The sequence below is a fragment of the Phoxinus phoxinus genome (genome assembly GCF_949152265.1).
Source record: "Phoxinus phoxinus genome assembly, chromosome: 18".
Taxonomy (NCBI): domain Eukaryota; kingdom Metazoa; phylum Chordata; class Actinopteri; order Cypriniformes; family Leuciscidae; genus Phoxinus; species Phoxinus phoxinus.
The window spans coordinates 25,726,300-25,798,388 of record NC_136893.1 but is presented as its reverse complement, the minus strand read 5'-3'; the positions used below and the strand labels follow the sequence as shown (position 1 = coordinate 25,798,388).

Below are 72,089 nucleotides of genomic sequence, written 5' to 3'. Positions count from 1 at the left end.
GCTATGGGGGGGCGGAGGCCTCAGCAGGGACACTCTAAAGAAGAGGAGGCCTGCCAAACTCACACCCAAGTGGTCTTAAACATTTCTCTATTTGTGAGAAAAAGAACAACTATGTTAGATAAATCCAGCTCAGAGCACGAGAAGCGAAGGGCCAAAAAAACTCTCTGCCATTTAAGAGAATGACCCCTTATCAACCTCTACCTTCAGCAGGGCCGGGCTGCCTGCATGGGGCTCTTATGCCAGAGGCCTCAGCATGATGACTCTCGCATGAGAGGAGGCCTGCTAAAATCACTAAGGCATTTATTAACTTATAGACACTCTGTCAAGTTCTAGAGAGCGAAGGCCTCAGCAGATAACTCTCTAGAGTGAGAGGAAGCCTAACCACGCCTCTAACCCCACAGGGAGGCTTACCTGCTACCTGTGCTTATCACTACTCCATTATTAACCAATTTCAGATCTGGGCTACCAGAGACTCAGTGAACAAAGTAGCGACAGCGTCCCTGTAGCAATTTCACCACAACGTAAGGGAACCCCATCCTATCCAAGAGGGGAACGGAGGCCGAATTACCCTGTACATAAAACAGGGTATATATATATATATATATATATACGTTTTTGAGAACAGCCTGGCTATGTCCAGACCGTCAGAATGGATTATCATCATCGGTCCAGCTCGTTGGGCCTGATGTTATAGGTCATGGGGGAAAGAGAAAGAGAGGAGGGTGCACACAAGGAAGGAGGCGATTACCTGCCTCTGCTTGTACCAGGACACTCACATCTGGCCTGAGCTGCTTCCCTGACACCCTGCTTCTTCCTCCGGGACTCGCGCCGCCTCGTTGACCTACTCCTGCCAGGGGCACGAGCGGCAACTGAGTCCCAATGGCCCCATCTGCGATCCTCAGAACGAAACGGACGGCATGGTATGCAAGATCTATAGGCTGCTGAGCACGCCTTTGCCTCCCTGAACTTTCCGACCACCGTCTCATCGGAGGTCCTGAAAAGTTCAGAGGGTGAAACTGGGGCACTGAGGAGAAAAGCCATCTTTCACCTCGATGCCTGCCAAGTTCACCCACAGATGCCTCTCCGTGGCCACCATGGCCACCAACGATTGTCCGATCGTGGCAGCCGTCTGTTTGATAGCCCAGAGAGCCAGGTCTGTGGTGCGGCGCAGGTTAGACCCTGACCCTGGTCCAGGCCCCTGAGCAGGTCAGCCTGGTACGCCTACAAGACCGACATTGTGTGCACCGCAGCATCAGCCTGACCTGCCGCCGCTTATGCCCAGTCATTTAGACGAGACGTGGTCTGAAGTGGTCTAGATGGCAGGGTCGGAGCTCTTAGTGTCGATGTCTCCTCAAACGTCTCCTCAACGGGATGCATCGACACATACTTGTGCTCTCGCATTCATTCCACATTCAAATAACTAGAATGCTGCAAGCGGTGAATGCGAGCAGTGTACGGGTTCTTCCATGCCCTTTCATAACCTCCACATGGAGGTCGGGAAAAAATGGAAGGCTCATCAGGGCTGGTGGGGTGTGACCAGAGAGAAAGCACTCATCAAGCCTTCCACGAGTGGCTTCCCCTCTGGCACACCTCCATGCCAACTCAAGCCTAGCGGTGGCGCGTTCCATCACCTCCACCAGCTCCACATACGCGGCGCAGGGGGGGCTGGGAAGGTTCAGCCATCTCGGCATCTTCACCCGCTTTAGTCCCTTCCTGCTCATCCGGACTCAAAGCCAATAGAGCGCTGGCTTTAGCAGTCAGCCGCCGACGAGTGTAAGAGATTCACCCCTCTCTCAAACTCGTCGGCGAGCTCCCTCTGAGACCCCGACAATCTGAGTCTCCTCTCAGCCTCGGCGCGGGCAGGACCCGAACCGTGGGGCCAAGATGACTGTCCCTCTTCCCTCTTCACCCAGACAAAGTGAGAAACCTCTCACACGGGTCGGCACACTTCCTAAAGCGCTTGTTTCCAGCCATAATTTGTAACTCACAGTATCAGTGAAACAGTCCCTGAAGACGAAAAGAGGATGACATATTCTCCTTTTATACTTCCTGGTCGCGCTAGAGGGTGCCAATACGATCGTTGTGATTATACAGTGTTTCAGTCATCAGTCACGCTGGGGTGTTCCCCCTAGCGTTCTGATGCAGTGCGAGTTCCCTTTCGAAAGGGAACTAAAGATTGAGCCTAGAGTTTCAAAGTTGGGGATGTGTCAGTGAGAAAACAACACGAGCGCAATGGAAACAGCTTCTTTATTGACAGTAAATTTGTGTTTAAAAATGACTGTTTTTTGCTTTTTATATGCTAAGTTGCATGTCCAAAATATGAAAGTATTGTACAATAGCAATAGAATATTCAGTTTACAGTCCCTTCATTAATTCAATAATAATTTGAAGCAAAAACACACCTGATGCACATTTATTCTTTTTTTAGAAGTAGTAAAAAACCTTGCTGTGTTTAGTAGAAAGGGTACATCACCGTATTAAGGCCCCGATATACTACAAACGGAATCGAAGAAAGAATGGAAAAATCCGACCAAAAAATCTGACCAAAACAACCTTTGTTTGGTGTTCGTTTCAGATGGCCAAATCCAACTTTCTGGAAAAGTTCTCTTTGGCTGGTATTTGAATAAACGTGACTTGACAGGATAGTGCCTTGTGCAAACGTATCCACATCGCTATGATCAGATGCTTTCTCATCTGCTGTTTTCTCACTGCTGTCGCTCTCAGCAGTGTGGACGGCCTCAGATGTATCGCTGATGTACATCATATACATATACATCACGTCGCTAACAGTATATCACGTATTTCGAACATCTTTTTACCCCTTAGAGAAGAACGAAAAATATATCAGCATATCAGGGCCTTTACTCCACCAAAGTGACTTGAACGCACCTGACATCATAATTACGACTTCCCAACTTGTAAATACCAACTTCCCCAGAGGACACACCAATATTTCTGTTGCAATACATTGGGTGGTTCAAAATCTGGCGCCTCATTTTTTTACCCCAAAAGTGTATTTAGACAATTGAATATCTAATGATCTCTATGAACTTGCTTTGCTCTCTACCGTATGCTACCTCAAGTATCTTTATCGAGAACCTTTTTTCCTCTTGTTCTTCCAGCTGGACACCTCTGTGATCCGTGACATCGCCACTGGAGACCTTGAGGCCCGGAACAAAAGTTTGATCAAGATCTGGTGTAAAACGGAAACAATCACGGTGAGAACTGAAAATGGTCCAGCGCTCCCACTATTTATCGTCAGTCACCAGATTAGGCTGTTAAAACATGAGGAAATATGATTTATCATACTGATGGGAATTCCAAAGTGAAACATTTGGGTCTATTTTTGTAAATACAGATATGCAAGATCTAAATTCATGATACAATTTGTTTGGAGATAACAGATACCTTAGCTGTTGCTCTGTTTCGAAACTTAGCACACTGCCTTGCTGCCTTTTTAAACATCATTCAAAAAGTTATCCTAATGCACAGAACACAGAGACTAATGATGCATCCAAAATCAAATACTTCCCTACTATAAAAGAAGGCAAAAAAAATTCCAAATACCAAAAGAAGTATGTCCAAATACAACATATTGGAAAAACAGTAGGCGAAAAGTCCCTGGATGACCAACTGTTTCCGCTATTTAATAGAGTGGGGCAGGTATGACGTTGGAAATATATGTTGTGTTGTTATTTCCATCAAGAGGTGCATCAGTTTTTGGTCTTTGCATTATGTTATCATTTCATAGAGTGGTGCAGGTATGACACACTTTGTAGGCCAAAACATGGAAACGAGTTAGCATTTTAACACTTCCGGTTCCATCGGATTTTGGTTGAATGGCTGAAATAAGGTCTGTGGTAAACACAAGCTCAAGACACTTTCACGTTTTATTCTACAACGTAAAATACATCAGTATTACCCCACTCATGGTTTTAAGCTGTTACGTGTCTTGGAAAAAGGCGGTAGGCTATCGATGAGATTAAACGTCATCACGCTGAACAGGTACACTTTTACAGCCTCATTATGCTCATAATTGTGCTCTTATAAACTATTATAACTCAAATGGTCAGGGAAAATGTTTTTAGATAAGAACTGAAAGAGTTGTGAGAAGCTTAGTAAGTGGTGACGTTCAATTCGTGGGACCGCGGTGTAGTTTGTTTATAGCATACCTTTAGCTGTTACTTCAGGCGACTGCATTTGAAGCTGCATAGCTTTAAAATTCATAAAAGTTATCTTCATCTGTGATGATTATCTTGATGGACAAAACGAGCTTGTTTTTTGCGATAATCCAAAAGCCTATGGAAAAATCCTGTTTTTGTCGAGGGAACCAGTGTGATGCGAACTGCCGATTGACCTACAAAGTGACGTCATAACTGCACCACTCTATATGCATAAATATACACACCACACACATATTGTGTAAAATAGACTAGAATATAAAATAGAATTTGTATTTTTGGAACTATTTTCATTGACACGTTTTAGTATTAAGTATAGGAATGCCAACTACTTGGCATATATATTGGCATATATTTCCACACCATAATACATTCTGTATGTATTTGTTAGATAGCCAGCCAGGACAAAAACTTTAAATTCTCTGTCTCGTATGTGAGGTTTCAGTCTGAGGATGTACTCTTCGTCCATTTCAGAACCTTGTGAATATAACAGTCAATGGATCTGCAAACTGCAACCCTGATGCTCTTTGCTGGACTGAGGGCAACAAGGTCTTGACTCAAGAGAACCAAACAGAAACGCTCTACTTAAAAAAATGTGAGTGTCTCTGCTCTGTTTGATTGTAGCAACCAGCACAGGACCTTCCTGGATCAACAGCTAAAGCCTAAAATCAGTCCATTTCCCGTTCTCTTCCTTGCACAGTTCACTTATTCTAGCTTGAAGCCATTGACTTACTCTAACAGTCATGAATACAATGGCTTCTCTTAACTGCTGAGAGAGATCTTAGCTTCACCTTTCCCCCTATCCCATCCATCTACTCTACCTTTTCAATGGGGCTATTCTTCACGACAGCCGAGGCCAGCGTACCTGAACAAAGGACTTTTCCTCTGGGTATAAATTTGGGTGATTTAAATCAATGCTAGCAGTTAGATACCATGTTGAAATTCCAGCCTTGACTTGGTTGAGTGGACTCGAGTATTTAATCATTGAGTCCTTCAACTGTGAAAGAGTATGCTTGGCTCTTTAAGGAGCACCTCAGTCCAGCACTTCCCGGACTGACAATTTTAAAAACATTTTCAGTAAACTATATCTGGGGTTTTCAAACTGATTTCAATGACCCCCAAATTTGTCAATGCCCTTGCAAGGAACCAACCTTCTTAAAACACCAAGGCAGCTATACTTTGTTCTGTTTTTTAAATACATTTTTACACTATTTTTCTCTGAACCTTTGTAACAGACACCCTTACTGGCTGATTTAAAAAATGATTGAACTATCAAATAAAGAAACCAACTACTAGTAGTAACATAACAATCTCATTAGCATAATTTTTACTTAAAGGGGTCATCGGATACCCATTTTCCAAAAGTTGTTATGATTCTTTTGGGTGTTCATGTAAAGTTTGTAATATACATAAAATGCTGCATTTTAAGGACCAGTAGCGCATCGTTACAAAACTTGATCTGTGTCATCAGGACTGTGACCGACTGGTCAATTGGAAAATAAAATAAATTAAAAACTCGAATACCTTTTGATTAATTGTTCCTATTTTAATTAAACTGATCTTGATAGATCCCTTGTCACTGTCATACTGAGAACAATGACACCAATTATGCCATATTCACACAAACTTGCTGTCTGCCATTTAGATTTTTTTTTTTAAACATACTTTTTTTTTTTTTTTATATATATACTTTTTTCTTTCTTTTACTATTAGACCATTAGTCTGATTTTTACCAAAATCGGCACAGATCATCTTCAGACCATTCTGACAAAAAGTTATTACCGGTAAAAGCTTTTCAATTGACCAAAACGTTCTTGAATAACACTTCAACAAATTTGATGGCCTGGTGCCAAGCGGATTCTGAGGCTGTAACTCCGCAACGCTTTGGCATATTAACACCGAACTTTGTATGTGTCATTGTGTCCTCACACTGACCACACAACATTAATTTGGTAACCGTGCCTATTGGTCAAAGGTGATAAGTAATTTAATTGTATTACAAGTGATTGTATTTGTAAAAAAAACAAAAAACAAAAAAACATTTTGACTAAAATAATCTAAAAATATATTTTAGTTACTCAATGTTGCATGACAAACCAGTTAACCCAACCTAGGGTTGTTTTCTGGTTTTCTAGCCGAAAAATGCCCGCAAATCCTCTAAAACTGATGCAAACCAACATGATTTCCCAACCTGTTTCACGAATGTTGCTTTATATTTCTGTAACCTCTGACAGAGTCGTCCTCATCTCTCTTCAGGTACTCACATGTTTGTGTTCGCTGATCTACCTGACCTGGCCGTGGGGTTGATTTTGTTGGCTCTGTCATTGCTGGCTCTCTGTACCTGCCTCATTCTGATCGTCAAGCTGCTGAACTCCATGTTGAAGGGTCAGGTGGCGGTCGTCATCAAAAAGGTGCTCAACACAGGTGAGTCAACATCAGAGATTAGTCCTCTGCTGATAAGCTCTGCCGCTAATTGCTAATATTACCCTGTGATACGCGCTCTTGTGACTTTTCCACTGGAGGTTTTCACAGTTGAAGACAAAGACGCATGTGGCAAATATTTGACCCTGCAATAAAAACACACATTTGGTAATTCTTCCCAGAATTCCCTCTCAGCACATTCCTGCAGGTGTAGTGCTTGCTGTAAGTGTGTGAGCATGTGTCCTGTCATATGATAGTCAGCACAGGTGATTCAGTCCTGCTGCCTGATGAGCTGAACAGGAACATTATATAAGCCTGAGTGTGTCTGAGTGCCACAGGTGTGTGTATGTTGCTATCAGAGGACACTCGGGTACATCCACCCATACTTACAGTTTAACCAATGCAACCGTCACAGCCCAACCACTAACAATTCGCCTTTGGCTAAGCCACACCCTAGAATGTAGATTGACCAATCACAGCGCAGCCAAGAACGAGCTCCCACAGCGGTCCGACACTTTTTCACAGCGCTCCATTGACTTTAACACAGGCGTCTCATATTTTTGGTCTCGGCAGGCTATTACCGTCGTAGTTTTATCAGAAATATGGTTAAACGTTGTGCCTGGGGCATTTGTAACACAGATATGCGTTTCCCAGAGAGGTTGGAGGGGGGTGTCCGTTTTTTCCCCTTCCCAAAACCGAAGTAAAATCCTGACAAGTGTCGTTTCTGGATTAAATTGTGTGGACGTCCTCAGTCAGCGAAACACACTTTTGTCTCTAAGATACATTTAGCTTTTAACCTTACTGTGAAGTTATACTAGTTAGACAGTTTTATGCTGTTTAGGTCATGATTTCGGTTCTCTACCCTAATTGTTGATACGCTAGCACACGCTGCTAATAAATACAACTTTATACTCGCGTAGTCCAATTGCTTTGTAATAACGATTATAGAAGTGAATAGACCTACCCAGCTTTGCATGAACAGTGTTGCTCTTGATATTGTTAGTCCCAGCCTCCGTCTCCATTAGGATATGCGGTGGTCCATTTTTTGACTGTGACGTTATGCTTTTGCCTCTATTTGGATGGCTTGTTGTTGCTTGCGTTTCACCGGTATGTCTTGAACATAGCCTTCGAACGCACACTGAGCCCCTTTTGCCTACTTCTATCGGACACTTTATTTGCTGCTTTATAAAAGTTTGATCAAATTTCAGCAGGAAGAGCATAAGCCATGTTGACACCAAACCAGAGCCCAGATGAAGTTGACGGACGTAGCAACAGTAACTAAGGGGGGCGGGGCTTAGCCAAAGGTGAATTGATGAACCCGACTAATTAATCTAGCCTTTTTAGCTTAACTATTTTAGCGAATGAGTTAGGAGTCATTGACTGAGTTTAGAAAAGCATATTTCTGCTACATGGGATAAAGAGTAAGAATAGTATGCTATTCTGAATTCTCCTTATATGATCCTCCCTCATCAATCCTACCCATTTGGTCCCTAAGAGGTAGCCATTTATAATGCCAATGAACAGAATCACTTTTATGAAGGTTTGCTGCGTAAAGGCCCTTTCACACCAAGGACTTTAGCTATGATTTTTTTGTATTTTTTCAAATTTTAAGATAATAGTGACCACACCACCATAAGTCATTACACAGAGGAGCGACATCACTGGAATCATTTTTCTTTTAAGCTCATGATTTATAAAACCATTGACAGCCAATCAGAATCCAGTTCATTTTTATGGTTAAGTGCCAAGTAGTTCTGTCAGTCCAAACACTTTGTGGTCCAAAGGTGGTAGTATTTGTAACAAATTCACTAACTTTTAGTTTCAAGTTTAGAAGTTGATACTTTTTCATACTAAACATTGTTCATGACCTTTCTAACACGGCTTTAACTGTTGCCAGATTTCCCCTTCCCCTTCGCCTGGCTCACGGGATATCTTGCCATCCTTGTTGGAGCGGGAATGACCTTCATTGTTCAGAGCAGCTCGGTCTTCACCTCAGCCATCACTCCACTAGTCGGTCAGTAGAGAAACCCTTTAACTGCCATACAAGTACATCTGCAGGTCTTCATGCTGGTGTTAGTCATGTTGATCGGGCTGGTGGTCAAAATGGTGCAGGTTGAGTCACAATTGCATTTGACCCAAGAAAATAAGCCTACTTAGAGATTTTACCTAGCATTTTAGAGACTGCATGTATGCTTGGTAAAGGCAATTTAATGACTGATTGATTGATAGAAATGAACTTTAATTCAGCAAGGGCACATCAAATTGATCAAAAGTGACAGTAAAGACATAATGTCATAGAAGATTTATAATAAATGTTTCTTGAGCATCAAATCCTCATATTAGAGTGATTTCTGAAGGATCATGTGACACTGAAGACTGGAGTTATGATGCTGAAAATTCAGCTTTGATCACAGGAATGAATTGCATTTTAAAATATATTCACATAGAAAACACGTATTTTATATTGTAATAATTTCACAATATTTATGTTTTTACTGCAGCCTTGATAATCATTAAGTTGATTACGTTTAAGACGACTCTGTGACTTATTTGATTGATTCTAATTATAAAAACAGTAAATATGCTAAGTGGGTAGATTTACTTAAGCCTTGGCGCCTTTTTCTTTCTATTCAGGTATTGGTGTCATTAGCATCGAGAGGGCTTATCCACTCACGCTGGGCTCCAACATTGGCACGACAACCACTGCTATTCTTGCTGCTTTAGCCAGTCCTGGAGAGACGCTGGCTAACTCACTACAGGTTTGTTACTGCCCTGCTGGGAGAATAAGAGGGGTGTAACGGTACACAAAAATGACAGCTCAGTATTGAATTCCTCTGTATTGAATTCACGGTTTGGTATCTTTTCGGTAGAGCAGTGGGGAAAAAACAAAGCTTAATAAACAGTTTACTTAGCAAACTATGTCTATCTTTAAATAAAATACTGTCAATAATGCTTCAATCGACAACAACAAACCGTTTATGGTTCTTTGTCATTTGGAGAAGAGATTTGAAGTTCTTACACTTTTGGATGCAAATTTTGTTAGCAAAATAATTTAGAGTAGAGTACGAAATTTTCGTATGCGTTTTTTCGTATTCGTCATTTAGTGGCACTGAATTGTCAAAACACCTCTCAAAATGCTTGCTACGGATGCGAAAAACAAAGAAAATCAAATCCAAACTGTATTTTATGATGGACGAAAGTTTCAGAGGCAGTGTGTAAACGTGATTGACACAACGTGAGGACGAATTAATTTTTTTTATGTGCGAAAATTGCGGACGAGAATTTCGTTAAATTAAATGACTATCATTTGTATTTTCTTCCAGATTTCTCTCTGTCACTTCTTTTTCAACATCTGTGGTATCCTACTGTGGTATCCCATCCCCTTCACGCGCATCCCTATCCGAATGGCCAAAGCTCTGGGTGACCGCACGGCCAAGTACCGCTGGTTCGCGGCGGTGTATCTCGTCCTGTGCTTCCTCCTTTTCCCGCTGTCAGTCCTAGGCCTCTCCATCGCGGGGTGGCCGGTCTTGGTGGGGGTCGCAGTGCCTGTTGTGGTCTTTGCGATCGCGGTGGTCATAGTGAACATCATGCAGAATCGCTGGCCACGTTCCCTGCCCTCATTCCTCCGCAGCTGGGACTTCTTGCCCAAACCGTTGCACTCCTTCAAACCCTGGGACAGAGTGGTTACCGCCGGCACGACTTTCTGCAGGACTCGCTGCTGCTGCTGCTGCAAGTGTTGCATAGAAAAAGAGAAGGATGAAGAGACGGATGACATTAAAACCAAGGATAGAAGTTTGGAGATGTATGACAATCCAACGCTCACTATAGAAGATGAGGCCAAAATAACTGCAACGCATTTATAACGCTTAACGGACCCTTTTATGTAAAGCGTTGTTTATAATAATCTGTTCTGATAATCACAGGGTGAAGCAACACGAGTAATGCAGGATTTCAGAACTACAGTAGTCAACATTTGAAGTGGATCAAAACCGTTCATCACTGTAGTAATACAGCACTGGATACAATATAGGTAAAAGCTGCTATTTTTAGTTATAATGATGCGTTCACCTCGTGTTGAAATGTAGATGACTCTACTTAATTCTACTTGAAGCTTTTCATGTCTACGGACTCTATTTATTCTGAAATGGTTTGTTTTGATGGCAGTGCTCAGAATACCAAATTAGATTCATGTGCGACTTTGTTGTTGATGACAGCAAAATATTTAATCACTATACTCATTTTGATAAATGTTTAAAGAACACGTGAAATTAATGTCCCGCCACAATTTCCTGTTTTGACAGGAAGTACTATATCAGCACAGGAAAGAATATTGCACTTGCCAAGCAATTAGCGAGGTCTTTCAGAACAATGCATCAGGTACGCCGACTATAAAATGACACCATGGTGCAGAAGTTGCTACCTAACTGCTGCTGCTACTGTTGTGGTGGGTCTTTGTACCTGACGTACCAGAGCTTTCATGAAATTCCAAGTTTTTTTAAATCTTTAGTATTTCAAAAAATATATACTAATATGGAGGTAAGCATGCCCACGAAAAAAATGCAGACTCTTGACCGTAATTTTGCACATTATGTAGAACTATGTAAAGATGCGTTTGTTTGTTTTTAGATCTTTGTAAACATAACAATTGAGGGGGGGTTTTAATGTCTGATTTGTACTGTTGCATTTTGTAATTTCATTAAAAAAAATTTGACTTACAATATTTATTTACTCCTATGCAAGATATTGTCTTTAAATTAGTTTTAAAAACAACATGAGAACACTAGATCTGATTTGTATAACCAGATGTTTTCTTTTAGACCTACTTAGACTAAACGTGTTAATTTTTAACTCCTTATCGCTTTATATTGTTAGTCAGAGTGTGTGGGCATCTGGGCGAGTTCTGTTATCATGTAGGGTAAGTACTGAGACACAGCCAGAAACTCTATGTACTGTGCACTAAGTTCTACGACTACTTCATGGATGAAACTGAGAAAATACAGATGAAAGTACAATTCTGCTTGGGGATAAGGCCAAAACAAAGTATGTTTTACTGAGCCTTTGAAGTCACCTGTAGGAGACAAATGGCATTTGATGCAAGATCATCTAGGTACACAAGATCAACGAACAACTTACATATTGCATTCAAATAAGGTAAACGGAAGCTCACGCATGGGAACCAATAAGCTTAATTCTTTTGAAAAATCGATAATTTTTCATGGATTTGTGTGTGGATGAGTGTGTGGATGAGGTTACCTCTACAAGAATGATTACTACCTATCCGAACCAGAAACCTTGGATGAATGTTGATCTGGTGATGCAGCAGCAGAAGGAAATTGACTGCGGGTGTTAAAAAGAGCCAAGACTGTGGGAGTATGCTGCAAAGATACTTTTTTTTTTTTTACCAACGACCCCTGGACTGTGTGGGCGAGCATCAAGGCCATCACGGTCTATAACAGCAGAGACACTGAATGCCCTAGGGATCCATGTCTTCCTGATGCTCTAAATAACTTTTATGCTCGTTTTGAAGCCCTTAATACTTCCTCTAGCACCAGGCTTGTATTCTCATCGGATGTGCTGCCTCCTAATGTAACCATAGGGGATGTCAGGAGGTCCCTCCTGTAAGTCAAGCCCCGTAAGGCAGCTGGCCGAAACAACATTCCAGGCCAGGTTCTGAAAGACCTCATTCCAGCTATCTGAGGTACTAACTGACATCTTCAGCATCTCACTCTTTCAAGCCACGGTACCATCATGCTTTAAATCTGCCACCATTATCCCTGTTCAAAGACTTGATCAGTTTCGTGCCTGAATGACTACAGTAGCACTAACTCCGATAGTTATGAAGTGCTTTGAGCAGTTGATCATGGAACAAATTTTAAAAAAGGTTATCGCCTTCTGCATTGATCCTCACCAGTATGCATATAGGGGGAACAGATGTACTGCGGATGCCGTCTTGTATATTGTACATATGGCCCTCACCCACCTGGAAAAGAGGGACTCTTACGTGAAACTGTTTTTTCTTGATTTTAGCTCTGCTTTTAATACAATCATACCACAAACACTGGTGCACAAGTCAGAGGCACTCGGGCTGAGTCCAGCATTATGCCACTGGGTATTGGACTTCTTAACAAATAGGAGACAGACTTTTAGAATCCACAGCATCACTTCCTCTCCCATTATCCTCAACACCGGCTCTCCCCAGGGATGTGTATTGAGTCCCCTGCTTTACTCTCTGCTGACCCATGACTGCTCTGCAACATTTTCTAGCAACCACATTGTGAATATTGCGGATGATATAGCAGTGGTGGGGCTAATCTCCAACAACGATGAGACTGAGTATAGAGCAGAGGTTGAGCAACTGGAGGCTTGGTGCAGAGCTAACAGCCTCTGCATTAATGCTAAGAAAACAAAGGAAATGATTGTGGATTTTAGGAGGGTCGTTAGGAGCATTCCAGTTACTATTTACAATGGAGGAATACCTGTTGAGGTTGTGCTTAGTTTCAAATATCTGGGGATATACATCGACCAAAACCCAACCTGGCATACTAATACAATGAGTATAATAAAGAAGGCCAATTAATGGCTGCATTTCTTACATCTTTCTATATTTATATTTACATTTACATTTATTAATTTAGCAGACGCTTTTATCCAAAGCGACTTACAAATGAGAACAATAGAAGCAATTAAACTAGCAGTAGGACAACAGTATGTAAGTGCTATGACCCTTCGCAGTTCAATCTAACGTAGTTTTTTTTTTTTTTTTGATAGAATGGAGGAGAAAGTGTTAGTGTTACTGGATCAAGTGCTGCCGAAAAAGATACGTCTTCAGCAATTTCTTAAAAATGGCTGCGGACTCAGCAGCTCTGGCTGAGTTAGGCAGATCATTCCACCAGCAGGGAACAGTCGTGGTAAAGGTCCGAGAGAGAGATTTCGTGCCTCTTTGAGATGGCACCACAAGACGCCACTCGCAACTGCAAGTTTCTGGATGGCACATAAGTCTGAAGTAATGAGTTAAGGTACAAGGGAGCAGTGCCAGTGGTTATTCTGTAGGCAAACGTCAGTGACTTGAATTTGATGCGAGCGGCAATCGGCAACCAGTGCAATTTTGTGAGGAGAGGAGTGACGTGTGCTCTCTTCGGCTCGTTGAAGACCACTCTAGCTGCAGCATCTGAATCAGGTGCAGAGGTTTGACAGTGCAAGCCGGGAGACCAGCCAGGAGAGCATTACAATAGTCCAGTCTGGATAGAACAAGCGCCTGAACAAGGAGTTGTGTAGCATGCTCTGATAGGAAAGGCCTGATCCTTCTGATGTTGTACAAGGCAAATCTGCATGACCGGGCAGTGCTAGCAATGTGCTATAGGGCAGTGCTATAGGTATGCAGTGGAGAGTATCATCATGTAATGCGTTACTGTGGGGTTTGGAAACTGTTCTGCCACAGACAGAAAGGCTCTGCAGCGTGTGGTGAAATCAACACAGAGGATTACTGGTAGTAGTTTTCCAACAATTGAGGATATTTATAGTAGTAGATGCAGGGACAGGGCTGCCAGTATTATTAAGGACTCTTGTCAGGCAGAGACACGGATTCAGTTGCAGGTAACAGAATCGTTTATTTTGCTCTCAAATGAGCCCAGGGAAAAAATAACAGGAACACAAAAAGAGGAAGTTCAAATAAATGTCCACTGGGCCAGGAGAGCACTTCTCAAAAATAACCAATTATAGCGTCACCCGTCCTCCGTAAAATAACGTCAAGGCTGGAGTGCGAAGACAAAGGACCACTGAGATAGGAACGCACGGCAGGAATTGGGACCCCCGTCGTAGGGTGGCGGACTATTGGGATGGGGTTCAGGCTCAGCATGAGGTAGAGGATGGCCGTACGCAGCAGCTGATCTGCTGGCCAAGGCTTCCCGCTGGAGTCCGTTCTGTCAGGGAGAGACACTGATTTCGTTGCAGGTAACAGAATAGCTTATTTTGCTCTCAAATGAGCCCAGGAAAAAATAACAGGAACAAGAAAAAGAACAAGAAAAAGAAAAAAAGAAAAGAGGAAGTCCAAATAAATGTCCATTGGGCCAGGAGACCCCTTCTCAAAAAGAATCAATTATAGCGTCCCCCGACGCAGTGTCCGAGTCACACTGAAGTCCCTGATGAAGGTGATGAGCACACAGAGAGGGTCTGTGGTGATACATCCAAGTCCCAACAGAAGATAACGCCTGGGCAGGCAGTCGAGGAAACCAGGCCTGGCAGGACGAGAGGAAGACAGTGGAAGAAGCAGGACAAAATAAAAACGCAAAAATAAAAACAAAACCACACTTGGACTCTGGCAAGGCAAGGCAAGGCAAGGCGTCACAGGAAAAGCTTTACACAGCAACGGTCTGACAAAATACGACTTCTTCTTCTTCTTCTTCTTCTTCCTTCTCCTCCTCTTCCTCTTCTTCTTCCTCCTCCTCTTCCTCCTTCTTCTTCTTCTTCTTCCTCTTCCTCTTCTTCTTCCTCTTCATCCTCCTCTTCCTCTTCCTCTTCTTCTTCCTCCTCCTCTTCTTCCTCCTCTTCTTCTTCCTCCTCCTCTTCTTCCTCCTCTTCTTCTTCCTCCTCCTCCTCTTCCTCTTCCTCCTCCTCCTCCGCCACAGTAGCTCAGCACTCTAGCTTATAACAAGAGCCTACTCAGTACACATTTCTTACACATTTCGAGTGACAGAGAACTTGGGCATTCATCCAGAATTCCTAGAATATTCAGTTTCATTCCTACTGACCACAAGAGGCAGTGTAAACACTATTGGATGGCACATGCCAGCAGAGTAATACATGAAGGAAACTACAGGCCAGTATCCCTTTTCCATTCATTGCTAAAACACTTGAACGAGTCGTGTTCAATCAAGCGTTTACCCTTCTTACACAGTAAGTGATCACTTGGTTTAGATTTTTTTTTTAACTGATTAAATTTGCACTAAACATTTTGTATTTACTTTGTAACAATAGCTGTTCTATCTAAATTGTTTTTGTGGTTTTTTTAATGGGGGAAAAAGAAAATCATGTTTTTTTTTAAAATAATTTAAAAGCAAATATCATTAAAAAAATTACAATATCGAGATATATATTTTTTTATATATCGCCCAGCCCTAACGTGTACTGTGTACAGTGTTATGTGTACTGTGCTAAATGGGACTAGTCACAGCACTTGCATATTGTTTCCCTATTGTTGTTTGATTGCTTCTATTGTTCTCCTCATTTGTAAGTCTCTTTGGATAAAAGCGATTGTTAAATGATTAAATGCAAATGTAAAATGTAATGCCAACAAGGCATTGCATACAGTATGTCCGCCAAGAAGACTCCTCTAAAGGCAGCACATGAAGATGAGATGGCCCAAGCAGAATAAGAAGTTAGACCCAAGGGTAATAGTTTATCTGTTACCCTGTAAGCCAGTGTAATTGTCTAAACTATCCAGTTAGACAAACTCTACTTCGACACAGAAGCACCTTTCTTCACACCACCGTAGCAGACAAATAACTGGTCTGAATTGAGCAGTAGTCTCCACATAACATTTCGAGGCATGAACAGGACACAAAAGTTGAGCACTCGAATCAGACCCTGAAGAATTCTGAAAAGAGGACAGCTCAATGCTCTGGTTTATGAACTGAGGAAGAAGAAGTATAGAAGGACTGGGTCATAGGACCACCCCAGAGCAACCAATGCAAGCACAACTTGCTAACCAACAGTGCATGCAACTCATTGACACGTTTTGCAGAAACAATAGCCAACAATAAAATCTGTCTATAAGGACATATTTTCATATCAATGCTCTGTAAGGGCTAAAACGGAAATGAACAAAGGAATGGAAGCAAAAAAGGCAAATCCCACACAGGAAAATGAGGATTCAGTGCAGGCTTCAGATGTTGCGCAACCTTCAGAAAGCTTCTAAGGTTTGCCCCTTTCAGAAGTTTAAGTAACAAAGGAAACGATGGTCTGGCTGAGTAGCACACTGTGCTTGCACATGGAGATCATGTGCAACGTCTCACAAAACAGAGGGATAGATGGAAACGCATAGAGTAGGCAATTCATCCATTCGTAAGATAGAGCATCATGGCCTAAGGGTCTGGACTCTGGACACTTTTGTCTTTGCGACAGTGAGTGGTCATCCCTGAAGTAAAAATATTCACCTCTGCTCTTCCAAACCACAGCCAGATCTCCTCCTGCACTACATCTGGATGAAGCCTCCATTCTCCTGGATGTAGTTGATCCCATGCTTCCAAGACATGAGCCGCCCTCAGCAAAGCGAGTCGTTGCTCACACCATGTCAGGATAGAGTAAGTTGTAGAGACCTAAGGACCACCTAGGTGGTTCAGACGGAAGGCTGTTGAGGTATTGTCAGACTGAATGAGAACATGGCAGGCCTGGCAAGAAACACTTCAGAGCCATGAACAATGCACATAGTTCCAGCATGTTCTGTGACCTGAAATTGTGTATAGCGACCAAAATTTCAATAAATACCTGTTTGGTTCAGTAATTTTCTGTCTCCAGTCTGGTAGTTTCCTGACTATCACCTCTCTTATTTTTTTCAAGATTCTTCTCTTGCAGCAGGATCATTTTTATGAGTTTCTGGTCACTTTTTATAGTAAGTGTCTTTAACTACTATGTACTAACATTTAAATCAATCATTTGATACAATGCACTTTTTGTGAACATATCTATTTTAAAATTGTACTTGTATTTAAAAATTAAACATTATTTCTGTAATGACAGCTATAATTACACTGTTGACCATTCTCTAATCCCACCCTTAAACCTACCCATACCACCAAACTAGGCTTGTGCACAATTCAGAATTGAATTGAGAATGACTCATGAATTCCAATTCAATTATTGAATTTGAATTGATGTCAAAAACAGGATCTAGAATTACAATTGGAATTTGAATTAAAGGAAGCAGAATTGCAATTCAATAAAAAAATCAAAGAAATTAATATACATATTGTTACATGCCTGGCTCAAAGCATGCAACAGAGTAAAGGAAAGACCACACGCGGAATCGTGATATATAAATATATATCTTGGATTTATTAAATAAATAGAAGGTAACAGAATAAATGTTATACAGTCAGTAATGAAGTTGGCTTAAACATAAAAATGTAAGCAATCAGTGTAATGTGGTGTAATGAATAAAAACAAAATCCTAAACGGTGCGGGAGAAATGGAGCGGCGGTGGTTCTCTCCCCCGGTCTCATCTGAAGCGTCTTTAAAGGCCCAGACCAGGAACTGATTAGCGCGATTCCAAACACCTGCGCCCAATTCACCTGTGGGAGACAGACACAGCGCACAAGCAGGAGGAGGAGCCAGGCAAGGCCGTGACACCCCCCCCCCCCCCCTTACGACAGAGGCCTCTAAAAGAGAGACTCTGGAAAAATGACACACCCCTTCCCCCAGCACCCAAACATTGAAAAAAAAAAAAAAAAAAAAAAAGAAACATACTCAACTTTGTCTAGGGGTCATGGCTTGGACACTCCACCCAAGCACGCAAAGCAGATACAAAATGGTCACTGGAGTCCAGCAGCCCCCCCCTTTCCTCCACTCCCTAGTAGTTCCAACTATTCTCCCTCGAACCCAAGGCTCCAGCAAATCCCGGTACCTGGAAAGCCAAATTTTAAGGAGACTAGGCAGAGAAAGAGATGAGAGATACCAGAGAGAGAGAAAGACAGGACAGACACTGACTCACTCCGGCTCACACGGGGCACGGGACAAGGCATCAGCCATGATATTATCCACTCCCCGAATGTGCCGGATCAATAGGCTATACGGCTGCAAAAATAACACCCAGCGCATGAGGCGCTGACTTGGACTCTTTAGAGAGTACAAGAACGTTAGTGGGTTGTGATCAGAATAAATGGTAACCGGAACAGCACCCCCACTTAAATAAACATCAAAGTGTTGTAATCCCCATATTAAAGCTAGGGTTTCTTTCTCGATGGTTGAGTAATTTAACTGGTGGCGGTTAAACTTTTTTGAGAAGAAACACACTGGCCGGTCTACGCCTTGCTCATCCCTCTGCAGGAGGATGGCCCCAGCACCCACGTGGCTAGCATCGACCTGCATCTGGAATGACTGGTCCATGCGGGGAGCCATTAAAACAGGAGCAGATGTTAACAACAACTTCACATTATCAAATGCGGCCTGACAAATCGCAGTCCAATCAAATTTAACACGGCCCTTCAAAAGGTCGGTCAATGGGGCAACGACAGTGGAAAAGTTAGCACAAAAACCACGATAATACCCCACCATTCCTAAAAAGCGTCTGAGCTCTGGTTTGGTAGCTGGAACAGGGAAATTATCGATAGCCACCACCTTAGCGTGCACAGGCCTCACCTGGCCTTGTCCCACCACCTTCCCCAAATAAACAACTGTCGCCTGGGCAAACTCGCACTTAGCGAGATTTACAGTGAGGCGAGCTTCAACTAGCCGTGTAAAAAGAGCCTGGATACGCTCAAGATGTTCAGACCACCCGTCACTATACACGACCACATCGTCCAAATAAACCGCACAGCCCTGTAAACCAGAGACTACGCGGTTCATTAGTCGCTGAAATGTGGCAGGCGCATTTCGTAACCCAAAACTCATCACCGAGTACGAATATAGGCCAGATGGCGTTATAAAGGCTGAAACCTCCTGAGCCCGAGGTGTCAAAGGAACCTGATAGTAGCCTTTAAGTAAGTCAAACTTACTTACGAACCTGGCCGATCCTACCCGGTCAACACAGTCTTCAACCCTTGGGAGCGGAAAAGAATCTGGCTTTGTGATGTTATTTAGCTTCCGATAATCGGTACAAAATCTATACGTCCCATCAGGTTTACTAACCAGAATGCAAGGTGAAGCCCAACTGGAATAAGAGGGTTCTGCCAAACCATTATTCAAGAGATACTTCACCTCTGCCTCTAGGTGCTGCTGTTTCTCGAGTGACACCCGATAAAACCTCTGCCTTATCGGCTCAGTGTCACCCACATCAATGTCGTGCTCGATCAAATGGGTGCATGACGGTGTGTCTGAAAACAAAGCAGGAAAGTTAGAAATCAACGACTCAACAGCTACTGCCCTCTCCTTGGACAAATGCCCAAGTAGTGTGTCCAAATCAGACAGCTTCTCTGAGTTCTTCAACCGGGGCTGGAGCACACAGTCGTCTGGGCTAACCACCTCCTCATCACCACACGCTGCTACCATGTGGGGAGAGAAGCTAGATATCCCAGCAACTGCAGCCAAAGCAACTGACTTAACCTGATCACCAGTCTCTGCTGCCCCAGAAACCGGAGACCTCCTGTAATAAGGTTTCAAAAGATTAATGTGACAGAGTTGAGTATTACGCCTACGGTCAGGAGTTGAAACTAAATAGTTCAGGTCTGACACCTGACGAACAACCGTGTAGGGACCTGCGTATTTAGCAAGAAAGGGGGAACCGGCTATCGGCAACAGCGCCAGAACCTGATCTCCAGGACTGAACACTCTCGGCTCAGCCCGGCGGTCATACCAACTCTTCATTTTCTTCTGAGCCTTAGTCAGATTTTCCACAGCCATCTCACAAGCTAAGAACAATTTTCGACGGAAGCCATTTACATACTCCAACAAGTTAGTGGGACTCTCAGGACACTTCAGCTTATCCTGCAGGACCGCTAAAGGCCCACGAACTCTATGGCCGAACACCAGATCATTAGGTGAGAAACCTGTACTTTCCTGTGTTACCTCACGTGCTGCCAGCAATAACCATGGAAGCCCTTCCTCCCAGTCTTTGCTGAGCTGAACACAGTAGCCCCTAAGCAGTGACTTGAGCGTCTGGTGAAAACGCTCCAGAGAACCTTGGCTCTGGGGGTGATAAGCGCTACTAAGCTGATGCTTAACACGCAGCTGCTCAAGCACTTCTGAAAACATACGTGATGTAAAATTAGAGCCTCTGTCACTCTGAATAATCTGCGGAATGCCAAAGATGGAGATAAACTGAGAGAGAGCCTTCACCACTGACTTGGTAGAAATTGTACGTAACGCATAAGCAGCGGGGTAACGGGTGGCCTGACACATCACAGTCAGAAGATAAACACACCCTGACTTCGATGGAGGCAATGGTCCAACACAGTCGATTAGCAAATGCTCAAATGGGTTACCTAAAGCTGGAATAGGGTAAAGTGGAGCTGGCTTGATCACCTGATTAGGCTTTCCAGTTAACTGACAGGTATGACAGGTCTTAATGAAGCAGGCCACATCCTTCTTTAGGCAAGGCCAATAGAAGTACTTCATAAGTCTGTCATACGTCTTCCGCACCCCCAAATGGCCCGCTATATCACCATGAGCTGTCTGTAGTATCAAGTCTCTAAACTTCATGGGCACTACTATCTGGAAAACAGGATCCTCAAACAGATCATTAATCTGAGGCATCCACTTACGAACCAACAGCCCATCCTGAACAAAATAACCCCTCGCTGCACTATGTCGCTCCTCAACAGGCAAAACCCCAGCAAACAGTTCACTCAATGTTGAGTCCTCCTCCTGAGCTACAACAAAATCACTAAATGACAGAGAAGATGGCAACTCTGGCAACACAATAGGCTGTAAATCAGGCTTACGCTTTTTCTCTAGAACCTCCGTTCCAGAGGCACGGTTCATGGCACGTGTTACTGCACAAGCAGTAAACACCTCAGGTAAGCTCTGCAGGCTACTATCAGCACCTGATGGAATAGACGGAACACTCTTAACCACCACAGATGGCGGCACATCACGCCAAACACGCTCACCAGCCAAGTTATTACCCAAGATGAGATGTACACCATCTACAGGCAACGTATGACGCACGGCAATGACAACCTCACCCTGAACCAGGTCTGATTGTAGCTCAATCCTATGCAGAGGGACAGTTACAACCTGCAACCCAATTCCCCTCACTAAAACATTACCAGTACTGGACTCGCTAGAAAGAGGCAAAACAGACTCTAGAAGAAAAGATTCACTGGCCCCCGTATCTCTAAGAATTTTAACTGGCACTTTTTCAGAACGGCCCACCAATGATACAAAACCATCTGTAATAAAAGGAGAGTAATCATTGACATCGGCTTCAATTACATCAGAACGGCTATACTTGCTAGACCCAACAAGGCTGTCTTCAGACAAGTTAGAGGAGGCCACACCCACTTCAGGGTTTGACTTAATCTCGGTGTGGATGAACTCAGACTGTGTGCGCACACCAGAAACGGCAAGGGCAACAGGTCTTGCCGCGCCAGATTTGTTCCTCTGGCCTCTTGCTTTCAAGGCCGGACATTCGTTCTTCCAATGCCCCTTCTCTAAACAGTAATGACAAGCATCCGGATCCGCCCTACCACGAGACTGTTCTTTGGCAACAGACTGACTAGTGGGGGTATTAGAAAATCCCGAACGTTCACTGAAACGTCCAAAGCGCTGCTCGCGGTAGCCCTTTACTGGATTATGTTCTTTAAAATTTTGCCTGTGCGTTAAAACATATTCATCAGATAAAACTGCAGTGTCTGCTGCTGTTTTTACCTTCCGCTCATTTATATATATTGCGATTCGATCAGGGAGGATGTTTCTAAATTGCTCTAAAACAATCAAATTACACAACTCTTCAAAGGTAGAGACGCCTACTGCAGCACACCAACGATTGAAATGACAGTTCAACTCTCTTACTACCTCTGTGTAAGTCTGCTTTTCTCCCTTCTTCCAATTACGAAAACGCAGTCTATATGCTTCTGGAACTAACTCGTATACCTTAAGCACAGCATCTTTCACGCTTTTATAAATCTTTCTTTCAGGCACCGACAAAGCAATAAACGCCTCCTGCGCTTTTCCAACTAGAACGCTCTGGAGTAACAACGTTCGTTCAGGATCACTCCAACCACGATCATCTGCCACACTTTCAAACAGTGAAAAGAACACATCCGGATCTTTCTCATTAAACCTTGGTAGCAATCTGGCCATATTAGAAATATCAGGGGTGCGCGCTGGTCCAGTCGGAACATCGCCACCAGTATCACCAGTAATTTTTCCTTCTGCTATCAACCTAAGGCGTTCTAAAACAATTTCTCGATCACTTTTGATTTTATCATACTCTAGTTGACGTTCAGCTTCTCTCTCCCTACGTTCGGCCTCACGTTCAACTTCTCTTTCTCTACGTTCAGCTTCTCTTTCTCTACGTTCAGCTTCTCTTTCTCTCTGTTGCATTTCTAACAATTCTTTTTGTTGCTCAAAAGTAAGGCCAATATTACCGTCAAATTCACCCAATGTTGCCAGTGGCGTTGAAGCACCTTCAGGCTCCAACTCATCCATTGATGGGAGAATTTTTCTTTCAGCCAATTTAGTTCGAACAGTCTGCCTTATCTGCGCCAATTTCGCATTTTTTTTCAAGCCCAAATCAAAATTATAATGTTCACTAACATCACACAACTGCTCCTTAGTCAACGTATCTAAAACCTGATCTGATGGAGCAGCTAAAAAATTGTCCAAAATATCCATTTAGTAACTCTGCCGTTTTATTTTAACCTCTAAACCAAAATTGTTTTAAATGAACACGTTTATCAATATGTAAGTGCGGCTACCCCACTGCAGCTACAAGACAAAAAAAAAAAAACCCGGAGCTGCCCTGCGCACATCTATCCACTTCATGCATACCCCAAGAACAGAGATTTTTAATACACGATATCAGCGGCACCTGACTTCCCCGACAAAATGCCGTTAAAGCAGGTATCCACGACTGTGTCCTCCGCCCAGGATATAGCACAAAAACAAAAAACTAAAATAACAAACAAGCGTTAACCGCTTTTCAGGGTTCACAAAGCTCCAATGACTACACACACAAAAAAAATATATTTTTTTTCTTTTGTCTCGCAACCACAGAGAAGGCCCGCACCCACTCAATTTTAACCTGGCTGTATTTAAACAACCCCAGGCACAAACGAACCAAATTATATCCCTTTCTCCCGCACCGATATAATACAAAAAAAAATACAAACCTTAAACTGATCCGCGTGTGTCTTTCCCAATAATTTACCATGCGTTAAATAGGCTACTCAATCCAACTTACTGCTCCGGATCACCCAAGGATCCGAATACAGTCAACAAATTAGACACGTTAATCAAAAACGGCCTATATAATACTAAGTGCGTTTAACAACAAACACTATTGCCCTCAAACCCAATTGAGAAATGCAAGAAAACGCATATTTACCGATCGATGGTTCAAAATCCCGGACGAGATCCCCAATTCTGTTACATGCCTGGCTCAAAGCATGCAACAGAGTAAAGGAAAGACCACACGCGGAATCGTGATATATAAATATATATCTTGGATTTATTAAATAAATAGAAGGTAACAGAATAAATGTTATACAGTCAGTAATGAAGTTGGCTTAAACATAAAAATGTAAGCAATCAGTGTAATGAATAAACAAAAACAAAATCCTAAACGGTGCGGGAGAAATGGAGCGGCGGTGGTTCTCTCCCCCGGTCTCATCTGAAGCGTCTTTAAAGGCCCAGACCAGGAACTGATTAGCGCGATTCCAAACACCTGCGCCCAATTCACCTGTGGGAGACAGACACAGCGCACAAGCAGGAGGAGGAGCCAGGCAAGGCCGTGACAATATTTTAAGTGAAGTGTTTAACAATGAAGCTGTACAGTATATGTCAGATATAATTGCATTACATATTCTATGAATTATATTAGTTTGAACTTTGTGTTATTTGATTAAATGAAAATAACATTGAAACAAAAATAACATTGAAACAAAACTAATCAAACAACATTGAGGGGGTGATTTATTTAAATAATTTGATCATTATCTATATTTTAGAACAAAATGTTTGCAGGGTTGAGGAGTGACTACACTGTAAACCTGAATAAGTTGGCCGAACTCAAAACATTTAAGGCAATCAATTGCCTCAAATGTTTTAAGTTATGAAATTCAAAGTTTAAGTAAGCAGAACTAGCAGATTTGAATGTTGTACTTATACATTCTAATTGTTCTTAACTTGAAAATGTTGGAGTACACTATCCATACAATAAACTTGAAACTTTCATGTAATCTCAATGTGAACACTTTTATTAGTATAAATTTAGTTAGCCTTAATAAGCTAATCTACAAACAAACATACTAATTGGCTAACATATTAGCAATAGTATGTTATACAGAAGCACTTGCTGTATGAGTGCAACAATATAATGGGATTATTATTTGCTCTCAAATTAAGCTCATGCACCACTTGTCATCATGATGGTAACTATCCTAAAACCAACATTAACAGAAATTCTAGAAAAATAAGCATAACAAAACATTAATCACTACTAAATCTCCCATTTAACATTAATCTAGCACAAAAAACCCCCATTATATTACACTTAATTTTAGCATTTACTCTCCCTTTCGAGTGCCATCGGCAAAGCATGCTGGGAAATAGACATCCCAGCCGTTTCAGTTAAACTTAAAATCGTCTAAATAAAAAAAATAATAAAAAAAAAGTCATAAACCTCAAAACAATGAAACAGTTCAGTTTACTTAAAACATATCAGTTCTGTGACCTTGAAAGATGGTGACATAAAATTAAAGATTTAGCCACCTGTCCCACGATGTGTGTAGGGACATAAGAAAGGCATTTCCTCACTATAGAGATACCACAACCCATCTTCTTCACTATGATATCAATATGTTCTACCCATGACAGCTGACTATCTATAATTGTGCCCAATCATTTTACTTTATCTACCAGACAAGTTCAAACTCATCTTTGGTGTTAATGACCGTTTATGACTCGATCCCAAGATAATTGATTTGGTTTTTGAGATGTTCAGCACCAACTTATTTAGTTTTATCCAATCAAAAACCATATTTAACTCAGCTGATAAAACAATGTCCAGTTCACTGACAGTTTTTGCAACATACAATGTGGATTCATCAGCATACATTTGTTGCTTTACACAAAACTGATGGTAAATCGTTTGTGAAGATGGCGTATAAAAGTGGTCCCAGGCAGCTCCCTTGCGGGACCCCGCAGTCCAAGACCTTAGAGTGAGACCAGCTGCCAGTGTCATAAACCCGTTGCGTCCTACATGTGAGATAACTCTTCATAAATTGGATGGCAGTTGGACTAAATCCATAGCATTCTAGTTTACCAATGAGTAGATTGTGATCTTTGACGCACTAAAATCAAGTAATACTGCACCAGTCATCTTTAAATTATCCATTTCCTTGAGCCAGTCATCTGTCATTAGTGTAAGGGCGGAACAAGTTAATTGGTTATGTCTATAAGCATGTTGGAAATATGTGTTCAAGCCATTACATTCAAAGTATTCTGGTATTTGTGAGTGAACTATTCTCTCCATCAGTTTACTAAGAAATGAAAGCTTTAGCATAAGTTCTGCCAGGAAGACTCAATCGTTACGTCACTTATTACCTTCTCATCTATCCAATCATATTCTTATACTTGTGGTATAAAAGATCGGTACTTACACACGTCTGAGTTTGCAGATGCTTCCATTCACCTCCATCCTCCCCAACACCACCGAGACGGGTCTTTCCCTCCAACCTCCCCAACACCACCAAAATGGTCCCTTCCCATACCTCACAGGGGGTCGGCTGCGCCCCTGCCTTCGTCTTCAGGCAGGAGGTGCAGAGTCCGGACCCTCGGATTGCGAGCTACGGACGGGGCCTACGCCAAAGAACTCGATTGCTTGCTGGGCTGTTAATAAATGTGTAATTGTCACAGTATTTATTCTCCCGAGTCTTTCTGGTAGAACTGGGAGAATAGTGATAGGTCTACTGTTCTTCCCAGTGAGTGCTAGTCTGCCATCTTTAGGTAAGGGAATAATTTTACCTTCTTTCCAGATAGTGGGAAAAACACCTTTCATTAAGCATGCATTTAATATTTGACATAACGGACCGCAAACATAGTCAGCTGCCAGGCCAAGCACTTTACTGTCCAGCATGTCAGTACCCACTGAGCTGTGTTCGGGCAGGGACTTCAACAACTTCCTTACTTCCCGCTCCTCCACATTATTAAACTGGAAAGTGTAACTCTTATCTAAGTATTGGTAAGTCTAAGTAATCAGTATTGTCCATAATCTGCCTTAGTGCATGGACCTTATTTATGAAGAAATCATTAAAATAATTCACTATATCAGATGGTTTGGTCAGAAACTTGCCTTCTGATTCCACAAAGGAAGCCCCTCCAGTTGTCCGTCTCCCCATTACTTTATTAAAGGTGCTCTAAGCGATCTCGGTTGGCATAACCTCTTGTTGATGTTTGAATTATTATCAAACAAAACGGAGGCTAGCTAGACCCTCCCTCCTCCTCATCCACGCAATAACCCCCCAAACCCCACCCCACATCATTCTTGTCGGTTATTGGCTGGAACAGTTTGTTATGTTTCGTGGTGTGGGTCGCTCTGTTTATTGCTCAGTTTGTTTTTGCTGCTGTTTGTGGAGCTTGGGCTCTCTGCAGAGACCGCGTTTTTCTACAGTGTGTTCAGGGGACAGGCAGCTAGCGGATAGTGAGGAGATGTTTGCGGTATGTGAAAAAAAATGTTTTGGCCTAAAAAAACGTGCGAGATCGCTTAGAGCACCTTTAAGGGTTTTCCAGAGCTCTTTACAGCATTTTTCTCTGCATGTAATATTATTTTTTCATAGATCTATTCAGTTTTGTAACCTGATTTCTCAGTTGACCGTACATAAATCTGTCCTCCACTAATCCAGTCTTTACTAATATAGATTTGGTTTCATCTCTTTCCTTCATGATAGTCTCATTCAGCCTTGGGACTGGTCTCGCTTTTACAATACACTTTCTCATAGGGGCATGCCTATCAACAATCTTCATGAATCTTTCCGTAAAGATATTTAAGGAGGCCTCAGGCTTTCCGGAATACATTTACTGAACATCCTTTTATGTATTATATTGACCTTACATTTAGGAATATAAATTTTCCTGGTAATTGCTATGATATTATGGTCACTAAAACCCACAGATCGAGAAACTGGTTTAGTGCAGCATACAGGAATATTTGTATAAATATGGTCTATGCAAGTGGCAGAAATATGTCCAGCACTGTTAGTAAAGACTCTGGTTGGTTGAGAGATCATCTGAGACCGATTACAAGCATCGATCAATGAAACTATATTTTGTTTCATTGGACATTGATCTGAAAACCAGTCTATGTTCATATCCCCAAGTAAAAATAAATTTCACCATTCACATCTGTAACTCTGTCAATTTACACACATAAATCATTCAGATATCGCACATCAGTCCCGGGAGGTCTACAGCAGCAGCCGACCAGCACCGGCTTAACGTGAGGAAGATGCACTTTGACCCATAACGATTCTAAACCATCTGAGATAAACTCAGATATATTGCTATGCCATCCCCATGTTTATCCCTCTCCCTTCAAAAAAATATTATAGCCATCAATGGAAATCTCTGAGTCAAGAACAGTAGCATCCAGATGGGTCTCCGATACTGCCAAGATATGAACGGTGTTTTCTGTAATCAGATAATTAATTTCTGATGCTGCAGACATTGAAATGCGCCATAACAAGACCATTTGAAACAGGAAGGAGATGCGTATCATCAATGGTCCTGCTATCCATAAAAAATGTAGTTCAGTTCAGTCTATATGAGCTCAAGTTAAGGAAAACACAGAGAACTAGTCTCTCGCTCCAGCTCCTGGTTGGTGCCTTTCTAATCCTTATGCTTTTGGGCAGGGGGATGGACAATAAGCTTGTCATGTCGGATGTATTTACAGAATACGGAAGTTTGTTGCGCATAACCCGCATTGTCGATATATAAGCCTATATAATCCTAGAATTTTTGCTGAAATTGCAGTTGTGGGTGTGAGTTCGGTCATAAAATGCAGTTGTCACTGCTGTAAACTCCCATATAAAGTATGATTTCACTTTTCTAACTGTAGTTAGTGTGTAATGTTGCTGTTTGAGCATAAACAACATCTGCAAAGTTACAACGCTCAAAGTTCAAAGCAAAGGAAGATATTTGCTTTTAAAGAACAGGACTACAACAAACGGCTGGTAGGGACTACACGACATTCCTCCCGGGTTAGTGACATCACCAACCCTAAAATGTACATAAGCCCCGCCCCCTGAACACAGTCCATGTTGAGAAGAGGAAGAGTTGTTGTAGTCGAGCACATTTATGAGTCAGCTCAAACTTTAGCATCCATCTTTTCACATGCAATAGAAAGTCACTCTGTGTGCATCTCACAACAGTTCCTATACGAGCGATTTATAGATTATCATGACAGAATATGCTAATTGAAGATAGTTAACTCCACATCAGCAACATAAATTCATCAACTAACCATTCAGAGACGTCCTGTTGCTTCTACATGTTGTCACTTCTTCTTGAGTCTCTCCATCTTTGTCTGACTCCGTTTTAACATTAAAGGCAGAACAGTTTCTGTCAGTTTAGTGTGTGTGTGTGTGAGGTAATGCAGCTGCTAACACACATGAGTGACACCCTCAAAAAGTGACAACTTTAACAGGCTACATCAAAACATCTGTGGGGTATTTTGTATTAAAACACACACACACACACACACACACATTTATTTTACATCTTGTGAAAATGCCATTTTACAACCCCTTTAATAATTCAGATTGTAGGCTCCTGGGCTTCAGCCTGGACATGCTCGTCTGCAATAACAGAGGATGAAGCAAAAAAGCCCAGTAACTAGGTTGTGCTCGCTTGGTGGTGGGTGGCTCAGTTAACATCTTAACATCTTTAATAATCTCCTCAGTTTTTCCTAAATGCTAATCAAACACACATTCACAAATATAAAGTGATTTTTTATTTCAAGTGGCGGAAATACTTGGAAATTAATATTACTGTTAATCACTTTGTCCTCTCAGGCTACAATATTGTTGTTGATTTGACACAATCAAATCAAATGTCGGAAAATAACAGGGAGAAGATAAAAAAAAAACAGAATGCTCAGAAATGCAGTAAGACACTAATCGAGACTTCACAGAGAATGACTGAATAAACCATATTAGACAGAGTTATCAAGGCTAATGACACACAGGTGGAAGTGGTCAAACAATAAAGAGTCCAGGAAATGGGTTATGGAAAGTGTATTTGTTGATTGAGTGGCAATAGTCTGGGGTGGAGTGTCCTCTGGTGGCTATCAAGGGCACTCCAGCTCCACTGTTATGTCATAATACTTTATTTTGAATCTCTTATTATTAAAACACCATTTTACATCGTTTTCTTAACCTGTGTTCATTGTGGACGGTTGCGCCACCTCACATTTTGGGAGTTTAATATACCAAAGCATAAATAATATTGGTAACACTTTATTTTGATGGTCCCCTTTGAACATTTATGAGTAACTTTGCAACTACCTGTCAACTAACTCTCATTAGAGGTTTGGTAGACTGTCTGCTTAATCTTAATCGACTAACTCTTTATTGTGATGCTCCTCCAACAGACATTCTACTGACTATAAGTAACTTTGCAACTACATGTCAACTTATTCTAACCGTAACCCTATAGGTCTACTGATACTCTACTAACACTCTAATGAGAGTTAGTGGACATGCAGGTGCAACATGGGTTAGGGTTAGGGTTACTTATAGTCAACAGAATGTGTTGGGAGCATCAAATTAAAGTGAAACCATAATATGTATTATTTGAATGTACGAAAAATTATTTTTAACTAAATCGTTTTTATTTTAAAAGGGAATTTGGGACAAAAATATTGGCACAAAAAAAATATTCATGTCATTGACCCATTTACATGTCCGTCTAAACGCCGCTCTCAGAAGTGTGGGGGACGGACATCACTGCTTGGAGAAGTAACCCTGTCTGGATGGAATGACAAAAATCTGACTGGTGACGTGTGAAATAATCTGTTCAGTTGATCAGCTGAGAAAACAATAAAGCATGTAATCATTACACTGGGCCATAAGGAAGAACTAATCCCGTCCTATTGTTGACGTCAAGACAAAGTTCAGGATGGTGTGTTCTGTTAATTCCACTATCAGCAGCAGTACCTTTGATAGGGAACTTGCAATAGCATATAATAAATTACTAATTAAAACAATCTGATCAATTCCTCACAGTCCCTTCCCATCCAGATACACTATTGTGAGAAGTGAACACGGAAATTGTTTCAAATCAACAACAATATTGTAGCCTGAGAGGGCAAAGTGATTAACAGTAATATTTAAAAGTATTTCCGTCACTTGAAATAAAAAATCACTTTATATTTGTGAATGTGTGTTTGATTAGCATTGAGGAAGAACTGAGGAGATTATTAAAGATGTTAAGATGTTAACTGAGCCACCCACCACCAAGCGAGCACAACCTAGTTACTGGGCTTTTTTTGCTTCATCCTCTGTTATTGCAGACGAGCATGTCCAGGCTGAAGCCCAGGAGCCTACAATCTGAATTATTAAATAACTATTTTTATATGGGAGTTTACAGCAGTGACAACTGCATTATAATTTAGCAATGAACTCACACCCACAACTGCAATTTCAGCAAAAATTCAAGGATTATATAGGATTATATATCAACAACGCGGGTTATGCGCAACAATCTTCCGTAAAACAGGTCACATCACTTCCGGTTCAGATCGTTTGTACATGCTATGTTAAATATGGAGGTGTTTTACTCAAGATGCCCTCAAAGGAGCTTCCAAAGATGAGCAAGCAGTGTCCATGGCAGGGTTGCAACAATAAAACAGCAACAATAAAATGAATCTTGCAGAAGCTCAAACGTGCTGCCTAACACGAGAATGAACCTCATTGGTTCTTGCAGAAGCTCAAACGTGCTGCGTAACACAAGAATGAACCTCATTGGTTCTTGCAGAAGCTCAAACGTGCTGCGTAACACGATAATGAACCTCATTGGTTCTTGCAGAAGCTCAAACGTGCTGCGTAACATGAGAATAAACCTCATTGGTTCTTGCAGAAGCTCAAACGTGATGCGTAACACGAGAATGAACCTCATTGGTTCTTGCAGAAGCTCAAACGTGATGCGTAACACGAGAATGAACCTCATTGGTTCTTGCAGAAGCTCAAACGTGCTGCGTAACACAAGAATGAACCTCATTGGTTCTTGCAGAAGCTCAAACGTGCTGCGTAACACGAGAATGAACCTCATTGGTTCTTGCAGAAGCTCAAACGTGCTGCGTAACACAAGAATGAACCTCATTGGTTCTTGCAGAAGCTCAAACGTGCTGCGTAACACGATAATGAACCTCATTGGTTCTTGCAGAAGCTCAAACGTGCTGCGTAACATGAGAATAAACCTCATTGGTTCTTGCAGAAGCTCAAACGTGATGCGTAACACGAGAATGAACCTCATTGGTTCTTGCAGAAGCTCAAACGTGATGCGTAACACGAGAATGAACCTCATTGGTTCTTGCAGAAGCTCAAACGTGCTGCGTAACACGAGAATGAACCTCATTGGTTCTTGCAGAAGCTCAAACGTGCTGCGTAACACAAGAATGAACCTCATTGGTTCTTGCACATCAAGCAAACATGCTTGATCTTCTGAAAAGTCAGCTGCCTACATTTTTGGATGCAACCAGTGGCTGCGCCCAAAATCACATACTCTCCTGAATAGGTACTTATTTTGAATAAGTAATTACTTCACGAGTTCTCTATAGTATGACTGTGTGTAGTATGAATGAAATCTAGACTTACTACATTCGCCATGTTGTCATTATCATGTGACCTACCAGCTTCAGTTGCGTCGCTTCACTGCCATTCATAACTCCTCTCCAGTCGCCTCATGGGATAGTGTTGTGTTCATCGTATGCACATCTCGCCGAAAGTAGTAGGTCATCCAGTTACTTTTTGCCTTCTCCTTTATGAGTACTGTGCATTCGGACAATTATTTTGCCACATACTATTTTCGCCTACTTTTTAATAGGTAAGTATGTAATTTCAGACGCAGCCTGTATCTGATGTGTGCGGTGATGAATGTTTATGAAAATAAAAACCTAAATTCAATCTGTTAGGGTTAGGGTCATATAAAGCGATCAAATCTCTTCAGAAAATGTGAACTCAGCCGCTCAATTTATATGGATTAATTTTACGATGTTTTTATGAACTTTTTGAAGAGTCAAAGTGGTAGTTGCGTAGGCTGTCAATGGATGGACAGAAATCTCTCAGATTTCATTAAAAATATCTTAATTTGTGTTCCGAAGATGAACGAAAGTATTACGGTTTGGAACGACATGAGGGTGAGTAAATGCTGACTTTTTTTTTGTTTTCATTTTTGGGTGAACTAACCCTTTAAAGATTGTGTTTATAAATGTGCATACACAGCTCTGCTTCTGTGCAATGCTAACTAAAAGTACGTGCAGCTGTTTGACTGAAAGAAACCCCACAGGAAGAGAACAGTCTGAGGTATCACGTGACATTTATTTGCACCGCAAACATTCTAGTATTCAGACATAATTTCACATAAAAAAATGTGATTTTGAGTGCAAACAAAACAGGTTACCAAAAAAGCCTTCATCCAGAGCGAATGCAGACCATTTATACTGGTTCAGTTTCAGTGCGGTAACCTAAAGTAAAGGGTTTTTATCGAACACGGGGTGAGTGTTCAAAGCAGATGGGAAATTAACATCGTAAAGATGACACACACACACACTCCGGTCACGGTGACGATTAAATCCGACGTCTCCTGCAGTGCAAGGCTGTAGTGGGCCGCTGTAGGACGGTCACTCCGCTGCTGGTGTGCACTGGTCTCCAGTGGACTGATCCCTTGCCCGCCGACTGCTGGTTCACCACGTCTCTCTGATGATTGGTCAGTTGACAGGTAAGCCGTAGAGTAAAATGCTGATGGTAAAAGTGTACAAAAGTTACATTTTTTATATTGTACTTTATTTTTGGAGCTTGACAGACATGGTCACTTTATTTTTATTGTATGGAATATTCAGAGAGTGGAAAATGATCATGGGAAACGTTTTATGGAGCAATACATCTTGGTGAATACTAAAATCGACAACGGGGGGGAAATGTCTATTTAGATATCTCTTTAATTCGAACAGTAGTGGTGTATGTTTTACCCAGAAGAGTTTGTAATAGCACAGCGATTATGAAAAGGCTGAATGCGGCGGCCATCCCGCAGGCCAGCGGCAGCTGAACAGAGCTGTGTGTGAAGTCTCTCCACGCTCGCATTAACTGGATCCTCCCCAGGACTAAAGAACAGGGAGTCACGTCCCCATCCTCAAACTCCCTGCATCTACAGAAGGAAGAGTGTCATGAGGAGAGAACAGATTCATGCTCACAAGGAAGTGTTTTCACTGCTTACACTCGTTGTTAAAGTTCACATGATTTGCCATTTTTACTTTCTTAGTGCACGTCGCTTGTCTTATTGTGAATGGCTTTATTGGTGCATGCTATTTTAAGAAAGACATGTTTGTTTACATCAAATGAAAGAAAATAATTAAAGGAACACTCCGACTTTTGGAGACTTTAGCCTATTCACATTATCCCCCAGAGTTAGATAAGTCCATACATACCTTTTTCATCTCCGTGCGTGCTATAAGTCTGTTTGACGCACTCTCCGCTAGCCTAGCTTAGCACAAAGACTGGATGTAAATGGTTGCAGCTAGCATACTAATCCAAATAAGTGACAAAATAACGCAAACATTTTCCTATTTACATGTTGTGATTTGTATAGTCACAGAGTGTACAAAAAACAAAGTCACATGAGACAGACATATTTTAACCGTATAAATACTGGGAACTATATTCTCTGAAGGCGAAGCACTGCTACTTGGGCGGAGTGATAACCGCAGCACCTGAGACGCGCCGAGGTGAGGAGCAGAGAGTTCGTTCAGAGTTTGGGTAACAGAGTCAGCAATTTATAAATAGTAAAAGCGTAGTTTACAATCATGGATTTTCGCTGTATTGTAAAGAGCTGTGACAATAAACAGGGGAGACCAGGTAATATGATGATGTTTCATAGAATTCCAACTAAAAACGCTGACCGGATGAAGAAATGGCTACTTGCTGTGGATATTGACCAAGTAAAAATCATCTGAAATTTCCTCAAAATCACCCATGATCACCATTCACGTCCGCTTAAAGATAGTTAGTCACGTTGGTTTTGTTGACAGAAGAAACAACGGGGCGCGTCTCAGGTGCTGCGGTTATCACTCCGCCCAAGTAGCAGTGCTTCGCCTTCAGAGAATATAGTTCCCAGTATTTATACGGTTAAAATATGTCTGTGTCTCATGTGACTTTGTTTTTTGTACACTCTGTGACTATACAAATCACAACATGTAAATAGGAAAATGTTTGCGTTATTTTGGCACTTATTTGGATTAGTATGCTAGCTGCAACCATTTACATCCAGTCTTTGTGCTAAGCTAGGCTAGCGGTGGGTGCGTCAAACAGACTTATAGCACGCACGGAGATGAAAAAGGTATGTGTGGACTTATCTAACTCTGGGGGATGAGGTGAATAGGCTAAAGTCCCAAAAAGTCGGAGTGTTCCTTTAAATGAAAAAGTAGAAAAGAAAAAAATATTAATGAAATAATCAAAAGTGTTGCATATATTTGATTAATCACGTGTGTTAACAATAACTTTGACAGCACTAAATATCAACCAATTAAATCACAGTCTAACGTCAACAAAATCCCAGTAGATACACACACCTTTTAATATAATAATATCAAAAATGTAGTGGTGACACTTTATAATAACGGCATGCTATGAATCATTAGTTAAGCATTACTAAATAGTTCATTCATAATTTATAAAGCATTAATATACATTAATAAATACAGCTATAAATGCTTTATTATTGATTTATAAGCATATATATAATGTGTTTAATATTTGTACTGTTTTTTCATACTTGATTAATGATCAGTTTATCATTTCTAAATTATTACATTATTTAAAACCCAGTTATTTAGGAGTTATCAGTGGTTCACAAGATCGTTTAGAAAGTGCAATTATTAATAAACGATTTAAAAGGTACATTTACATATTATTTAAACATATTATATAATAATAGACATTACTATTATATAGTAATAGTTACTCAGTGTGTTAATAAATGCTTTATTAACACGTATTCCTACTGTAATTCATGATTAATTCAGGTAGTTATAAAACATTTAGTAGTTGTCAGTTAAATATTTTTGTGAGCTTATCTAAAGTGAGGACTATTCATGCCCGTAAAGATTTTCTTTCGGATTCTTTGATGAATTAAAAGTTCAGCATTCATTTGAAATATAATCTTTTAATGTTATAAATGTCTTTACTGTCACATTTGATCAAATCAATTGAATGTGTTCTTGCTGAATAAACAGACGTTGGTTACTTACAAATTTGCTGTAAATTACCTTTAAATCAAGTCCCTTTGTGAATCTTTGTTTATTTTTGAGGTTTATAAATTTGGCCTATATACTATAACTAAACAACTATGTACACACACACACACACACACCATACTGCAAGCACAAACACATACACTTGTTTTGCACCATGTTTTGCGTAATTCAAATTCAGAGCTGAAGAGTTTTCCTTCAAAAAACATGAAACTAACAAGCAAATGAGGGTGTAGAGCACAGACCTGGATAGTAGATGTCCCACAACAACGCTCCGGTTCATATTGTGTGCAGCCGACATTCCCATCTGATCTAGAATGATGTCAGGAACTTCATAACCCTCCTCAATTAACATGGCCAGATTAAAGTGTCCCTGAAAATACACACAAAATACTTGTACTCAAATACAGTATATATATATATATATATACTTTACTACAAAATCTGGAGTGGATGTCTGTGGGTTTATTTAGCTGTACAGTAAAGCTAATATAATAAGACTATATAGTATTCTATATGCAACAAATTACATTTCTTATCGGCCAACTAAATTCCACTTCACGTTGTGCCTAACAAATTGCTCAATTTCTTTTTTCAGTTAATTTTTGTCACTCATATGTAAATAATGTACAGCATTTCTGCCAAATGAAAGCAGAGCAGACATATACATACAAACTTATACATACTACTGTATAAATAGTATAGCAGAATCCCTACTAGTGTACATATTTCTACTTGTATTCTCAAGGATACAAATGTTTTTATTTGTCACATACTCATACAAGATGCGCAGTGAAATGTTTTTGTGACATGCACTGTACTTCTGTGAAGTAACTGTACTCAACTGAAGTAAAAATACAATAGAATAAATTCACGGATATAATTTATATATATATATATGTGTATGCCCAGCCCTAAATTTGATATTTGCCTGTTTAGATATGGTAAACGTGGTATGGTGTGTGTGTGTGTGTGTGTGTGTACCTGAGGACTGCCATGCACTGCTGCTGTACTGTACATGTGCATGGCCTTCCCCACATCAGCCAGTTTACTGTAATACTCTCCCATCCGCAACAAACCTGCAGAAGACACAGAAGCAGTAACAGGCGAAGGCAGAAAGAGAGAGAGAGGGTGGAGCACAGCATGAATATGTTTTATTGTGAATCATTTCAAATCAAGCTGTAATTTAGTTGCAAGATTTGTAATGGAGGTCATTTAAAATGCAAGATATGAAATAAAAAATAATGCTAGACATGAATTTTGAGAAAAACATTACACAGTTCAGGGTGAAAATGTGAATGCCTTAATTCGCCTTTGGCTAAGCCACGCCCTAGAATGTAGATTGACCAATCACAGCGCAGCCGAGAACGAGCTCCACAGAGGTCCGACACTTTTTCACAGCGCTCCATTGACTTCAACACAGGCGTCTCATATTTTTGGTCTCGGCAGGCTATTACGTCGTCGTTTTATCAGAAATATGGTTAAACGTTGTGCCTGGGGCATTTGTAACACAGATACACGTTTCCCAGAGAGGTTGGAGGGGGGTGTCCGTTTTTTCCCTTCCCAAAACCGAAGTCAAATCCTGACAAGTGTCGTTTTTGGATTAAACTGTGTGGATGTCCTCAGTCAGCGAAACCCCTCAAGATCAACAAGCTCACTTTTGTCTGCTCTATTTTTTCTTACTGTGAAGTTTTACTAGTTAGACAGTTTTATGCTGGTTTAGGTTATGATTTCGGTTCTCTGCCCTAATTGTTGATACGCTAGCACACGCTGCTAATAAATACAACTTTATACTCGCGTAGTCCGTTTGCTTTGTAATAACAATTATAGAAGTGAATAGAGACCCAGCTTTGCATGAACAGTGTTGCTCTTGATATTGTTAGTCCCAGCCTCCGTCTCCATTAGGATATGCGGTGGTCCATTTTTTGACTGTGACCGTTATGCTTTTGCCTCTATTTGGATGCCTTGTTGTTGCTTGCGTTTCTCCGGTATTTCTTGAATATCGAGCGCATACTGCAGCCACTTTTGCCTACTTCTATCGGACACTTTATTTGCTGCTTTATAAAAGTTTGATAAAATTTCAGCAGGAAGAGCCGTCACAGCATAAGCCATGTTGATACCATACCAGAGCCCAGATGAAGTTGTCGGAGGTAGCAACAGTAACTAAGGGGGGCGGGGCTTAGCCAAAGGTGAATTCAAAGTCATAAAAGGTGTTTATGAAATCATATTTAGGGGCCGCATTTTTCCATTCCACTGCACTAACTTTCCCATTATTTATAAATGCGCTAGACGGACGTGTGTGACCACTTGTCTCGAGACCTTGCGGTTTTTCCCCATTCCACTGCCTGTGTCTCGCGTTCTTCAAAGCAAGAACGCGCTCTGTGTGAACCAGCCCTTATTCTTCTAACAGATGTAGCTGTGTTATAGTTGTCACTGCTGTATTTCTGCTGGTCTGCAGAGGCTCACCAGCTTCCTGGGGGATGTGATTGTAGGTAGAGTAGTTGTGATATCTCCACTGACAGGCAGAACTGTGGACTAACACCTAGAAACACGTACATTAGGTGAATGGTACATATATGTAAAAAAACAACAACAAAAAAACAAGGAAATGAAACTGGCTAGGAGACATATAAAAGATGTTCACCTCACACAGATGGGCGGCATTGTGCTGTGCCACACTAAGACCAGTTTCTGCTAGAATGGCATATTTCACCAACGCTTCATCCCTTGAACAGACAACAAATATCCACATAAACTTTTAGAAATATGTCATTTCAAACCAGTATGACTTTCTTTCTTCTGTGGAGCAAAAAATATTTTTTAATAATGTGCTTGTCACTTTTTCCATTACAATATTCATGAACAAAAAAGCAGAAATAAGGGTTATTTATTCAAACATGAAACATGTATGTTCTAATATCTTAAATTGTTGCGTATACCGAGCTGCAGCGGACACATTTGTAAATGACTTTACTTGGACTCATTGTGCGAGCTGTCTCTTTAATCTCTTTAATACCGTGTGGTTTATATACATGTTGCTGCTGATTGGGCTGACATTTTTGACACACACACCAAACAAGAAAACATGTATCTCAAACCCCATTGCACAACGTTGCTCAACGTTTCAACGTTGCTCATGTCGTTCAACCCGGAAACCGTAGCAAAACTTTGCGCACCGGTTTGAGCTTAAACGTGCCCCCGTCTTTGTCATCTGACCAGAGCAGAGTAGACCAATCACAGCAGACTGGGCCATCTGACCAATCAGAGCAGAGTAGACCAATCACAGCAGACTGGGCCATCTGACCAATCAGAGCAGAGTAGACCAATCACAGCAGACTGGGCCATCTGACCAATCAGAGCAGAGTAGACCAATCACAACAGACTGGGCCATCTGACCAATCAGAGCAGAGTAGACCAATCACAACAGACTGGGTCATCCGACCAATCAGAGCAGAGTAGACCAATCACAACAGACTGGACCATCTGACCAATCAGATCAGAGTAGACCAATCACAACAGACTGGGTCATCCGACCAATCAGAGCAGAGTAGACCAATCACAACAGACTGGGTCATCCGACCAATCAGAGCAGAGTAGACCAATCACAATAGACTGGGTCATCTGACCAATCAGAGCAGAGTAGACCAATCACAACAGACTGGGTCATCCGACCAATCAGAGCAGAGTAGACCAATCACAATAGACTGGGTCATCCGACCAATCAAAGCAGAGTAGACCAATCACAATAGACTGGGTCATCCGACCAATCAGAGCAGAGTAGACCAATCACAACAGACTGGGTCATCTAAACCAATCAGATCAGGAAAGGAGAGATTTAGAAAGACTGAGGGTGCTTCTCAATTCTTATTTGTGCATCCTCGTTTCCTTTCCTCGCTTCCTTTCCTCGCGTCTCAGCTCCACCCCCTGGAGGATGCGGGGGAAGGCTGCAAGGAAAGGAGGACGGAGGAATCGAATGAAAGCTTTTTTATACATTGGAATACCTGATTACTCGAGCGTCACTTTACAGCGTCATCAGCAGCGCTAAAAAGATCTGCCCTTATGTTGTTGAAGTTTGGTTATTTAAGAAATTCATAATAAATAATAATAAAGCAAGATACCCTGTTGAAATATGTGACATGTGTGGTTTATATAAACTGCAATAAAATGATATAGCTATAAAATGATTGTGACTGATGTGAAGGGGGAGGAGAATTTTCACGTGCGTCACGTTAAGTCAATGAAACACTTCCGCATAGGATACACCTGTGTATCCTCGCTCATAGCTCCTCTGGAAGCCTCCTCACTCCTCGATCCTCGCCTCCTCACGGTGAAATTAGAGAATTGAGATGTCCTTCAAGATGGCTGAGCTCGATCGGTTTCCGGGTCATAGGATGGAGGACGGAGGAGCGAGGAGACGAGGAGGGATATTGAGAAGCACCCTGAATCTTTCAGACGAGTCATGCGAGAATCATTGAAAAATGTGGTTATGTGCAATGTTGTTGTTGTTGTTTTTTAGAGAAAAAAACACTGATAAGTGTTTTTATGACATTTGAAGCCTGTTATAGGTGACGTCAAAAACAAAATTAAGAACCTTTAAAATAGAATAACAGGGACACTTTAAGGTAGTGATGAATGAAGGGGGTTAATGGATGAAGGGAGGGATCAATGAAGGGATTGATGGATGAAGGGGTTAATGGATGAATGAAGGGATGCATCTCTCACCATGATCCTCTTTGATAAGTTTGAAGAGCTTCTTTAACCATGAAGCCCAGGTGGCCATTCATCTCACTGACTCGCTTCAACAGCCTGAAGAAACAGAAGCCCAACAGAAGAGAGAAACAATGTATTGTTATATACCGATCTATCCATCAGATTAAAATGACAGCTTTTGAATTAATAAAGAAGTTTTGTCAAATTTGTAAATATTTTTCTAGTAAATGATAGTGTGTTGGCCGCTGTCCTAATTGAAGTGCTAGATGAGTATAGATGAGTCTGACATACAGCACAGCTTTGTGTTGATCTCTCGCCACTCCTCGTACAGTTCCAGTGGAGAGAAATGATGCCGCCTCCACAGCGCCGTCCACGTGACCCAACTGAGCCGCACGCAGGAAGAACTGGAACGCAGCCGTCTGAAAGAGCACTGAGATCAATACACCATACACTTATGCCATGAACACATTTTAACAGTATAAAGTTCTCATGACAGAAGAAAGCATGAGAGAAATCAAACTCATGACTCTTGGTGCCAGGATTGATGCCAATGTTTGTTTGATCGATCTATCTTATCTATCTATCTAATTTTTCAAACTTGATAGCGACTCTTTTTTGTTATTTTTCAAAGTTGACAGGAACTTTTTTTTTTTAATTTTTCAAACTCTATAGCAAAACTCTTTTTTTGGGGGTCATTTTTGAAACTGTCAGGGTTTCGGGTGATGAAAGGAGCGAGGACTCAAGTGCAGAGTTGATGGGGTTTTAATAATAATAAAATAAAACAAAATATAAACAAAAACTACCCCGTGGGGAAAACAAGACAGGGAGCAAGACTTTACATGACCGGGACTGGGCAGGAACATGAAACATGAGGGTACCTTATGCTGGGCGTACACCAAAGGATTTTCACAGTCCCAGACTAAAGACCGGCAGTCTTTAGGAATCTTACTGGAGTCTCGGCGCACTCCCGTCGTCTCGATCGTTAGTGAGGGGATAATCTGCAGTCGGCGACCCGATTTATGCCAGTCTTTCTCTAGTCTTTCATATCAAACATGTTTGATATTATCGCAAGTCCTAGCGTAGTCATAGTGACGGAAACAGGAAGCCATCAGTCACAAAGAAACTTGTCGACGGACGTGGAAACACAACGAGCGCCAAGTAGGCGAAAATGGACCGTGGATAAAGAGGAGCGCCTTGTCGAGCACGCAAATGCGTCTCTATAGCACGCAGTGTGTTTATCGTGCAATTAATACGCGAAAATGAGATTTTACGTGGATATGATACGCAGTTTTGCGCGTGCATATGATACGCACTTTATTGCGTGATATACACACGCACCCCACAGCACTAATCCTACCCAAGCGTATAATACATACACACACCCCACCCTAAACCTACCCATGTGCTATCCATGCGTATACTATGCACGTAAAAACTCATTTTCGCGTATATATTACACGATAAACACACTGCGTGCTGTATAGACGCATTCGGTGTGATCGGGTTGGGGCAGAGCAGCCGTGTCTTTTTGATGTAAACTGCCATTTATACCACGACAGAGTGGAAAAAGAAAAGAAGTGGACCGATATTGCCGAAGACATCGACATGCCTGCATTTAAAATTATACCCTTTCAAGACATTTAGTTCAAACTATTGTTCTCATCATATAATGATATAGATTCATAACCCCCATATACAGTCATGTGAAAAAGTAAGGTCATCCCATTAAATAGTCAACTCTTTATTAAGAGATGTTCACATAATGTCTAATTTGATTTTTTTTTCCTGGAAAATAAAGTGATTTATTGTAATTAAACAATATAAATTAACATATTTTTACTCATCAAACAAAAAAAAATGCCTATTTTAATGAAGGAAAAAATTTGTTGTAGTCTTGTAAATAGTGTCACTACAAGATTCAGTGTTTGTAAAATCTTTAGTCTGAGACTGTGAGTCTGTGAAACCAAGTCTTTAGATGTGAGCTGATAATCTTATAAAGTCTTTTCTGAATCTTTTCAAAGTCTTTAGGTGTACAGAAGGCATTAGACAACGAACCAGCACAGGACTGAAAACACAAGGGGAATAAATAGGGAGAGCAAACAAAGCAGGTAACGAGTGAGGACAGGTGGGGCAAATTAATCAATAATCAGGTAACAAGGTGGGAGGGGCTAGACAATCGACAGGAGAGCACATGGCACAAGGAAAACAAATCACAAGCCATGTGCTCACACCAAACATGACAAAAAACACAAGCACATGGCCAGTAAAACAAATCACAAGCCATGTGTTCACACAAAACATGACTACATGAAAGCACAGATCCAGTGAAACCAAACTAGACAGACGTGTCGGGATCCAAACACCATGCCCCGCACATCATATAACAAGGCACGTAGACAAGCGAGTGGACGGCTCGAGCACGCTCCAAACCGCGCACTCAGACAAAGACGAGACAAAACGTGTCAGAGCTCTGTCACAAAACCAAGAAAAGATCTAGACCGAAGCGACAGAACTCTGACAGAGACTTGACAGCAACTCTTTTTTTTGTCATTTTTCAAACTTGAGAGCAACTTTTTTTTTTTTTTTTTTCATATTTGATACTTGACAGAAACTCTCTTTCTTGACATTTTCCAAACTTGACAGCACCTTTTTTGAAAAAATAAATAAATAAATTTGACCACCTTTTCTTTGTAATTTTTTTAACTGGATAAACTTCACCAACTCTTTTTTTTTTTGACATTTTTGATACTTGAGAGAAACTCTCTTTCTTGTCATTTTCCAAACTTGACCACTTTTTATTTTATTTTTATAAATAAATACATTTGACCACCTTTTCTTTGTCATTTTTTAAACTTGACAGCACCTTTTTTTTTGTAATTTTTCGAGAAGGTTACAGCTTCTTTAAATATACAATATGTAACAATTTTGTAATAAAAGATCCAAAAATCACTTGGACAGTGTGATATATTTCCTGCAGTTATGTACTTACAATATTCCAAAAGTCTCCAAAGATTTTTTCTTTCAGAGAAATTCCAATTTTAAATAATTGTCCGTCCCGGAAAAAAAATGTCGCCTGTCAGTGACGCAATATCCGCTCGATCCTTGGTTTCCGCAATATCACGTGGACAAATGCGGAAGAGGTGGTTATAGCTGTTGTGTACATCATGGATCACGATTACTCTTTGGCGAGTATTGAAGTGCCAACAAAACGAAGCGTCCATATGGGGATACACGCAGAATTTGTGACAAACGGAGGAATAAAACAAGAATAAATATCGGTGTGGCGTTTTCGAGATGGAGAGAGCTTCTCGAGTGAGAGAGAGAGAAGGGGGACAAAATCAGTAAAGTTCCTCTAGCTGGGACACGAACTCGGGTCTCCCACGTTAAATGATGGCACACTTGCCCACGACACTATCGTGATGCGATATATCAACATTATAAATTATACAAAATTGTCGGCTGCGTCCCCGCACCCACGCATGTAATAGCCTATTATGATTTCCGTCATTATTTTAATATATTTGTGTACCAGGTGGGCCGGCCCACATTGGCCGGCAAGTCCGTGACCGAGATTATGGCAGTGCAATTAAATACAATCGGATATCTGTTGTTAAAAAATATGAAGCCATTACTTGCAAATGTCCGTTCAAATTAAATTTTACTACGATTGGTTTGAACACGTAAAACAACACTTCATTAACTATGAACATCCTAAAACTACGCAGCATTAACCTAACAAATCATTTGACAAATAGCTGTAACAGGATAATATAGCATAACATTTCGCGTTCCTTGTAGTTAATTCATTATCATGACATAAAATTTCGCGTTCAGACGTACAGGTAATACAAAAACTAATAAGTTAGCTCATCCGTGATCATGATTCATTAATTCCATACGTCTCTGGATGTTGAAAACGACATCTCCCATCGTTCCACTCTCCTTCATAGCGTCATCAAGTTTCGCCTTTGTTATTGTTGGAAACAGCGCCCTCTTGTGGCTTAAAATCGTACATACTGTAGCTTTAAAAGATCTCTGTGTTCCACAGAAACCCACACAGGTTTGGGACATCATGAGGGTGAGAAAATTCTGACACTATTATTTGTTTTCACTTTAAACTATCCATTGAAGGATAAATGTGCAGCCTCTGACCTCATTCCTGTCTGGATTGTCAGGACTGGCTCCGTTTAACTGGTAGATTCCCACATTGAAGAGCCCATCACGACTGCCGTTCTGAGCCGCCAACTCAAAATATCGAATGGCTTTTCTTCCATCCTTTACTATGGTACTGTAGTACCATCCGAGTCCATTCAGAGCTTCTACAGAACCCTGTAAAAAACACAAATGGCTCATTATAGAAATCCCAACACTGCCACATGCGCGCCGGTACTGTATGTGCACTCACCATGTCAGCAGCTTTCTGCAGAAGCCTGAGGCCAAGCGTCCGGTTCTTCTTCACTCCTGTGCCCTGTTCACACACAAACACTTGAAATAATCTTCAGATACATACACACCACTTTACAAACATTTCCCTAATTTTGTGTCAGGAGTTTCTATTTATACAAAACAAGCATGTATGTGCTTTTTACAATGCAAATGCTCGAAAAGATACGGCTCAAGAGATTTCCATGTAAGCCGCGCATTACCTTCAGGATGAGAATGGCGTAGTCGTACATGGCCGTGGGATCCATCATCTGCAGGGCGCTCCTGGCGTACCACATGGCCGCTGTCTGAATGTCTTTCTCCAGCCCATTACTGCCCCAAAGAAGCATCCTGGCCAAAGACTTCTACAAGAAACACCAGCCCGTGCACAACGCTTTTACTACAGCTGAGAACCTCAAACCAAGTAACTAAAGGTCCCTCGTAAAGTCATAAAGTCGTCAATTAAAAACTCTTTTATTTTATAAAAACTATGTATTCGTGTATTTATTCATTCACACATTCATTCCTTAGAAACTGAACATAAATTAAAAAATAAAGTATCTTAAAAATGCAAATATTTCGTTCTGGACCCTGAGCCAGATTCACAAAAATCTTCTTAAGAAAATCTTTAAGTTCTTTAGACATGAAAATGCACATCCCAAATTTAAATGGTTGTAATTCAAGAATGCTTTGGAATATAGATGTAAGATCGGATCTTGTTTTAAAGAAGACATTTGGCAGATTTTTGTAGATGTGAAATAAATTAAGAAAGTTAAACAGAAAAAAAGTTATAGAAGTTTGAGTTTATGAAAATGTACAATGTTAAAACATTTATTATTCATATTTTATATAAAATATATATTTTCAAAACCTGGAGGACTCTAAAAATGCAAAAAAAATCAAAGCCAAAAATCTGAACAAGTTGTGTTTCATATTTTAGGTTGATATCTCAAAAAATAAGCTTTCAGTGAGATTTAGTTTGGGCGCAGTACCAAACTTTTCCACTAGTTGACATTACTGCCCATATAAGGGCGCCTCAATTTCCATATCTTGTTTGAGTGATCTGAACCATTATTTTTACAATTTTCATACAATTTATGAAGTAGACATTCAGAAGTATAGGATGGTTTGGCAAAAGCTTGGCAGATTTTAAAATGAATTCAACCTCTAAGAAACACAAAAGATCACGTATGTGCATTATAGCTCGCTGCCACATAACAAATGGTGAATCTTTTATTTTTTTCTTTATATTTAAAACATTTTCAGACCTTTTTTCTAAAAGAATTGAATGGATGCTATCTTTTGAACTCTTGGCATGAAAACAAACTGAGGTTTCTACCATTCTGTCATGATTTTTCATGTTCATCACTATTTCAAAATAAAGGTCTGAACACGCCTTTGGAGTATGAAAATATTATTGTTGCAAATTGATAAATTACGGCTCCTCTGTCATTTATTTTGAAAATCAGTCACCAAAAATGTAAACTAGAGATTGTAAGCTTTCAAATGATATATAGTCTGTCAAGATTAGTTTAGGTTTAGTATAGGATATTACTGTTTTAAATATGTAATAGCCAATATGCCAATATAAGGGGTTAACATAAAAGCTTAAGACAAAGCCGTTCGTAATTCTTGACAAGTCCTCAAATATTTATCTTTATTATATTTTCTAAAGAATAAAATGACAGGCTCTAAAAATGCAAAATTTGATAAAAAAGTGATTTAAAAAAAAAGTTGTTAGGTTATCCTAACTTTACAAGATTATTTATAATGATTTTGAAAAACAATCTTTTCAAGAATTCAAAATCTACTTAAGTTGGGAAATAAGCAGAAAATGCAGTTAAGAATAATTTAATTATTAAGTTTAGTGAATCTGGCCTCAGATCTTCAGCTGAATGACTAGAACTGAAGTCAATAGTTAAAGGTTACACTTGAGATCATGTGAAACAGAGAAGGAAAAAAAGACCTGAGATTGTACATCTCCTCTGTTGGCCTGGTGTTTCAAATACTGCACAATGTCGCCCTGTTCACCGGTCTGGGTATGGAGCTCGTCGTCATTGCTTAAATGAACATGTTCTGTTGGAGTTTGCTGCAGTGAAGAAACACACAATAGAAAAACAGACAATATCATTTCCATTCCATTCAGACAATATTTATTTCACGTCAAACCAGTTTGTGTTAACGTGCAAATCCACGCCCTCAAAACACTGTACAAACCACCGGTTAACCTGATGACACACTACAGTGAGTCTGCATGTGTCTTTGTGTTTACTAAAGTTCTTAAAAGTCCAATATTTCATTAACAATCAGCTTAACACACATCAGCAGTGTCGTTTTTCTAAATATTTGACTGTGCTCGCTGATAAACAAGAGAGGCACCTGATACTAAGGCACCATTTTATTAGCAAATGAGCCTTTGCAAATTGAATTTCCTTAGGTTCTGTAGTCTGTAGAGTCGGCATGATTGGAACCAACCAGGGATTTTCAGTACCGAAATAAAACTTAGTGTCTCATTTAGACACGCATGTTTAATAAACAGAAGTGATGGAATTATAATTTATATTTTTCACTGAATAACACACAATTTATACTGTCTTTCTGTTAGAAATGCCATATTTGTGTATTACTGTATTGTATTGTATTGCTTTATTTATACTCTTTTGAATAAATATATGTCAAACGTAGTAACTAGTAAAGATTTCTTGGGGGTTTACCGTATTTTGACAGCATGGATTTAAGCTTGTCATGTAATTAGAAAATGATGTGCCATTTTTAAGAGAGCTTGACATTTTACCAAATCACATAATGAGACATTGTACCTCATTACCAAATCCCAGTCCAAACAGCAACATAGTGTCGGCCCAGATCCGGCAGATCTGATCTGGTGCATGCATTGAATCCACGTGTACCAGATGTGGCCCGGATCTGGGCCGACACTATGTTGCTGTCTGGGAGGACAGTTCACAATATCAAAATTAATTTTACTTCTGAAATTGAAAAGAGGTATATGCAAGTCATCATCATCTGTACAAATGCATTTATCTATGCAATTAATGTTTTTGGAAAAAAAAAATTATTCGATTCTATTATTTTTATGTTTATTGAAATCTTCATTTGGGGGTTTTCCTAGCAGATATTGGTATATGTGATTTTTTTTTGCAATTAATCTGATTAATTAATAATTTTATTAATTTGAAATGAGAGGACTAGTTTAAAGTAATTCTTCTGAAATTAATTATTCAAATAACTAGTCGATATAATAATATATAATCTAACTAATGTTCTATACCTTCAAAGTCAATTGAGAATATGTATACATAACCAATCTCTGTATATAAATGTGTAACTCACCCAAGGGTCATGTACTGCGTCGTGGTCAATGCGGCTCTGTTTGCCGATGTTGGCGTAGTAGCCATATGCTGTATTCTGGTCTTTGGGGAAACCGTCAAGTCCCTGCATGTGCTTGTATCCCAAATGCATCAGAGCGAGTCGGTCATCAGAGACCCCGCCTATCAAACTATAAACATGACCCTGAGAAAGAGATCACCGTCAAACTTTAACACAACACTGCTGTACCAAACTACATGCGTATCTGCCGTTTCTCTTGTCGCTCTTCTTTTGTGGCTTTTTATCAAATTACTACTTTAGTCAACATCAAATGAAGAAGAAGGCTACTCTGACTGCAACAGTATAGCCTAAAACAATGCCTAAATAGCTATTTGGTTAATGGTTACCATTAGCCGATAGCCTGCTTGGCCTAGGTGACGTCACCCAAAGAGAAAGCTGTTTTAAAGCAGTTATTCATTAGTTAAGCAAGTTATTGTATTTTGATGAAAGTTTATGAAGGCAAACAGGTACAATTTTATTTTCGACAGTCCCCTTTAGACATTCTAACTAACTATAGGTAACTTTGCAACTGTGTGTCAACTAACTCTCATTAAAGTATTAGTAGACTGTACTTAATATCCGTTATTTATTGTGATGCTCCTCAACATATCTTCTACTGACTAGGTAACTTTGAAACTACATCTCAACTTATTCTACTAACACGAACCTAACAGTCAACATTCACTTTAATACCACAAATGCATCACTAATGCATTCATATAAATGTAATGTTTACCGTGCTACTTTATCTGTATGTGATTTAGAACGAGGAGAAATCTGTGACAAATATATCGACCCAAAGACAAAAGAACTGATAAAATAAGCTGTGATGTAGGAACAGCGCTGTGTTATATTCCAATAGCACAAGGCAACCCGCGTTCGAGTCTCAGCTCGAGGTTCAGTCGACTCGACTTTCATCACATAAATGTCACATTAAAAATTCTGAAGTCGTTCAACCCCTACTTTAGGATGAATTACATTTAATTGCATTACTCTTTTATAATGGCCGCTGAATGCTCAGGTGTTCTCATTAATTTCTCATTTCACTCGGCGGCCATCTTTGAAACGCGTCTCAGGCAGCAAGTGTCGCTCCTGTCTCTTTGAATGGGGAAACATCAAATTATCCAACAACTGTTCGCCAAGCTTACGATTACATTTCATATTCTGACAACAACTGTGTATTTTGTTTCTAAACGCTGGAATCATGACAGAAAACGACATTGTTCAGGCTGGATCAAGCTAATGCTAATTCGCAGTGGAGGCGCGTCTGAATGTTTCTATGGGAACCGGAGCTTCTAACGGCTGCAGTGATGTGATTACTTTACCAATCACCGATTGGCTCTTATTTAGAAGGCGGGACTTATTCCGCCATATTGAGCATTGCACTTTTCCTCATTCAAATCAAGTCAAGTCAAGTCTAGTCAAGTCAAGTTATTTTCATTTATATAGCACTTTTAACAATGTAGATTGTTTCAAAGCTGATTTACAGAGATAAACGTATAATTTAAGGTAACAGATTGTTTTGGCTTCAAAGCGGTTCTTGAATAATGTTCAATGTTCAATTCAAAACGATACAAGTCTGTGTCTTGTGTAATTCTATAGTCTTTGTTCTCATCCTCACCAGCTCTAGGTCCACTGGGACGCCCAGGCCAGCCAGGTGAAGGGTCGCGAGCAGGAGAGAGGAGTGCTGGTGACCCCAGCAGAGAGACACCTGAAGCTGCTCAATGAGATCCAGGCCGCCGTCAGATTCCTCGGCTTTACTTATTGTCTTTACCACATCCTGGAAAATCACTCGGCTTAGATGTAGCAAATGTCCACCACTGCTCTCCAGACCTGAGGAACCGATGAAGAGACTCTATAGCAAGAGCCATTGGTAGTTCACATAACAACGTACAGTGTAAACCCCACCTACCTGTTAGGAAGTCCTGGTGCTCTTCCAGAAGCCTCAGGGCGATGTTGAATCTCCTTTGCTGGTCCCACGACCAAGTTTGTGTGCATTCCCTACGACCAAACTTCCTCTCGAGGTCTCCATAATAAGACTCACAAACATCTGATAACCAAAACAAAGTCTTTAGAAACAGTTCACACGGAAAGAAAACTACTCATCTGCTGTCCACTGTTCATTCACACTGGAGTTCAGATCTTTTAAAGTGAGCATGAAACAGAAATCTGAGTCTTTTCTTTCCTATTGTGATGTATTTCTGAGTTTAACGGCTTCAGGAACAAGAACAAAAGCTTGGTTTTGTCTGTGGGGAATTGATTGGATGGTTGTGGTTTACTATTGGTGGATCTCATGTGAGTGACAAGTTATAGTCCCGCCCTCATCATCAGAGAAGAGAAGTCGCTGCAAGAGGGAGGGGAGGTTAATATGAATAAATCTAAATAATATTTTTTTTTAAATTTGCATAAAAAATGTGTGAATAAAGCATCGTTTACATCTTGTGTGTTCAAGAGAACAAAATTTAAATTTCTTGAGAAACCGGTGCAAATTATCAGTAATAAAAATGGAAGGGTTTCTGCAACTGGGAAAGCCACTGTAGCTCATTTTTCCTGCATAAAATATGTAGACGAAACACAATAACAGACATTATCATGTTTCCTTGCGCTTGAGATGTTTGGGAATGCAATCGTTTGAGGTAATTCATTCTGAAAGGTAATTATACCAAATCATGATGACGAACTTTGGCTCAGGCATTTAAGAAAGACTACAACGAAATTTGAGAAGGTGTGCAATGAAACTGATCCGCTAGTTAGTCCAGTTATGATCCAGATATGATCTGTTGATGCACATGATTTTTTTTCATCGAGGTATTTATTCAGTAAATGTGGTTTTTATGCGCATGTCTTCTAATTGGATAAAAAAATATATATGTTTTTTAGAAGACTTCATCCACACATCTTGGCATTTCCAATTTTTTTAAGTCTTAAATGCGCATAAAAATATGTGGATGGAAGCCTAGCTAATGTCTCCAACTGTGCTCAGATTTGCCAAGACAGCAAAGTCTTCAGTATGATCTCAAACTTTTCCCATCAAATTCAAAGTCTATTTGATCTATTCTGGTCTCATCCCTTTGAACCGACCTGTAGAGACGCCTCGGCTCTGCCTCAATGCCTGCAGATAGTGCTCAGTCACCTGCTGCATTTCCTCACAGCGTCTGTGCAATCTGTCCAGCTCGTTTAGCGTCCTGACGGGGGACAGGGGGTTTATCACCTTGAATGGAAATGATACAAGATATTACGGCATAAGAATGTCTGAATGCATTCTGGATCATGTGATTAATATTGACATAATACATTGGTTTTGTTATACGCATATATCCGTTGATAAGAGAGTTGGACTCACCTTCTCTGAGCCTAAACGATAATATCTGATTGGTCCGAAATAGCCATGAAAGCCCTGCATGTATTTGGATCCACCAATCACAAAATATCCTGATGTGTCAGTGAATTTAATTGGCTGACGGAAACTGAAAGAAAAAAGAAAAAAAAAGGAATTACTGTTTTACCAGACATGAACTACACTATAACAATGGCTGTAAAACGATTTTATATATATATATATATATCAGTGGCGGCTGCTGGTCTTTCAAAGAGGGGAAGCTCATTTTCGGCCTACATTATAAACTTGTCCATTTATTTATAAGTAAATTCTGCCCTACGTTCTTTTTAAAGAAAATGCACTGTGACCCTGTCGTACCAACTAGGCGTCTTTTCCAGTGACTTGACCAGTATCTTCTCAATGGCCAGCAAAGCTAGGCTGCTTAAACGGCCTTGGCCCATTGTGTTACGGTGTAGGACTTGAGCCGCTTTAAACAGGAGAAGCTCCTCTCTACACCTGCAGATGTAGCTCCAATTGTTGCCACTAATGAGAACAGTTTGTAAAGCTGAGGCATTGCACTGCAACTCCATGTCTTTGAGGAACACCAAGTATCGCACAGCTTTCCCCAGTTACCCTGCAAGTCCCGATCTGAATACAGGACTTGAAGTTCAGACCTCAGTCTCCCTGAATCAAAGTGATGGCCATAACTTTTCAGGACACTTTGGAAGGCCTCCTCTGGAAATTCTTGTCTCATGTCATCAAATTTCCCTGGATTGACTAACTCTAAGAAGAGCATACTTTCCAAATTTGAAAAACATTGAGGAATCTGCTCCAAGATGTTATCAAGGATGGCCATGTACAGATTTCTGTAGCGCTCTTGGGGATCCTGCAATTGGGTCATACGGCGCTTTCTCATGGGCTCATCTCGTGGGTCTGATGTGAGATCTGCTGTTTTGGCATAAACAGCTTGGAAAGCCCCCTCTGACCTTTTCTCTTTGACAAATGCAAGAAGAGACTCAATTATTTTCTTGCAGTAAAAAACATCCATCGCCCTCTGTTGGACAACATCAAAGACCACATCAGTCTCAGAGAAGATTTGTTCATATGTGTACAACATGAACACAAACTCAAATTCCTCCAGTTTCCTCGGAAAGCCTTTGGCACAATCCAGTGTATCATCATCCATTGTCGTATCTGCAATGATGTTTTCAAATGTCTGAAGGAGGCCATCATAATTGTTTGCCACAGTGCTCACTATCCGTGATGTGAAATTTCATCGAGTAAGAGCGTTTCTGGGCAACCTTGAACAGCCTGCAGACTCCAGAAAAAAGACGCCCTCTTTGTGGATTTTGAAAAAAATGTGCCAAACCCAGAGAGTGATGCAAAAAAAAATCTGCACTCAGGCAAGCATTTAGCCCCCTGTGACAGCACCAGATTCAGTCTGTGTGCATAGCAATGCACAAACATTGCACTGGGGGCTATTGCTTTCACTTTGGCCTGCAGACCATTGAGAGCTGAAGCCATGACAGCAGCCCCATCATAGGTCTGTGCCACAAGCTTATCCTTAAAATTGTAAGCCTGCATGTTCTCATTTAAAACATCAAAAACGGACTGAGCATCTCGCCCTCCAGAAACATCAAAAAATCCAATAAAGCGCTCCTGAATTTTACCTGCACTATCCACATAGCGAACAATCACAGAGAGTTGGGCACGGCAGGATATATCAGTTGTTTCATCCACCTGCCATCCAAAAAAGGGAGCATCCTGAATTTCATCTCTGATCTGATCAGAAATGGTGGCTGCAAGAGCAGAGATCAAGTCATTTTGAATAGTATGGGACATACCAGAAAACACATTTGAGGACTCAAATTGTGTGGACAGGACAGAGTCATATTTAGATAATGTTTCTGTGAACTCCCTGTAATTCCCCTTGTTGGGTGATTCACTACTCTCATCATGTCCCCTAAATGACAGCTCCTGTCGGCCAAGCAAGGATGTTACATCAATAAGGCGGTTTAGAAAGGCCCTGTTTTGTTTGACTGTTTCATTATGTTTAGTCACAAGAATGCGAGCACCTTCATTGATTGCATGCTCAACCCTGATCCTGCCCATGCAACTTAATCTTGCACATGCACTCACATGTTCATTGCTCTTTTCGTGTCTTTTATGCCCTGTCAAAGTTAGACAGATCTCCAAACCCCACCTTTGACCAAACAACACATCCGTGAGATGGTTTCACCAAGAGGCATGGCCAGCAGTACATTTTATTTGTCACAGCACTTCCAGTCAGCCAGCTAACTTTGTCATACCAGGAGAGCTGCAAAGACCTGTTATTTTTCCCTATCTTTTGCACTAAATCAATCTTAGGTGTTGATCTGCCCTGCCGTTTAATTCAATTTTTTTCCCCGTAAGGAAGACTTTCAAATGGTTTCGCCAAAATCAGGTCGACAATATTAGCACTGTCTGCCATCGTGCGCAGTTTCACGCGTATGACGCTAGCCTAGCCTAACGTATTGTATGAATGAACAAATTACAAACGAACGATCTAAAATATATATATTAAACTTGGTAAAACTGAAACAAGGAATGTGGTGTATAATTGTGTGAAATGTATGATGCAAATTGGCTAGCAATTTCGCCAAACAAATATCAAGAAATAGGTTGCAGCAGTTTGTCTTTCGACTACACTTGAGAAATCCACGATGGGACTGAGCGCGAAATAGCTTGAGTGACTTCTTATTGTACAGATCGCTGTCAGTCAAAAGGAGATGCAGTGTTTCGACAGATCCTCCAATCATCACCCGGAAGCCCGGAGTCCGAGCCAGCCCACTCCTCATTCACCCCCAGAGACGCTGAGCGTCCGTGGGCGGGACATAGTAGCAGCATTTATCCAATCACCATCTAGTTTCGGAGCACTGAAAAAAACTGTTCAAAGCAGCCCCATTGAAGTCAATGGACGCTCAGCTTCAACAGGGAAATGCACTGTGATGCTGCGGGAATGTGTGAGAAGGAGATCGAGTCAGTCGAGCTACTATATGAAGCTGTTTGTGAACAAACTCGTCTTCGAGATGAACGTGTAACGCATTTTAGTCAATAAAATGTTAACACACAATAGTACATATTTGACCATTATTTTTTTTGACATATAGGGGAAGTTGAGCTTCCCTTGCAGTCTTAAAGAAATCCCCACTGATATATATATATATATATATAAATTGAAAAAATTTAAAAAAAAAAAAAATCAATTATTCATAAATTATTAATAATAAATTATATTAATATTTCATACAATCTCTTATTGGCTACATTAATATTATTTTATATATGTTTTATTATTGGAAAAAAAATCTTTAAAAAATTGTTTACTGTTCAATTAATGTAATTTTAATTATTGCTTAATAAACTATATATTTTACAGTGCAGATGAGGCATTATGACTTACTCAAATAAATGAGTGGTCTCCGACGTCTGTCCTGCAGGTAAGACCTTACTGACTGTGAGATTTGCCTGACGTATGAAAAAACATCCAAGAGTTCACTTTCTGATACATTCACAGCTGATTGATGGTTCATCAGAAGTACAGTGGGATATGACTGCATGTGCATATGGTCGATGTACCTTTGACACCTGAAAGAAGAAGTCCAGGCGGATCCAGGTATGGAGAGGTAACGCTGTGTGCGCTGTAAACGCCTGCGCTTCTCCATCCACCATTTGCACCTGCAGCACTACATTGCCTGAGGATCAAAACATACTGGCACATCACATTTAGCGTGTACATGGAAATATGATACATAGTTAAATAAATAACAGCTTAAATTTCAGTCGTTTTCTCATGCACAGTTATTGCATGACTTGGGTTTTTTTTAATGAAGGTTTTATGAGGGTTTATTTAGTTTTTAATAACTAAATTCCTATAAATTTGCTTGAGTTTATTGCATGCATCGATGTCACACGATGCAATGCTGGCTTACCTGCGTCAGACAGCATAATGAGTGGGCTTCCATACTTCCTGTGTTCATTGACATGTTTGACTATCCCACACACCGACTGGCCGCACCAGCTCAGCAAGTAGAGCCACAATGACAGAGCAACACTGCAGAGAGGAGACGATGCGAGTTTCAAAAGTACAGTACCAACACCCTATACACATTCCAAAACATTCCAAGCATTACAAGATTATCATTAGCATATCAACAGTTGAGCAAGCACACCCGAAGTGCTTACATTGAACACAAATATGTTAGGTATGCAAACAACGCAACTTGAATTTTACATTTTACAAAACTGGCCCATCAGTGCAAATCCAATATAAAGGTATTCAGAGTGGTTTCTAGGGCGTTGCTAGGCATTGTGGTTGATAGTGTGTTGCCAGGTTGTTGTTAAGGTGCTCTGGGTGGTTTTTAGAACATTGTTGAGGTGTTACTAATGTGTTCTGAGTGATAACTGGGGTGTTGCTAAGTGGTTGCTACGGTGTCCTTAATGCTTTCCAGGACGTTGCTAGGTTGTTGGTAAAACATTCTAGGTGTTTGTAGGGGTGTTGCCAGGTTGTTACTAAGGTCCTCCAAGTCGTTTGAAATTACACTAGGGTGTTGTTAAAGTATAGTGTTGAGTAGGATGTTACTGGACTGTTCTGCATGGTCTCTTGGCCATTGCTAGGGTGTTTGCTAAGGTGTTATGAGTAGTGGCTATGGTGTTGCTATAGACAGTGTACACAAATACATTTCTAGGGTGTTGGTAAGGTATTCTAAGTGGTGACTAGGGTGTTGGTAGGCTGTTCTGGGTGGTCTATTGGCCATTGCTAGGGTGTTTGCTAAGGTGTTACGAGTAGTGGTGTTGCTATAGACATTGTACACAAAGACATTTCTAGGGTGTTGCTAGGCTGTTCTGGGTGGTTTCTAGACCACTGTTAGGGTGTTTGCTAAGGTGTAATGAGTAGTTGCTATGGTGTTGGTATAGACAGTATATGCAAAGATGTTTAGTGTGTTGCTAAGGTATTCTACATGATGACTAGGGTGTTGCTAGGCTGCTCTGGATGGCCTCTATGCCATTGCTAGGGTGTTAGCTAAGTTGTTATGAGTAGTGGCTATGGTGTTGCTATAGACAGCGTACGCAAATATATTTATAGGGTGTTGCTAAGGTATTCTAAGTAGTGACTAGGGTGTTGCTGCACTGTTCTGGGTGGTATCTAGGCCATTGCTAGGGTGTTTGCTAAGGTGTTATGAGTAGTGGCTACAGTGTTGCTATAAACAGGTGTATGCAAAGACATTTCTAGGGTGTTGCTAAGGTATTCTAAGTGGTGACTAGGGTGTTGCTAGGCTGTTCTGGGTGGTCTCTAGACCATTGCTAGGGTGTTAGCTAAGGTGTTATGAGTAGTGGCTATGGTGTTGTTATAGACAGTTTATGCAAAGATATTTCTAGTGTGTTGCTAGGGTATTCTAAGTGGTGACTAGGGTGTTGCTAGGCTGTTCTGGGTGGTATCTAGACCATTACTAGGGTGTTAGCTAAGGTGTTATGAGTAGTGGCTATGGTGTTGTTATAGACAGTTTATGCAAAGATATTTCTAGTGTGTTGCTAGGGTATTCTAAGTGGTGACTAGGGTGTTGCTAGGCTGTTCTGGGTGGTATCTAGACCATTGCTAGGGTGTTTGCAAAGGGGTTATGAGTAGTGGCTATGGTGTTGCTATAGACAGTTTATGCAAAGATATTTCTAGTGTGTTGCTAAGGTATTCTATGTGTTGACCAGGGTGTTACTAGGCTGTTCTAGGTGGTCTCAATGCCATTGCTATGGTGTTTTCTAGTGGCTATGGTGTTGCTATAGACATTGTACACAAAGACATTTCTAGGGTGTTGCTAGGCTGTTCTGGGTGGTTTCTTGACCACTGTTAGGGTGTTTGCTAAGGTGTAATGAGTAGTTGCTATGGTGTTGGTATAGACAGTATATGCAAAGATGTTTAGTGTGTTGCTAAGGTATTCTACATGATGACTAGGGTGTTGCTAGGCTGCTCTGGATGGTCTCTAGGCCATTGCTAGGGTGTTAGCTAAGTTGTTATGATTAGTGGCTATGGTGTTGCTATAGACAGCATATGCAAATATATTTATAGGGTGTTGCTAAGGTATTCTAAGTAGTGACTAGGGTGTTGCTGCACTGTTCTGGGTGGTATCTAGGCCATTGCTAGGGTGTTTTCTAGTGGCTATGGTGTTGCTATAGACAGTGTACGCAAAGGCATTTCTAGGGTGTTGCTAAGATGTTCTGAGTAAACGCTAGGGCTTTGGTAGAGCTTTCAGGGGGGTTGCTATGCTGTTGCTAGGCACTATTCTAAACTATTTTGTTTTCTGGTTGGATGATTAAACAGATGAAAAACTCACGGTAACATTTCAGGAGTGACCACAGCTGTATCTAACGACCAAAATATCACAGCGACTTAAGCCACCTAGTCCTCAACTAAACTCTGCAGGACAGTGGACCTCAAGGGCCAGAGCTGAGAAACCCTGCACTAGAAACACCCTATTGACCACCTACCATGTTTATAGGCTTTATATTTACATGTCTTTGTTTTGTTATCAAGAAGCAGTGAGAAATTTGAATGAAGCATCTTAAAAGCAAGTCTGACCTTGGCTGTTTGAGAGCGAGGGTGCGTCTCCTTTCTAGATCTCTGCTTTTAAAGGGGGAGAAGGTGTGTATCACCCCAAACCTCTCACCGGTACTCGCAAATGGAAAAGAAAGTATATCCACAGTCTCTGGAAAGGCATGAATGAATGAATAAATGATGCAACAGAACTCAGAAGTATTATCTGCTATCTATGCGCCTGGTAAATCATGACAGTACAGTATCTTCAAACAACCTAAACTAGTTCTCTCATTATTTTTCTCACCATCATGTGATTATTATTATTTTTTTTCTTCAGTGGAACACAAGTGACATAATGACAGTTCAGAGTGACAAATTGGTCTTTCAAACTCTATAAAACAAAGTCCATGTTCATACTTGTTTGGGGAATAGACCAAATTGAATTTGTTGATTTGAAATCTAGGTCTCCATCTTATGTATTCAAACTAGCATAGTGTGTTCGAATACAACATACACAAGAACCAATGGTGATTTGGTGTCATTGATAACAAATCTAGTGTGATATTATGGAATTGTATATGATCGTTAATAAAATTGGGTAACACTTTAGAATACTGTTCCATCGTTTATGAATAACTACACAGGAACAAACGAATAACGCACTATTAACACTCTAGTAACTACTATTAAGTTAAGTTATATTAAGTAGTTCACTATTAGCTAATCAATAACTACTAATTTTTCATACCTCCCAGAGGACTATAAGAACTATATACAGGTTCATAATTAATGAGAGTAATGCACAGTGTATAATTCATAATTAATTAAAGTGAAGATCATGGTAAACCACTAGTAATGACTCAAGTATTACCAAATCCTTCATAACTAATTATTTGGAGTAATTAACATGTTAATCAATTATACTAAAATAAAATAAAATAATCACTTTAATCAATTAGAGTGAAAAGCATAACTCCCTAATATTAACTGATGTTTTTTGATGTTTTGTTAGGTTTTTTGGAATGACTCAAGTGTTACTACTTCATTCTAAAGGAATGACCAAAAATCCAAATCTATCAGAAGGAATTACTATCCAAACCTTCACTCTAAAAAATGCTGGGTTGTTTTAACCCAATTTTGGGTCAAATATGGACAAACCCAAACGTTGGATCAAAAATGCAATTAAAAAATGTAACCCAATGGCTGGGTTTGTCCATATTTGACCCAAAATTGGGTTAAAACAACCCAGCATTTTTTAGAGTGTTAACACACAAACCTCAAAAGTGTACAATGAATTCAGTCATTACTAGATAGTTATAATGCTTTTCACTTTAGAATGATGATCCAAATAATGATTTGGTAATGCTTTAGTAGGTTACTATGATCTTTAGAATTAACTAAACGTTTTGCACTAGTCGCATTAATTACACTAAAAAATGCTGGGTTGTTTTAACCCAATTTTGGGTCAAATATGGACAAACCCAAACATTGGATTAAAAATGCATTTTAAAAATGTAACCCAAAGGCTGTTTTTTTCCACATTTGACCCAAAATTGGGTTAAAACAACCCAGCATTTTTTTAGAGTGTATGAACCTGTATATTGTAGTTCTTAGTCATCTGGAAAGTATGAAAAAATAGTAGTTACTGATCAGCTACTACTGAACTACCACGTTCAACTGAGCATGATTACCGACACTCTAAAAATGTTGGGTTGTTTTAACCCAATTTTGGGTCAAATATGGATAAACCCAGCCATTGGGTTACATTTTTTAATTGCATTTTTGATCAAACGTTTGGGTTTGTCCATATTTGACCCAAAATTGGGTTAAAACAAGCCAGCATTTTTTAGAGTGTACTAACTCGTTAATCAGTAATTATTAGTGAATAACAGCTATTAAAATGTTACTCAAGTTTTCCTGTGTAGTTATTCATTAATGACAGAACATTATTCTCAAGTGTTCCCATAATGACTTTTTTGTGTTCCATCATGAGGAAAAATACTACAACTTATGGGTTTGGAATAACATGATGGTAAGGGTAAATCATTACATTATTTATTAACTTTTCTTATACATTTTCCCAGGCATTCTGAGGGGTCAGTCTGATCGGTTCCCACCTGACTCATGTGGACATTTCCTCGCAGTGTCTTTGGTCAGCTGCCACATCAGCCATGCACCCCAGGACACCGATCCTGTCTGTGGATATGCTGGACGTTGAGATGTTGGTAGTGTCCTCACAAGTGTAGATGTTCTCACAAGGGACCGGTCATATCCTTCAGCATGGTTTCGTTCACCCAGTTCCTCTTGGTCCAGATGAAGCATCCAGGCCCTCAGCACCACATCCCTGACAGAAACCTCTCTCCGGTACAGCACAGCTGGAGGAAACACCAGAGGAACCTTTCTGGACCGGGGCTTTCCAAACCTCCTATGGTTAGTCCAGGACCTTCTGTAAACGACCACTCCTTGCCTTGTTGGGGTGGAAATAACAATTTCGACAGCGATCCGGCAGGCAGCAGAGCAGTTATACTGGACCTGTACACTGCATTTGTCCATCACTGTGTCAGGAGCTTCTCCAAACTGCACGAAGTCTCCACGATGAGTGCTATCAGTGTCAGGAGACCCACACCAAACCTTCAGAGAGACAGATTGACACACACTTCACGTCTCCAGTATGAAAAATTAGATGCTTATCAAACATCTATTTTATTTATTTTTTGGCTGAATTTTGTATAAAGATCCAATCACATATTGGCTTGATACTCGGCTGAAATGTCAGGATCATATTTGACTCCCAAACAAACAAATTAATACATTTGCGTTAAGAAAATGCTTATTTTGGGATCCTTTCTTTCTTTCTTTTGGCACTGTGATATTTTATTTGTATTTATATAATTAAGCAAACAATATCCACTATATATATACTATACTATATAGGTTTTTAAAAATAAATTAAAGACCTATTTATTTTTAACTGCATTTTCTTAATATAATTTTGTTTCTTGCTGTTTTTGTTTTTTTAGCTGTTTTTGTTTTAGTGTTTTTACCTGTTGCACCTGTAGCACTTTGAGATGTAACCTTCACGTGTAAAGTGCAATACAAATAAAACGTATTATTATTATTATTATCTTAAAAATAAAGATTCCAAAAGGGGATTTTTCTCAGCAATGCCATAGAGGAACCATTTCCATCAACAGTTCTTGACCAGCTCATGGTTGTCTTATGTGAGGAACATTATAATAATCTAAATAATCTTTTTACACTATAAATAACCTTTTGTGGAATGGAAAGGTTCAGTGGACGGTGCCATCCATGTCAATAAACAAGCTTTGTACTTAGGAAAATAATCCTATCCAATTTTTTCCCCATTTTTGTTATCTTTTATAGCATTATAGAGATGTCCCCACAGTACCGATAAATGGGAAGATGTGCTGGTAACACTTTACAATACGAGTGCACTAATATACATTAATTCATGCTTAACTAATGTAGATAATCATGTGTTAAAGTATGACTCATGAAGAACTAAACCATTACTGCATCAGCAACTAATAAAGATTCTATATTATTAATAGATTAAGTAATAGCCTATATGAATTGTTAATTAAATGTGTCATAATGTGTTAATTCCTTGATAACATATTTTATTTACTAATAGTGTAAATTAATGCGTTAATTAGCATAATGGGTTGAAGCCATGTAATTCAACTTCGAATTGTCTGCTTTAATTAATCATTAGCTAATGATTTGCAAATATATCATCATGACTTTACTTGTTGAGGCACGACTATTAACTAACTGTTAAGTATAGCAAAAATATATACGCTAATTGTTTGTCTTTGTACTGGATTACAAGATGAGTCACATCTCATCATGTAGCCTACAATAGTATTTACACTCCAAGTAACTTTAGAGAATAATATTAAACAACAATGGTAGTCTACATGTTGTTATGGTGCCACCACGTCAACATATGGTAAGAACAATGTGTTTACTGACGAAAGTGAAACTCGAGCAACTATGAAAGTTGCATAGAAGTGAAAACAAAGTTGAAAGTCTTACCGGTGAGAGCAGAAGAGCTGTACAGATGAAACTCAACACAACTCTCATCTTCACTGTCTAATGAACGCGACGCGCGGTGTGTCGAAGCGATCAAACGCAACATTCACCGGTGAGTATGACGCGAAAACTTAAGCTGTTTACTGTCACATGTTTCACTGCGTATCGCGCTCTTCCGTGTGTGAGCATGACAGGTGTGTGTGTGTTGTGTGTGTATCACTGTATACGCCCGGCCACACACTCTCATTATGCGTGGACGCGCCTCATCTGCACTCCAGCGACGCGACGGAACGCTACTGACAGTTCAGGACGCTCGAGTCATTGATTTCACTTTTACAAGAAATGCTGCGGTAAACCTTATAACCATGACAGTGTTGTTCGTCCATACAGGTCAAACTAAATGCTATACTACTTTCTTTTCATTTTCTAGATCTCTGTAAGTGTCAGTGAACATAAAGGTCGCACTTTAGATTATGGTACAGTTCTCACAATTAAAGGGATAGGCCTAGTTCACCCAAAAAAAATTAAAATTATGCCATAATGTAGGCCTACTCACCCTCAAGCCATCTGTATATGACTTTCTTCTTTCAGACAAACACAATCAGAGTTATATTAAAACATATCCTGGCTTTTCCAAGCTTTATAATGGCAGTGAATAGAGCCTGAGATTTAAAAAAAAAAAAAAAAACATCCATCCATCATAAAAGTAAACCATATACTTCACGGGTTAATAAAGGCCTTCTGAAGTGAAGCCATGTGTTTTTGTGAGAAAAGTTTCCATATTTATATATTTATTATAAACTATAATCACTGGCTTCCAGTAACAGCCATACGCGAGTCTGGCGCAAGAGTGACCTCTGTAGATGGATATAGGAGTAGCGTAAGCAAAGTGAAAGTAGACGCCTCCTTTCCTTATATAAAGTTATACATTTGTATATTTTTCTTACAAAAACGCATCGCTTCTAGCCTGGGAAAACCCAGACCACTCTCAGTTGTAACTGAGTTAGGGTCTGCCAAAGCTCCATAGACAATTCATTTCCACAGGGGCGTCACTAACGGACGTCGCTCAAATGGCTCTGGGCGCAATTGGATAGAACTAAAACCAATCAGAGCGATGAAGGACATGACGTATCCAGAGCCCATTCGTTTAGCCACCAACGGGGCAAGCTGGTATATCAGACTTTTTCCGAATCCAGTTGGTAAGACAGCAAACACATCTTTTTTAGATATGAAGGCTTAGAGTGCTGTTTTTTGCTCGGGTTTTAACGAAAATGACCATTTTAAATCGCTTGAAACAGACGCGATAGCTGATTCGAACGAGTGATGTTGTGATGTTCCACGGCGGCATCCATCTTTGTAATGTACAAAATCTGCGTCACAGTCGCTGCTCTGTCGTCATCGTGTAAAGCCCGCCCCAACGTTTCTGATTGGTACCGCGATTTCGACGGATTGGAAAAGGGTTTCAATGGGCTCTTTGCCAGACCCACTTGCAGAGCAAATCTAAATTTGCCGGAAGTGGTCTGGGTTTTCCCAGGCTACATCGCTTCAGAAGGCCTTTATTAAACCCCTGGAGTCGTATGGATTACTTTTTTGTGAAGGATGGATGCACTTTTTTGGGTTTCTAAAACTCAGTTACTCTTCACTCCAAATATAAAGCTTGGAAGAGCCAGGATATTTTTTTATATTATTCTGTGTGTTTGGCTGAAAGAAGAAAGTCATATACATGTAGGATGGCTTGAGCGCGAGTAAATTATGGGATCATTTTTGGGTTAACTAACCCTTGACCTTGAACTAACTATTAACTACAATTTTTGCCTCAATAAATTCCTAATTCCTGCTTATTAATAGTTAGTAAGGTAGTTGTTAAGTTTGGGGATTGGGTGGATTAAGGGATGTAGAATATGATCATGCAGAATAAGGAATTCATATAATAAACACCCAATATCCTGTTAATATGCATGCTAATAATCAACTAGTGAGAATTAAACTAAAGTGTAACCCAATTAAATAAAGAAGAACATTTATAATCAACACATGTCCTGCAAAGTACACAGCACAGCAGAACAGAACTGGCATGCTTTGAAAATGAAATTTCATGGTGTGTGTCGTCAAGCTTGGGTTGCAAGGCTTACTTTGGCATTTTCATGCGTTTCTGGTTGAGTCAATCACGGAATGGCGCTTATATAAAGATCAACGGAACTATTACAGATGTACTGAGGCAACCGTTGCTTAAGACTGATCTTTGAATGCCGACATTAAATGGACGGAGAGTTGGATAATTTATGCTGGATCTGGCACTCGTTGCTTTTGCTTTTCCATACGCGTAAATTCTGGATATGAAGTAGGCCTAGTCGAGCAGCGGTCTAGGGATGTGGACGGGCATGTTTTATCATCACCAAAAGAAGATAAACACCAAAAATGTTGAGGGGAATCCAATGCTGAGGTAAACCAGGAGTTCTTTACCAACAAACAGACTAAAATGACCCACCTGTGGAATAGCTAATACAAATGAGGAGACAATATTGACGAAATAACAAAACAAAACAAAAACAGGTAAAGTGCCTGAAAAACTTCACAGCATATGACATGTTTTTGCAGTTTATGTCATTTAGTGTAGTAATTGACATAGTTACAATTTATTGTTTACCTACACAATAGTTTATGGCTTTGCAAAATGTATGCGGCTTGCAGCACCCCCCTCTGTTCCCTGAATGGAGTGCTCCACTCTCACAGTCCTTTATGCCGGAGGAGTCCACTCATCTGTTCGGAGGGGGTGTTCAGCACGGAGGCGCTTTCTCTGCACGGCTGCCTGGGAGGGGCGCTTTGAGTCCTCTGGAATTTTACATGCCGATATCCGAATACCTCACACAGAGCCCAATAAACTTTGGTCAAATTAGCCTCAGTTCAGCGCCGAAAAACTTTCTGAATAATAATATAGACATTATCCACCCCTCATTGCCGTGCATCTCTCTTCCTCCACCCACCCCCTGCTCCATCTCTCCCTCCGTTCCTCTACCGTTCACTCTCTCTCACGGAACCACAACTCTCGGCTTCGCGTTTCAGGGAGGTGTTATCGCGGCAGCCGACACGCGCTCCAGCTGCGCGGGACAGGTGGCCTGTCCCAATGCGCCGAAGGTCCTGCCTATCCACTCTCACCTGGTGGGCACCACCTCCGGGACCTCGGCGGATTGCGCGCTCTGGAAGCGCATCTTGTCTCGAGAGCTCAGGCTGTACCAGCTTCGACACCACCGCAGGCTGTCAACAGGGGGCGCCGCAAAACTGCTGTCCCACATGCTGCATCCTTTCAAAGGCACCGAGCTGTGCGTCGCAGCCACTCTGTGCGGATGGGATGGGGGAGGCGAAAAAGATGAGAATCATGCAATCACTCAAGTAACAGAAAGCGATTCAAGTAGCCAATCAACAGCAGTTTGTAAATCTAAATCTCAACAGGTGGTCACAGCTCGTTCGGGGATGTGTGGCCCTCGGGTTGTGTATGTGTGCAGTGACGGGCTGCGCCTGCAGGGGGAGCTGTTCTCTGTGGGATCGGGCTCTCCATACGCGTACTCGATCCTGGACAGCGGCGTGCACTGGGGCATGAGCGCGCAGGAGGCCGCGTGTGTCGCGCGCGAGGCCGTGTACCGCGCCACGCACAGAGACGCGTACTCGGGCAATAATGTGGATCTCTACCATGTGACCGCAGAAGGGTGGAGGCGCAGAGAGAGGGAGAACCTCAAAGACGAGTATTACAGAGAGAAAGAGAGGGAGAGAAAGAGGGTGGCGGAGAGGAAAAATGAAAAGAAAGGAGTTTGAGGAGGAACATGAGGCAGATTTTTTTGAAAACATTGATTTTCAATGATTTGTATAGCAAAGCAAAGAATGAAAAGATGCAAAGACAAACATGTATTGATAATTCGTTTTAGATGTATAGTTCTTGCTGTTAAATAAGCTTTTCAGTGTCAAAATGTGTCTTTTTCTGAGGAACACAAAAGGAGATGTTTAGCTGAACGTCTGCATGAGTTGTATATGAAATATTTTTTGGATACATTGTAGCCTTGTATTAGTTAAATCATTTTGCTGATTTAGAATGATTAAAAAGATTTCTCTGACTTTTTTGTTTGTTTGTTAATTTTTGAGTGAAAAAACTGTTTGACTAGCCCACTTTTTTACCACTTCTAATTTAATGACTGATGAAGAATATAAAGTTAATTAAGCCTATAAAGTTTTTACTTTTTACTTGCCTTGCCAAACTGTGGTGCCACCACAAAAAAAGTAATAAATAGATCAATTAAATTATTCATTTAGTCTTTTTTTTCTAATAAATAAGTTTGCTATGACACCAGAGAAAATTCATGATTAAAATTTCGATACCACAGCAAAAATGACTAGCCTAACTAATATAATTTCAAACATTATTAAATAAAAAGTCATTAATAAGAATGACTTTTTTCATTCAAATCACATAAACAACTGACAAGCAATAGCACAAATACACATAATGGAACAAAGATACAAAAGAACAAACAGTGCTTCAAGTTTTTCAGGTAATAGTATACTTGGGTATTCAGACTGATCTGTCAGAAAACAACATTACATTTTTAAACAAATAACATTATACTGATGTTACATCACAAACCCCGTCTTTCTATAATTGTAGTGACCCCTACAGGATACAGAAGGGATTGCTGTTTTTTTAATTAATGTGTGCCAAAGATCTCTGCCAGACATTAGTAATCTCCTCATAACTCATCCTTCACTTTAGAAGTTCACTTATCAATTCTTCCATTGATGTGCGTTCTATATGGAAGCCAAAAATATATGTTCAATATATACGCCTAATATGTTTTATATGATGTTGTAAAAATTAAGCATCTTGGTAATTTTTGCTAAGTTCCAAGTGCATAAATGTTTCTGTGGAAGACATTTTGATATCTTTATACTGTGATAGTGTAACATGATTCTGTCTACACTGAACGTGGATAATACAATAACACAATAATAAAAATAAACTCTGGGGTTAGACCTTATTTAGTAAATATATAGTTATCAAAAATATTTTTTTTGCTTTGTCATGGAATAGGCTGATGTGATTTTTTTCATTTGCATTGTGAAAATTAAGGAGTCTGAATACTTTCTTCTTTTAGCAGTTTTGCAGTAAAACACAAATGTTTTCACAAGAATCACATGCTCTTTCACGTACGTATGCTTCCTGGTTATTGTTAGATAATAACACAATAGTGCACGGGAATGTCCTTGCATGGTTGCTTCATTAAAAGCAGTTTAGTGTTATGTTTATATGAAGCACCTTGAATAAGCGGCTGTGCCAGCGTATGAAGCCACACTCAGCATTAGGAGGAGGAGTGTGTCTCAGTCTCAGGTGTTCTGCTGTCAACAGCACTATAGTGTTAGCACACTAGTCAAAGAGGAACACAGATCACAAGAACAGGTAAAGAGGGAAAGTCAGACATCCAGAAGATCAGGTCAGTGCATGTTTGCTCTTCTAACATTGGTGACATCTGTGATGCTTTCGTCTCTTGTTGATCATGTAAGAACCAGGTAAATTTTACAGTGTCCTTGTTACACATGTATTTACTATATTAATAACTATAAATGATGTACAATTACATGCACTTAACCCTAAACCAAACCCTAATCCTACATGTAGTTCATTATTATTAATCAGTTGCCTATATATAATTACATTGTAACAGGGACACAAAATAAAGTGTAATCAAAATAAGAAAAATGTACACTGTAAAAAAAATATTTTCATGATTTATCACAACTTTTTTTTTTTGTTAAATCAACTTCGATAACTTATGTGTGAAGATAACATACTATTTTGAGTTTCTGTTTATTAAGCCATTCTTCTTCATTGTATTAACTCAAATTTTTTATTAACGAACTCAAAATTTTAAGGCAACAAGGTAACTTGCTTTTTTAAGTTAAACCAACATTTTTTTTTTAACATTATGAATCAATATGCTGTGTCATCTCTGCCATATTGAACTGACTCACTATAGTGTTCTAGAATCATCATCGGACAGACGTCAGGCTTCTAGAAGCATCCCGAAGAGAAATGTCCCTGTTTACATAACCGGGCAACCCATTACAGTGGGTGAGCAAATCAGTCTTCTTAATATCTAAATGAATTTCAAAGTGTTCAAATACTGTAAAAACAACATTGTAACACACCATGAGAAAATGTGACTAATTATGAGGTGCCTATTTTGTATTTATTTTAGAAGAAGAAATAATCCTAACCAGATCCACCCTATAAACCTGTTAGTGCTGAGGAGTAGGATTGAACAAAATGTCTGAATGAGATTCATTCAAATTAGCCACCAATCCACCAAAACGTAATTAAAAACTGTCGGCGTTGACAATGGAGAATAATTCATTACCAGTTTCACTCTTATATTCAAAGACTTCAATCCAATACTAGTAGTACACAGATCCTAATCAAATTCTTTTGGTTTAAACCAAAACTGGAATTTTCCAGTTGAAGTGTAACATAAAGAACATTTTAGATGGAAATTATGATAATGTTAGAATTAAATTCAAATGGTTAATTTTGCTGTATAAGGTCTGATATGTTTTGTTTTTTCCCCCCACCAGATTATAAAGATCCTCCTGGTAAACAAAGCCAGCCAGCTATCTTGGTGACCTTACTGTTGCTGACTGTACATTTTTACATGTTAATTGTTGTTTTTTACTTATTATCCGACATGGATACGTATTTTTACTTATTATCCAACAACATCCAACATTTGACCTTAGCAGGTAAATCAGTTTGACAGTTATTAACCAGATTGTCCTATTGACAGAGCAACAGCCCATCTAAAACCAGTTTTTATCTACAGGAATTCACATGATTTGGATTTGAACAACAGAAAGTAAAAGTGATAGGAATATGCCTACTGATGTTAGCAAATATTAATATAATAAATTATTATTAAAGATAATTTCAACGTTTTCACTTCAGAAAATAACATAAGCGCAAGCTTGTCACTGAAACTGTTTTTGACGGAGTGCCTCAAGAATTTGAGCGTGTTGTTTAGGTTTACTAGCTCCGCTTGCTAACTGTTAACCAAGCGGCTAACAATCCCACTAACGTTACTATCATAATAATTATGCATTAATTTGTGTTTAGAAAACCGCAAGCATTAAAATTCATATGTATTATCTTTATATTTTAAGTTAGTTATAACCAAATAATAAGTTTAGGTGGTATTCGAGTCTGCTAGCATATACTAATAGTCAGTTAGCTGCGCCACCGACTCTGAATATGAAATTAAACTGAAACGCGAACGACCACAGAAGATACACAGATGAAATTCATAACAAAATAACGATCGTATTCAGCGTTTGCTAAGTATAGGATAACTAGCATGGAAGTGGACGTGTATCTACCAGGATGGCCGAGTGGTTAAGGCGTTGGACTTAAGATCCAATGGACATATGTCCGCGTGGGTTCGAACCCCACTCCTGGTAATGACTTTTGATTCTCGTCTTAATCGTATTAGAATAGAAAATAAACGTGCACAACTGCCGTGCATATAATGTTAAACACGGAAAGCGAAAGATGGACGGAAAAATAAGATAAAAAATAGCTCGCACGCGGATCATGAAATGCAATGTCGTCGCCATTCACGGATTTTGCTCCCTCTCTCTCTGGACGGACGGAGGAGAGGAACACCGGCCGCTGTGGACCAGCAGGACATGTCCATAAAGTGGAACTCACTGTCAGATTAACAAATAAAGCAACAATCAAAATCGACATGATGTTGAATGGGAGGTCTGATACTGCCTCCTATCGGTCATTTAGAACTAACTTCTGTTAAATAAATAAATAAAATAATACAATATTTAATGACCTTCAAATAAGGCTAAAGTTCAGCAAACACACTATAAAAAAGTCAGATGTCATTTTCGAGAATAAATACTTCCATAATGATTATTTTAATGGAGTTGCAATGCACGCTTCAAATGTAAATATGAATATGATAATGTTGTGATAGCCAACAGCAATACTATATATGTGGCCTCTGTTCTAGTTTATAAGAGGTCATGGGTGACAAATATTCTGATTCAAAGCCTCGATCTTCCTTTGCCAGTAATTGTTTACATTGCTATAATATCTATATTTTAACGGGTTGCTGCAGGCGTGGTTTTATGTTACATGGTGGTGCGTTTTTATATGAGCTGTAAAGTTGCTTAATCTTATAAATCAGACTGCATTGTGTTTGTGGTGTTGTGTGTATCATATATAATAAAATATAATAAAATAATAAAAATGATCAAATAAAATATGCATGGTTATTGTTTTTACAGTTCCTTGAGTCTATCCTCCTTCCAAACAAATACTTCATCGGAGCAATAGTTGAACTCAAGTTTAATATGTGATCATTTTTCTTCTTCAGGGACTTTCTTCGTGTCAATGAACGATTCATTCAACCGATTCGTTCAAACACAAGAAACACCAAAGTATGTTGCGCGGAGAAGAGAACTAATATAAGTTACTTAATATTCAATTGTTTATTGAACTATATAACATAACATATATCACACTGACAATCCAGCTGTTTATCAGATATTTTTTACCCACATTGCAAATCTAGACAATTACAGTGACATAAAGTTTGTCTATTCTTAATGAATATTAATTAATATTAGCTGGTTATTCAAAATGATTAGAAATTGATTATATAGCCTACTTAGGGGTTGATAGGTATACAAACAATACATTAAATATGTATATATTATATATACATTTAATTTATAAATATATTTGAGTTTATCCTATAAACGATATAAAGTTTCTAAACAAACATTCATTTCTAAAACCGTAGAAAACGCAGTAAAGAAGTGTTCACAATGCTGTGAATGACGAGCGCGTCCACACTATTCCACACGGGGACGCGCTCGTCACTCAATCCAGCGCGCCTCGTGACGTCACGTGTCCATCATTCCCGCTGTGCGCGTGGGCGGAGCTCGTGGAGTGACTCGGGACGCGCTGCAACTCTCCTTTTGTTATTCATGAGGAAAGGAAACTTTGTGGCGGAGTGAAATACTCCCGGAGCGCCAAAACAGTCGAGTTGGATAACTTGGATGTATTCTGGATGGAGTTGTGAGTCTCCCGTGAAAGAGCTGGAGCATTAGACGAGTTGGCAGTGTGGAAAGCTGAACATGCCCTAATAATAAGACTCAATGATATAAAGTCACTGTACTGCATTGAGAGAGAGAGATTCATAACGCAAAGGTGAGAGCTGCTGCTTTTAATCGTGCTCGCTAAACTGTGATATGTTTGTTGAATTGATGAGCGTCTGAACGCGACTGACCAAATTACCTAAACACGTTAAACTAAATAAATAAACAAACACACACACAGATACATGAAGGCTAAGCGTCTGTGAAATGTTGTGTCTCTTGAGTCTTATTTGCTCGCTTGGTTTCTCTAATGGTCAGTATGACCTACAGTTACTAGAAAGCACTGGGAAACCTTAAACTATCGTGGATTGCAGAGTTGAAGTTAGGGTTGGAGTTAGCGATTGCTTGACTTGTTTGGGTTTAGTTAGTTAGTTAGGGTCAAAGTTATGTAGATCAAAACATATATGATCAATGTTGTGGCAACATATGTTTGTACATTGTTTTAACTCATCAAAATAAGTTCAGTTTAAAAAGTTTCAACTT

The 72,089-nt window shown here is 40.1% G+C and overlaps 3 protein-coding genes across 4 annotated transcripts in view; 2 read left to right on the top strand and 1 right to left on the bottom strand.

Annotated features, from left to right (window-relative positions):
• Window positions 1-10,631, top strand: part of slc34a2b (solute carrier family 34 member 2b) — a 20,924-nt gene extending 10,293 nt beyond the window's left edge. Inside the window, exons 8-13 of the mRNA XM_079588604.1 lie at window positions 3,123-3,218; window positions 4,656-4,776; window positions 6,438-6,605; window positions 8,500-8,616; window positions 9,237-9,361; window positions 9,926-10,631. Of these exons, the coding sequence (XP_079444730.1) occupies window positions 3,123-3,218; window positions 4,656-4,776; window positions 6,438-6,605; window positions 8,500-8,616; window positions 9,237-9,361; window positions 9,926-10,465 (1,167 nt within the window). The 3' untranslated portion in view covers window positions 10,466-10,631. The remainder of the gene's footprint in view (window positions 1-3,122; window positions 3,219-4,655; window positions 4,777-6,437; window positions 6,606-8,499; window positions 8,617-9,236; window positions 9,362-9,925) is intronic.
• Window positions 10,632-32,991: 22,360 nt separating this feature from the next.
• LOC306986294 (protein sel-1 homolog 3) lies at window positions 32,992-62,675 on the bottom strand. 2 transcript variants are annotated; one of them, XM_079589399.1, is made up of 23 exons: window positions 62,403-62,675; window positions 60,461-60,974; window positions 58,386-58,512; window positions 55,747-55,868; window positions 55,394-55,509; window positions 55,218-55,282; window positions 51,800-51,923; window positions 51,538-51,667; window positions 50,369-50,506; window positions 50,078-50,289; window positions 48,421-48,600; window positions 47,036-47,158; window positions 45,294-45,434; window positions 45,053-45,115; window positions 44,800-44,976; window positions 40,939-41,066; window positions 40,660-40,743; window positions 38,582-38,663; window positions 38,404-38,479; window positions 36,922-37,016; window positions 36,183-36,310; window positions 33,661-33,836; window positions 32,992-33,430 (listed from the first exon to the last, which is right to left on the bottom strand). In XM_079589399.1, the coding sequence occupies exons 1-23, from the start codon at window positions 62,448-62,450 to the stop codon at window positions 33,195-33,197; spliced, it is 3,285 nt and encodes a 1,094-aa protein (XP_079445525.1). In that variant the 5' UTR covers window positions 62,451-62,675; the 3' UTR covers window positions 32,992-33,194. The 2 variants fall into 2 exon arrangements, with proteins under 2 accessions (XP_079445525.1, XP_079445526.1); XM_079589400.1 differs by having other exon boundaries at window positions 32,992-33,388.
• A 2,311-nt stretch (window positions 62,676-64,986) lies between these two features.
• On the top strand, window positions 64,987-66,471 carry psmb11b (proteasome 20S subunit beta 11b). Its single transcript, XM_079589398.1, has one exon. It carries the CDS (start codon window positions 65,061-65,063, stop codon window positions 66,207-66,209), a length of 1,149 nt encoding a protein of 382 aa, XP_079445524.1. The 5' UTR covers window positions 64,987-65,060; the 3' UTR covers window positions 66,210-66,471.
• The last annotated feature ends 5,618 nt before the right edge of the window (window positions 66,472-72,089 follow it).

Coding starts and splice junctions, on each gene's coding strand:
- LOC306986294 (XM_079589399.1), bottom strand. CDS start 62,450: ATGAGAGTTGTGTTGAGTTTCATCTGTACAGCTCTTCTGCTCTCACCG. Junction 44,977..45,052: donor TGCAGAAAGCTGCTGACATG/GTGAGTGCACAT, acceptor TGTTTTTTACAG/GGTTCTGTAGAAGCTCTGAA. Junction 41,067..44,799: donor ACAATCCAGACAGGAATGAG/GTCAGAGGCTGC, acceptor GTGCTCTTTCAG/ACGGCTGCGTTCCAGTTCTT.
- psmb11b (XM_079589398.1), top strand. CDS start 65,061: ATGGCTTTGCAAAATGTATGCGGCTTGCAGCACCCCCCTCTGTTCCCT.